This window comes from Oryzias latipes, chromosome 14, assembly GCF_053564925.1.
Source record: "Oryzias latipes strain Hd-rR chromosome 14, Olatipes_Hd-rR_3.1".
Classification (NCBI taxonomy): domain Eukaryota; kingdom Metazoa; phylum Chordata; class Actinopteri; order Beloniformes; family Adrianichthyidae; genus Oryzias; species Oryzias latipes.
In genome coordinates this window covers 10,353,070-10,424,075 of record NC_136250.1, presented here as the reverse complement: position 1 = coordinate 10,424,075, position 71,006 = coordinate 10,353,070, and the positions used below count along the sequence as shown (strand labels likewise).

Here is a 71,006-nt window from a genome sequence, read left to right as displayed (position 1 = left end):
CCTTAAAACCAACTAGTGTGAAATATTTCAGTCATTCAATCATGCAAACTGTTAGTGCAAAGGTGAGCTAACACCTGTGCTCAGGTGAGTGTTTATGTTCTTCTAAAATGGATGGTGGAACGTGACAAGAATTAGGGAGAGTGCCCAGCCATCCCCACCCAAAGACCCCCACCGCAGCAGCAGCGGCAGCCGGAATCCCCCCAACGCCACACGGGAACCGGCAGGGAACAACCGCCACCCGGGCGACCAAGCCCGCCACCCAGGCCAGGGCCAGCAGGACCGCCGCAAGGCCCCCAGAGCCAGAGAGCAGGGAGGCACGGAGGGAAAGAGAGCGCCGCCCCAGCCCAACCAGAGAGCAGCCCCCCCGCCGCGCCGGGAGCGCCCAACGCAGGGCCCCACCGGAGAAGGACACCCACAGCCCCAGACGAGCACCCCACCACCACCCAGGAGTTCCGGGCATCCCCCCGCCCCTACCCCAGGTACGAGCCAGGACCCCCCAAGGGAGCCCCGCTCCGCACTCCAGGCAGCCATCCACCTGGCCCACGGTTGGTCCAGGGAGGAGCAAGGCAGGGGCCCTCCGCCCCCGCCCAGGAGGGGGAACCCCAGGGAAAAAAGAGGGCCCACAAGGGGTGTTGTAAATATGGCCCGACCAGGCTCGGCCACAGTTGGAAATTTGGCGGGGCCCAATGCTCAGGAGCAGGGACCAGAACCCACCCCCCAGGGACACGAACACCCCCAGCTCAGATGTAATGTGAACCCCCCCACCGCACGGAGAGAGCACCGCTGGACCCATGAAGCCGGCACCCCGGGGACACGGCCGCCGTTGCAAAGGGGCCCGTACCCCCCACCAGGGAAGAGGTAGGGGACAGATGGTCCTAGGTCCCACCTTCCTTGCAAAATGTGTGTGCGTGTATGTGTGTTTGAGAGGGTGTGTGTATGTGTGTGTGTTTATGTTGGGATGTATATATTGAGGGGGGAGGGGTGTGTGTACTAAGGGCGGTGCAGTTAAAATTGGCGGGTAGGGCACTAACTACTACTACTACTACTTGCAGTCTTCTTAAGGAGATCCAGATCCAGCACTCATCGCCAGTTCGTTGCTCCTCCGTGGTGCCTAGTCTGCTCACTCATGTTCTCGCTCTTGAAGTTTTGCCTCAAGCTAATAATTCCCTAAGTCTTGCTTTCAGGAAACAAACCCACCACGAGTGTTAACCTGGGATTCGCCTCCAGAGCTATTGGGCCTCCTCGATCACGCCACGATTCCTGTTCATGCCTACCCTCCAGCACAGCCTTTGCAGAAAACCTCCAGCCACGCCACAACTTCAAGCCAGGATTCCCGTTTCTCATTCTACTACTCACCTGCTGTCATTAGCCGTCCGTACTAAACCCCTCCTACTCCTCCTGGGTCTTACAGGCTCAAGGTGAGGAACCCAACCATGCTCCCTGTCCCCAAGGAACTTTGTCAGTACCCTCTTCCCTCAGCTCCAACATTCTTACATGGGGTCAAGCCTCGCGAATCTCCTGCCATATTGGAGTTCATAGGACCATCAACCTCCTGAAGAAACGTTTATTCTGGCCTGCCATGGAGAAGGACGTACATGAATACGTGGCGGCTTGTACCACCTGTGCTCGCTCCAAGATGTCTAACTCACCTCCTGCTGGTTACCTGCTTCCACTACCCACTCCTAGTCGCCCATGGTCCCACATCGCTGTGGACTTCGTTACTAGTTTGTCACCCTTTCATGGACACACTGTGATTTTCAACATTATCTACCGTTTTTTGAAGTCTGCTTGTTTTCTCCCCCTTCCACAACTCCCTACAGCTACCGAGACCAGTGAAATACTGGTCGATCAGGTCTTCCGCCATCATGGGATTCCCTCAGACATTGTTTCTGACCGTGGTCCCCAATTCGTCTTGCAGGTCTGAAAGGCCTTCTGTTCCGCTCTAGGTGCCACAGCCAGTTTGACGTCTGGGTACCACCCGCAGTCCAATGGCCAGGCGGAGAGAGCCAATGAAGAACTGGAAGCTGCATTCCAGAACAGCTCTGATTGGTCCAGGTTTCTGGTTTGGGTTGAGCATGCCTATAATACTCACCCATCTTCTGCTACAGGGATCTCTCCCTTCAAGGCCTCCCTTGGGTACTCACCACCTTTGTTTCCGTCACAAGAACTCTATCTGGCAGTGCCCTCTGTCTAGCACGACCTCCAGCGGTGCCAACAAACTTGGCACCAGGCCAGGGCCGCTCTCCTCCGCACCAAGGAGTGCATCTGCCAGATTGCAAATCATCACAGGGTGGTGGGACCCACGTACCAGCCTGGTCAAAGGGTTTAGCTCTCGTCGCGGAACATCCCCACCCAGGCTACCTCTCAGAAACTGGCCCCCCGCTATATTGGACGTTACACCATCGACAAAATCATCAACCCTTGCTGTGTCTGCCTCAGACTGCCCACTGCTCTCAAGGTACATCCCTCCTTTCATGTCTCCCAGATCAAGCCGGTCCACCCGAGCCCTCTATGCCCGCCGTCCGCTACCACTCCACCCGCCAGAGTCATCGACGGCTTCCCCTCTGCATGCCCGAGTCATCGTTGGCGCCCCGGCCTTCACCGTCATCCGGGTGTTGGACATCTGGCGCTGCGGCTATCAGTTCCTGGTGGACTGGGAGGGTTATGGTCCAGAAGAACGCCACCCCTCTCTGATCTGCTCCTGAGGACTCCCAGCTGTTTCCACTCAACTCATCTACTTACCGTCTTCTTAAGGAAATCCAGATCCAGCATTCATCGCCAGTTCGTTGCTCCTCCATGGTGCCTAGTCTGCTTACTCATGTTCTCGCTCTTGAAGTTTTGCCTCAAGCTAATAATTTGCTACGCCTTGCTTACAGAAAACAAACCCATCACAAGTGTTAACCTGGGATTCGCCTCCAGAGCTATCGGGTCTTCTTGATCACGCCACGTTTCCTGTTCACGCCTACACTCAAAAAAATAACTCATTGGATAAACTCAATTTAAGTATGGGCAGGATTTCCATCCAATTAATATGAGTAGCCCCAACTCAAAGAAAAGTCTTTCATGTAATGAAATATAATTGAGTTAGTCAAACTCAATTTTATCACAAAAAGCCAAACAGAAAAAAATCCATTAACTTAATGAAACTTACTTACTGCAAAAGAAAGCAAGGCAAAAAACATTGTGTGACACTAGTCTCAAACCTAGAACCTCAGCAAGTAGATCACTGTTTAATGAGGTTCTTCGTGTATAACCTCATTGGGAGAAACCAAGTTGAAATGATTCCAAGCCACAGTACGTTTTTTTACTTGGAAAAACAATAACGAAAGTTTTCTCTCTTCAAAAAGTCGAAGGATTTGAAGGATCAAAAGTCCTAGCAGGCAAATAGGTGAAATAGGTGAAAAATTGTAGCCAAAAAACGGCGGAAGATACTATAAGAATAATAAATAAAGAGAAACAGGAAAACAGCATTCAACCAATAAAAGAAGAATCACGGAAGAATGATTTTGCACGTGTAAAAGGGAGTGCCTCAATTTCGTTGCAGCCATAGCGCATGCGCACAGCATGCCCCCTTAATTGAACTAATTTATTTTGGATAACTGGAGTTTATAGGTGAAACTATTAATACTTTTTATGTTGGGTCAATTAAATGTAGACACATATTTCTAAAATAAATATATTTAAAAAAATACAAACTTCATTTACTTGTGTTACATGAAAGAGGGGCTTTAACCATTTTTTTGAGTGTACCCTCCAGCACAGCCTTTGCAGAAAACCTCCAGCCACGCCACAACTTCAAGCCAGGATTCCCGTTTCTCATTCTACTACTCACCTGCTGTCATCAGCCGTCCTCCTTGCCATCGGATCTACGTCCTGCAAAAGTTAATCAACTAACTTACCTTACACTCTCCTGTTTTCCTTCCTAGGTCTGTCTCGGTTCTTTGAAATCATGACAGAAAAAGTTAAAAGCAGTGTTGTATTATGTCAAAAGGGCTTTATGCAGCATTTTAAATAATTGTCAAAAAAGATCTTTTACTTTGATGAAAGCAAAAATCCTTTATATTAACCATATCAGCCTGGTGGCCTACCAATTATAGTTATGACAATATATTGTGATTTTATCTAGGAATAGTGTGTTTAAATCAAGCTAAAGCACAGCATTTTTTGCATTAGGTACACCATCCTTTGATAAAATCTCTTAAATGTATTATTTTGAGATTATTTTGTATGTGGGGTGTTTTGTGCTCAATTTCTTACAAGGACTACTTTTTAAAAATGTACTCTTAAAAATATCAGAAAGAGTCTTTGTTGACATGATCAATATTATTTTTATTATTATTATTATATTTTTTTTGAGTCATCAAATTATCAGACCAACTTGCTGTTGCAATAAAAATACTTATTCTCTTTTTTTTTATTGTTGAAAGTCCAAAGATGAGCAAATATCTTGTTACACTTTAATATAAAATATATCGATATACAGTTGAAACCAGAGGTTTACAAACAACACATAAAAACACACATATGCTTATTAGTTTCTTACCATCAGACATGAAATAAAGTAAACTTTTTCTTTTTTAGGTCAGTTATAATTAACAAAATTATTTCTATTTGCTAAATGTCTGTGTAGCACCTCAAATGGACCAGAATAAACTCTAGGTTCAGAGGAGCAGCTGAACGGACTTCAGAAAATAAATGATTACAGGCCATGAACAATTAAACCTGAAAACCCAAATAAAATTAGTATAGAAAGAAAACTGATTAACCCCGGGGTTGGTCAAATTTTACCAAAAAAACTTTTACTTTAATGAATCTCAATCAATTTAAATCCACTATACTAGTTTGGTGCACAAAAAGGCAATAAAACATTTTTTAAATTCTCTAAATCAAAACAGTATCTCAAAAAAAAGAAAATACAAGTCTGTTCTGTCCTTGAGGAGTTCTTTCAGATCCCAGTGACTCAGCACCTGTGGAAAAGGTAGTCACTCTCCTACCATGATTGAACGCAGTGTTCGATTTCTCCCTTGTAACAATCAGGGTTCCAAGGTCCTTTTACGGTTGCTCGTGTTCAGACTCCAGTGGGTAGCTACTTCTGTTCTCTGGGGTGAACATAATAATTATATAATTATTGATTATATAATAATCAATTATTTCACTCACCAAATCCTTTGTCAATGTGAAACAAAACAAAAAACTCGTTATCTGGGTGGCAATATCTCGAAAGATAACCGTCTTTCTTTCCAGGGAAAATATGTAAAAGAACGGGGACAACTCGCTCACGTTCTCTTCCAACAGTCTGAGGTCCAGCTCACAGATCACACAACTCACATATCCCTGCCCGCATGTTCTTCTGTGCTTCCCAACCCTACGGTGGCCCAGAAGGGTCACAACACAACACATTAACTTTACACACAACACATTAACTTTACACACAACACATTAACTTTACACACAACACATTAACTTTACACACGACACATTAACTTAACACACAACACATTAACTCACAACACATTAACTCACAACACATTAACTCGCAACACAACACATTAAATCACAACACAACACATTAACTCACAATACAACACAATAACTCACAACACATTAACTTACAACACAACACATTAACTCACAACACAACACATTAACTAAAAACCCAAATTATGCAAACCCTGGCAAAGCCATTTTATCCGCAAATTTAGAACCAAAACCGCCCAATCTGGCAACACCGCTGCTAGCTTCTCTTGTAAAAAAATCATGCTCCCTCCACAGCTTACTGTGACGTTACTTTCTGTTGGGTAGTTAGCCGCTCAGCCCAGTGGAAATTTCAGAATAAAAGCACTTCCATTGCTGCTTTACTTCTGTTGTGAGTTAAAGTGTGTGAGGTAAAATAATGTGTTGTGTTGTGACCCTTCTGGGCCATGAGTTAATGTGTTGTGAGTTATTGTATAGTGTTGTGAGTTAATGTGTTGTGTTGTGAGTTAATGTGTTGTGAGTTATTGTGTCGTGTTGTGAGTTAATGTGTTGTGTTTTGAGTTAATATGTTGTGTTGTGAGTTAATGTGTTATGTTGTGAGTTAATGTGTTGTGAGTTAATGTGTTGTGAGTTGTTGTGTTGTGTTGTGAGTTAATGTGTTGTGTTGTGAGTTAATGTGTTGTGTTGTGAGTTAATGTGCTGTGTTGTGAGTTAATATGTTGTGTTGCGAGTTATTGTGTTTTGTTGCGAGTTAATGTGTTGTGTTGTGAGTTAATGTGTTGTGTTGTGAGTTATTGTGTTGTGAGTTAAGTTAATGTGTTGTGTGTAAAGTTAATGTGTTGTGTTGTGACCCTTCTAGGCCACCGTACAACCCTCCTGTAGCGCCCTCTACAAGATGAAAAAAATCTATGTAACCTATTAACGTAGGTTACATCTGACTTATAAGAGTAGAGTTTTTTTAGACAAATTTGTATTACCTTTATCAAATGCCTTTAAAAAAACCCATCTCTTTGGAAGCTACTGATACATTTATTGACAGTACTTGTGTTAATTTGAAACAATCGTATCTCTCGAAAAGGAGATAAGTTCTGTGTCCCAGAGATGAATGTACTTTGGTCCGATATGTCCAGAACAACCCATGGACGAAGGCAAAGGATGCTGTGAAGATGCTGGCTGAAGATGGTAAGACTTTGTCACTATCAACAGTGAAACGAGTACCGATACTGTACAGACATAGGCTGAAAGGCTACTCTGTCAGGAAGAAGCCATTACTCTAAAAGAAACATAGCTAGGCCAGATTAAAGTTTGTTAATGAACACCAAGATAAAGACTATAATTTTTGGAAACAGGTCCTGTGGTCTGACGAAACTAAAAATGAACTGTTTGGCCACAGTGACCATTGTTGTGTTCGGAGGAAAAAGGGGGAAACCTGCAGGCCTCATAACACCATCCCAACTGTAAAACATTGGGGTGGCAGCATCATGTTGTAGGGTTGCTGGAGGGACAGGTGCACTTCACAAAATAGCTGGGATCAGGAGGAAAGGATAGTATGTGGAAATACACAAGCAACATCTGAAGACATCAGCCAAAAAATTCAAGCTTGGGTGCAAATGGATCTTCCAAATCGACAATGACCCAAAGCATACTGGCAAACTGGTTACAAAGTGGCTTAAGGATAACAAAGTCATTGTTTTGGATTGGCTATCACAGAGCCAGGATCTAAATCCTATTGAACATTTATGGTCAGAGCTTAAAAGGCGTGTATGCAAGGCGACCTGCAAACTTGGATCAGTTACACCAGTTCTGTCTGGAGGAATGAGCCAAAATTCCTACCAAATGTTGTAAGAAGCTTATGGAAGGATATCCAAGACGTTTCACCCAAATGCTGCAGTTTGAAGCACTTGTACCAAATGCTGATGAAATGGATGTAAACCTTTGACTTGGATGAAATTTAAAAAAACTAGAAATAATTTTGTTTATTGCAATTGACCTAAAACACGAAAAGTGTACTTTTGTTTCACGTCTGATAGTGAGAAAAAAAAAACATATGTGGTCTACGTAAACTTCTGGATTCAACTCTGTCTTTCTGTCCTCTATCTATCCTCTATCTAAATAATGGGGCCCCCTGGGCCATAACAATGGAGAGCTATTAACATAAGTCGCTGACCGAGGCCCAAACTGGTGCAACAAAAAGCAGGTGCCTTAGCGATAAAGCCAGATGCCCATACCTGAAGCCGTGCCAAAAAAAGGCTCCTGGCCTTGAGCAGCCGCCTATAAGAGGAAAATGTACATTCAGTGGCAGGGTCAAAACAGCAGAACAGACACACCAAGGCTGGAAACTGAACATTACTGGAGAGGTTTATGGGAGACAGAGACAGCACATAACAGCAATGCCCAGTGGCTGGTCTCTCTGAGAAAAGAACATGGCAACCTCCCTGAACAAAATCCAAGAAGGAGTCTCAAGGATATGGCAGTGCACAGGTCAAGACACACCAACTTGTGCACAGCTTGGATTGATTACAAGAAAGCCAATGAATCAATGCCACATACGGGGATCACTGAATGCTTGGAGCTGTACAACATCAACAGAGACTCTGAGAGTCTCCATGGGAGCTCAATGAAGCCATGGGGTCAATTGTTACATTTTCCAAACTGTTTCAACTGCCCCCGTGCAGGTGTGTTACATCTACCATCTAAGTAGATTAGTGAGGATGAAGCTCACAATACTGCTAAAAGCTAAAGCAATACGTCACCCAACTTGACTGAAAGAAAGCTAAATTTTTACATAACTAACATGATACATGTTTGATGAGTTCACCTATGACGCACGATATGTCAATATAAAAGTTCTGTGAAATAAGTTCTTACCTTGGAATAACATTTTAGTTTGTAAATGTAGCTGTGTTTGCTGAAAGACAAGTATTTTTTCATGTTCAGGCTAGGAACTCTCACTTGGTCCTGATTGGTGAAATTGCAAATGTTAGAACTGACCCGTGTTACCACTGTCCCTGGTCTCCCCTAATTTTTTTTTCTCTTTTCTTATTTGTTAGTTCTACCAGTTGCATCATCTAATGAGATGGCAATCACTGAGCGTCATTAAAGTTGTTGTCACTACGCTTTTTTACACCACGAGTGAACATAAAAACTGTCAAACACGGACCATGCTTTCATGCTCCGCTCTGCTGCAGTTTGGGGTTAGCTCAGGCAACGATTATCTTGTGTTGCAGTTTTCATTCAGCTCCAAGGTCTCCTTTTATTCAAGAAATGGATGAAGAAAAAAGAGCCAGAGTGGTTTTGAACATCACATTTGTTCGGCCAGAAAAATTCTACATCAGTGGGTTTTCCAACATTCCTCACACTCAGTATTTTTATGTTTTCTTGTGTTTTGTCTATGTAATGACTGTTATTGGAAATGTCTTTCTCCTCTCAGTTATCTGCTTGGTGAGGACTCTTCATTCTCCCAAATACATGATTGTGTTCAACTTGGCTTTGATAGATCTGTGTGGAAGCACAGCTCTTATCCCAAAAGTCTTGGACACATTTTTGTTCGACAGGAGATTTATTTTGTACGAGGCTTGTTTAAGCAACATGTTTTTTGTTATGTTCTTTAGCAGTTTACAGTCATGGACTCTTGCCTGTATGGCCTATGACAGATTTGTGGCAATCTGCCTCCCATTGAGGTACCATAGCATCGTGTCTAAGAGATCTGTTGCTGTGATTCTGCTGTGTATGTGGTTAATAATTCTGTTCGTAGCTGCCTTTACAGTGGGGAATATTAATCGTCTGTCTTTCTGTGGTTCACTAGAAGTGCAAAGTTTTTACTGTGACCATGGACCATTAAATCGCCTTGCTTGCAACGATAGATCCATAAATGATGTCATGGCTTATATTGGCTTAATTTTATTCATCTGCATTCCTTTTATACTAATAGTAATTACCTATTTGTGCATTAGCATTGCACTAAGCAGAATTGCGTCTAAAGTGGAACGACTCAGAGCACTAAAAACCTGTTCATCACACATAATTCTTGTGGTAACTTTCTTTATACCTTTGTTTGCCACTAACATCGCTGCTGTGGTCTCCTACCTCCATCCTAACATCAGAATAATAAATTCCTGTTGGACACACACCATCCCGTCTTTGCTTAATCCTATTGTTTACTCTTTGAAGACAGAAGAACTGCTGAATGCTATAAAGAAACTGTTTCAAAGAAACAGAATGACAAAAATTGAAAGCAAACAAAGTGTTTTGAAGATTTAAATTTTAGAATTTGTGTTTTTGACTGTGAGCCAACAAACACAGTGATCTTGATGGTTAGAGGATCTTATTGCCTTTCTGACACTACTTGCCTGTCGGTCTATCCTGATGCACTGGAAAGATTTTCGCCCACCCACTCACTCACAGGAGATAAAAAACTCACTTTCTTTTATTAAGCTGGAAAAAAATCAGACATTCTCTTAATGGTACTGGATCTAAATGTTCTGAAATTTGGTCACCTTTTTCAGAACATGTCATGTCCTTGACCTTAGAAATGACCCAGTGAACTTTCAAATACATTCACAGTGGTAGCACAGTGTATTGTTTGTATGATTTTATTTATTAATTTGTGTACATTTTTTTCTCTTTCCTTTCCTCAAAATTGTGGTTTTGAATTGTTTGTTTTTCCTTATTTTGAAAAATATATAAATAAATCATACATTTTTAATGTATGATTTATTGCGAATTGCGAAGATTAACTGATTCACTTGCACATGCTTTTGTTTTGTTGTATAACCCTGCGTAAGTCAATGCAATATTATTTACAGCAAAAGTAGAATGATTCAATGGAAGAAAATAAAGTCAGTTACACAACTTCAAGGTAGATGAAAAGAAACCCCCACCCACCCACCACCACACACACACTCACACACACCGTGGTGACTATAAATAAGATCATTATCTATAAAAATTGTGTAGGTGTACCTAAAATTGTATCTTTTAACATTGACAAAGGAAAAAATGCAACATAAATCAACTTTCAACAAATATTAATTTTATGTTGCCACACAGAAACCCTGTTATAGTCCAAACAGAAATAAATCTATCGGACCTTATCTAAACCAGAAACATTTTTGACCAACCTAACCATTTGATGTAGAGAAAAATAATTCACTTAATAAATAATATTACATGTAAATTGGTCTGAAACATGAACACAGCAGCACCAATGTATTTAACGTTTTTAGTCTGAAGAGATAGGTAAAAAACATTGTGCTGATAATTTTTCTAAATGGTCGATTGTTTATTTATGATCTCAAAATGTGCAGCTGTTTTACTGCATTACCTGAGGCACGTTTAAACTACCCTGACTTTAACCCTGAACTCTGGCTGAAGTCCACCTGAACTTGCTTACTCTGAGTATGTCGGTTCCAAAAGACCGGATTTGAGTTAGCATAATTACGCTCGACTTGGTAACCCTGGGTTAATGCGCGTGCACGGCATTTACATAAATCAATCTCAATGGATCGCCGATTTCTGGAGTCACCATGGAAACGCGTGGAGAAAAAAAGAGAGCGCTATACTATAGTGAGACGAAGTCAGAAATTGTGATGACAGCGTATGAAGAGTTTACGCGCTTAAAAAAAGTATTATGACTGCATCACCAAAAGAAAGAGTTTCTGCTTGGAAAAAAAAAAACGGACTGAGAAAACGCACAAGTTTCTGATCTTATATATCAGGGGTGTCAAACTCATTTTGGTTCGGGGGCCAAATTCAGCCCGTCTGATCTCAGGTGGGCCAGACCAGTGACGTAAAAGCAAAATAACAGCTTTATTTTAGTTTTTTTACTCAGTTGGAAAGAAATGCCTCAACCAACATAGTAGCCTAATCACTTGGGGCCAATGGATCTCAAATAAAATTAATTTCACTTCAAAAAAAGTTGGTCTATTCAGTTTATACAGACTGAATATTTGACATCTGACACTGACGCAATCCTGATAATAAACTCAAAAGGGGCTACAGAAAAAAACAAAACACCATGCCTTGAATGTAAATGTCCAAACCATTAAAAATTAAACTAAATTAAACCTGCTAACATTTTGAACATAAGAATTTATCCTCCCTTTCTCTCCTTAAACTTCACACGACCGTCAATATCAGGATTCAAATCCTGTGCAGAAACACATTTACTGTCATTCAACTGTGCAAAACACAATGAAATTTCCAAGAATGTGTTCCTGGTTTCTGCCTGAATTTTGTGATAGTTGTTGTAGCAAGACTTTAGCTCTTGTTGTGAATGGGATAATGTAGCCTAAGGGGTCATATTGTGAAGCCAACACTTTGTACACATTTCTCATGGTCAAGGTTTGATAGGAAATTGGCCTGTGCTTATAACCCAGGGTGTCAAGACCACAATTCCATCTTAGTCCTAGCGCTCCCTCAATTGGGTCTGCACTAATTTTATTCAACCAGTTTTCTGCACTGCTAGATCTGGCCTCTTGTAGTAAATGGTCAACAACAAATGAAAAGTTGCTAGCCCATTGTCTTATTTCAAATCCACTGGAGGACAACAAAATCTTCGTCTTCAGCAGAAGTCGTTTTGCTTCATCTGGGCAAGAGAGGGATGTTAGGCAGTTGTCGACATAAAATGATCTTGAAACAGTTTCTGCTACATCCTCATTCCCTTCACTATGATCTTGCACGTGTCTCTGGAGGGCATAAGTGGCACAACAAGGGCTACATGTTGTTCCAAATGGCAGGACTTGCCATTCAAAGGTAGTTGGAGGTTTCTTTCGGTTCATGTCACGCCACAGGAATCTAAGAAGTGGTTTGTCTTCTGGTAAGAGTCTCACTTGATGAAACATTCCTTTAATATTACCACTTATGGCCACTTTATGCTAACAAAAGCGGAGGAGGACGGCAATCAATGATGGCCCTAAAGTGGGACCTAGAAGTAACTGGTCATTCAGTGCTTGGCCTTGATAGGTAAAGGAGCAATTAAATACAACACGAGGTTTACCATTATGTTCCACTAGGTGATGTGGGATATACCATGACTCCTTTGATTCTGAAACTTGCTCTGGGCTGAGTTTTGCTATGTAACCAGCTTTGCTCAGTTTCCTAATCTCTGTATTATACGTCTCAGCCAATTCAGGGGTTTTCTCTAGCTTGCGTTCAGATCTCCGAAGAAGGGGCATCACTGATTCCATTGTTACTTTCAACTTTGGGGCATCTTTCTTCCTTAATAATGGGGTAGCAAGGTGCTTGGTTCCATCTACATCCACCCTTATGGTTTTAGTTTGTAACAGATCCATTGCCTCCTGATCCTGCTTTGACCTAGTGTGCAGCCTGTCATTTCTGAATGTAAGTGTATCAACCTGCCATAACTGCTCAACATGTCTCTTTAATTCCGTAAAAGGGTTTTCTTGTGAGGTAAATAGACACTGGATAGAATCAGACTCATGTAAAAGTAGGTCCTTGCAGTGCCCATCCTGGTCTGGTCTTTACAGCTGCTGGAGATCCCTTTGGACCATACCTGACCTGTTCAGTTGGGGTTATGAGAAATGGATTATCTGAACCGATAAAAATATGGGGTTGAACCTTAGAAAAGGAGTTCACTGGAATATAATGCAGGTATGACTGCCGTTGCTTCAGTTTATCTACCGGGTAACTCTGCTCAAATAGCATTATCTTATCTGATGTAAATGCACCTTCTATTGAGAACCTTTTCTCTGGGTTTGAAGCAGCTGAAATCTTAAGGTTTACAGCTCTCCCTTCTAGTATTTCAGTTTGCTGTCTCACTGTACATAACTTAAGGTTCTCTGGTTCTCCCTTCAACCTTCAACCCAAGATACTTAGCTGCACCTGGCAACAACATAGTACGCTCAGATCCATCATCCAAAATGGCATATGTGTCAAAGGTTCAATCCTTATTACTCAATCTCACTTTCACTACTTTCAGCAGTACTTTGGGGGATAGGCTTTGTGGATTCATATACAGAAATCTCGATGTTTGAGCCCGGTTTGCGTCATGCAATATTCCTAGATGTTGGCCATTACACTTAGGACATGGCTTTCTTAAAGTACAATTTACAGCTTTATGGGTTCTACCACACTTCCAACATCTTTTCTGCTCCTTTAACCATTTTTTTTTTTTTTTTTTTTTTTTTTTTTTTTTTTTTTTTTTTTACCTTGTCCTGTCCAACAGCTGGGCAAACAGATGAGAGCTGAGGGCCTCTTGTGTTGGACATATTTTACTTTAACAAGAGGGGTTATTAATCTTCAGACAAACCAAAGGTATGTCTGAATAAACCCCTTTTGTAATTGAGGCCAAACTTTATTAATTTCAAACATGTTTGAAGATCTTTGGTGTTGGACCGGACGGAAAAGGAAAGAGGGGAAGAAGAGAGAGGGACGTTAGAAAGAGGGGGGGAAGGAGGGTGATAGTAGGAGGGGAAGGGGGATAAGACCATGAAGCAGCATAGAGCAACAAGTTTACTGGTTGTTAATCACCATGGTAAGGCTCAAATGCAGTACAAAAAGGGCGGAGCCTGTCCACACACACACCCAAGTGTCAAACACACCTGCTAGTTGCAAAAATGTCCATCTGTCGACATGTACACCAAACAGATAGTGCTCACACGCATACTTATGCCTTAACACCAACTAGTGTGAAACATTTCAGTCATTCAGTCACGCAAACCGCCAGTGCAAAGGTGAGCCAACACCCGTGCTCAGGTGAGTGCTCATGTTCTTCTAATATGGATGGTGGAATGTGTAAAGAAGGAAGGAGAGCGCCCAGCCATCCCCACCCCAAGACCCCCACCGCAGCAGCAGCGGCAGCCGGAATCCCCCCAACGCCACACGGAAACCGGCAGGGAACAACCGCCGCCCGGGCGACCAAGCCCGCCACCCAGGCCAGGGCCAGCAGGACCGCCGCAAGGCCCCCCAGAGCCAGAGAGCAGGGAGGCACAGAGGGAAAGAGAGGGCCGCCCCAGCCCAACCAGGAGAACAGCCCCCCCGCCGCGTCGGGAGAGCCCAACGCAGGGCCCCACCGGAGAGGGACGCCCACAGCCCCAGATGAGCACCCCACCACCACCCAGGAGTTCCGGGCATCCCCCCGCCCCAACCCCAGGTACGAGCCAGGACCCCCCAAGGGAGACCCGCCCCGCACTCCAGGCGGCCATCCGCCCGGCCCACGGTTGGTCCAGGGAGGAGCAAGGCAGGGGCCCGCCGCCCCCGCCCAGGAGGGGGGAACCCCGGGGAAAAAAGAGGGCCCACAAGGGGTGTTGTAAATATGGCCCGACCAGGCTCGGCCACAGTTGGAAGTTTGGCGGGGCCCAGCGCTCAGGAGCAAGGGCCAGAACCCACCCCCCAGGGACACCAACACCCCCGGCTCAGATGTAATGTGAACCCCCCCACCGCGCGGAGAGAGCACCGCCGGGCCCAGGAAGCCGGCACCCCGGGGACACGGCCGCCGCTGCAAAGGGGCCCGTACCCCCCACCAGGGAAGAGGCAGGGGACAGATGGTCCTAGGTCCCACCTTCCTTGCAAAATGTGTGTGCGTATATGTGTGTTTAAGAGGGTGTGTGTGTGCATGTGTGTGTGTTTATGTTGGGATGTATATATTGAGGGGGGAGGGGTGTGTGTACTAAGGGGGGTGCAGTTAAAATTGGCGGGTAGGGCACTAAGGGGACATCTCCTGATTACTCACAGTGATGTCCCCTCACCCTCCCCACCAAGGGGCCCTAAATGTCTAAGGTGCGGTTAAAATTGGCGGGTAGGGTGCTAGGAGGACATCTGCTGCTTGCTGGCAGTGATGTCCAAGCACCCCCCCTACCAAGGGCCCTACATGTCTAAGGTGCAAATAAAACCGAAAGAGGGGGGGCCCACTCCATACGGCAACCATAGGAGGGGGGGCCACTGCCTAGTAAACCCCCCCCCCCAAGGCTCATCGCAGGCTAAGCCCCCCACCCCCCTCACCCTATTATGAGGTTATATGAGGAAGGGGGTAAGTTTAACCATTTTTTAACTTCATCTGCACTCAGACTTTTCAAATTATGACAGTTTGTGAGATTGTGTGTGGTAGATCTACAATATACACACGGAAACCTTATTTGCTGTTGAGATTCCTTTTCCTGAGTAGGACACACACCTGAAACCTTTCCATCAGCTCCATGAAGAATGTTCGCAAATGGCATCTTTTGTCTTTGGCTCACTTCCTTTCTATGCATTTGAGGTACAACATGCAAGGTACTCGTTTGTGCTACAACAGCCTGACATTCAGCTTCAACTTCAAGCCATGCAGCAAAATCTACCAAATTATAATGAACAACGGGCATCGTTGAACGAGCATGCCGAACAAAGTTGGAAACTATCTCTGTAGGGAGCTTACTTAAAAGTCGTTGTACATGTGAAGCGCATACCAACTCTGCATTACCTTCTCCTGTTCCAAGAGACTGTAACAGACCAACCAATGACCTCACTCTAACAGCAAAGTTCTGAAACCCTTCTGCATCTCCACGAGCAACTCTAGGAAGACTCAAAATAGTTTGAATCTCGTTTAGGGCTAATTGATGCGGTTGGCCAAACTGTTGCTCCAAAGCAACTAAAGCTCAGGTATAAGGTTGGGGGCACAGCATGCCCCCTTAATTGAACTAATTTATTTTGGATAACTGGAGTTTATAGGTGAAACTATTAATACTTTTTATGTTGGGTCAATTAAATGTAGACACATATTTCTAAAATAAATATATTTAAAAAAATACAAACTTCATTTACTTGTGTTACATGAAAGAGGGGCTTTAACCATTTTTTTGAGTGTACCCTCCAGCACAGCCTTTGCAGAAAACCTCCAGCCACGCCACAACTTCAAGCCAGGATTCCCGTTTCTCATTCTACTACTCACCTGCTGTCATCAGCCGTCCTCCTTGCCATCGGATCTACGTCCTGCAAAAGTTAATCAACTAACTTACCTTACACTCTCCTGTTTTCCTTCCTAGGTCTGTCTCGGTTCTTTGAAATCATGACAGAAAAAGTTAAAAGCAGTGTTGTATTATGTCAAAAGGGCTTTATGCAGCATTTTAAATAATTGTCAAAAAAGATCTTTTACTTTGATGAAAGCAAAAATCCTTTATATTAACCATATCAGCCTGGTGGCCTACCAATTATAGTTATGACAATATATTGTGATTTTATCTAGGAATAGTGTGTTTAAATCAAGCTAAAGCACAGCATTTTTTGCATTAGGTACACCATCCTTTGATAAAATCTCTTAAATGTATTATTTTGAGATTATTTTGTATGTGGGGTGTTTTGTGCTCAATTTCTTACAAGGACTACTTTTTAAAAATGTACTCTTAAAAATATCAGAAAGAGTCTTTGTTGACATGATCAATATTATTTTTATTATTATTATTATATTTTTTTTGAGTCATCAAATTATCAGACCAACTTGCTGTTGCAATAAAAATACTTATTCTCTTTTTTTTTATTGTTGAAAGTCCAAAGATGAGCAAATATCTTGTTACACTTTAATATAAAATATATCGATATACAGTTGAAACCAGAGGTTTACAAACAACACATAAAAACACACATATGCTTATTAGTTTCTTACCATCAGACATGAAATAAAGTAAACTTTTTCTTTTTTAGGTCAGTTATAATTAACAAAATTATTTCTATTTGCTAAATGTCTGTGTAGCACCTCAAATGGACCAGAATAAACTCTAGGTTCAGAGGAGCAGCTGAACGGACTTCAGAAAATAAATGATTACAGGCCATGAACAATTAAACCTGAAAACCCAAATAAAATTAGTATAGAAAGAAAACTGATTAACCCCGGGGTTGGTCAAATTTTACCAAAAAAACTTTTACTTTAATGAATCTCAATCAATTTAAATCCACTATACTAGTTTGGTGCACAAAAAGGCAATAAAACATTTTTTAAATTCTCTAAATCAAAACAGTATCTCAAAAAAAAGAAAATACAAGTCTGTTCTGTCCTTGAGGAGTTCTTTCAGATCCCAGTGACTCAGCACCTGTGGAAAAGGTAGTCACTCTCCTACCATGATTGAACGCAGTGTTCGATTTCTCCCTTGTAACAATCAGGGTTCCAAGGTCCTTTTACGGTTGCTCGTGTTCAGACTCCAGTGGGTAGCTACTTCTGTTCTCTGGGGTGAACATAATAATTATATAATTATTGATTATATAATAATCAATTATTTCACTCACCAAATCCTTTGTCAATGTGAAACAAAACAAAAAACTCGTTATCTGGGTGGCAATATCTCGAAAGATAACCGTCTTTCTTTCCAGGGAAAATATGTAAAAGAACGGGGACAACTCGCTCACGTTCTCTTCCAACAGTCTGAGGTCCAGCTCACAGATCACACAACTCACATATCCCTGCCCGCATGTTCTTCTGTGCTTCCCAACCCTACGGTGGCCCAGAAGGGTCACAACACAACACATTAACTTTACACACAACACATTAACTTTACACACAACACATTAACTTTACACACAACACATTAACTTTACACACGACACATTAACTTAACACACAACACATTAACTCACAACACATTAACTCACAACACATTAACTCGCAACACAACACATTAAATCACAACACAACACATTAACTCACAATACAACACAATAACTCACAACACATTAACTTACAACACAACACATTAACTCACAACACAACACATTAACTAAAAACCCAAATTATGCAAACCCTGGCAAAGCCATTTTATCCGCAAATTTAGAACCAAAACCGCCCAATCTGGCAACACCGCTGCTAGCTTCTCTTGTAAAAAAATCATGCTCCCTCCACAGCTTACTGTGACGTTACTTTCTGTTGGGTAGTTAGCCGCTCAGCCCAGTGGAAATTTCAGAATAAAAGCACTTCCATTGCTGCTTTACTTCTGTTGTGAGTTAAAGTGTGTGAGGTAAAATAATGTGTTGTGTTGTGACCCTTCTGGGCCATGAGTTAATGTGTTGTGAGTTATTGTATAGTGTTGTGAGTTAATGTGTTGTGTTGTGAGTTAATGTGTTGTGAGTTATTGTGTCGTGTTGTGAGTTAATGTGTTGTGTTTTGAGTTAATATGTTGTGTTGTGAGTTAATGTGTTATGTTGTGAGTTAATGTGTTGTGAGTTAATGTGTTGTGAGTTGTTGTGTTGTGTTGTGAGTTAATGTGTTGTGTTGTGAGTTAATGTGTTGTGTTGTGAGTTAATGTGCTGTGTTGTGAGTTAATATGTTGTGTTGCGAGTTATTGTGTTTTGTTGCGAGTTAATGTGTTGTGTTGTGAGTTAATGTGTTGTGTTGTGAGTTATTGTGTTGTGAGTTAAGTTAATGTGTTGTGTGTAAAGTTAATGTGTTGTGTTGTGACCCTTCTAGGCCACCGTACAACCCTCCTGTAGCGCCCTCTACAAGATGAAAAAAATCTATGTAACCTATTAACGTAGGTTACATCTGACTTATAAGAGTAGAGTTTTTTTAGACAAATTTGTATTACCTTTATCAAATGCCTTTAAAAAAACCCATCTCTTTGGAAGCTACTGATACATTTATTGACAGTACTTGTGTTAATTTGAAACAATCGTATCTCTCGAAAAGGAGATAAGTTCTGTGTCCCAGAGATGAATGTACTTTGGTCCGATATGTCCAGAACAACCCATGGACGAAGGCAAAGGATGCTGTGAAGATGCTGGCTGAAGATGGTAAGACTTTGTCACTATCAACAGTGAAACGAGTACCGATACTGTACAGACATAGGCTGAAAGGCTACTCTGTCAGGAAGAAGCCATTACTCTAAAAGAAACATAGCTAGGCCAGATTAAAGTTTGTTAATGAACACCAAGATAAAGACTATAATTTTTGGAAACAGGTCCTGTGGTCTGACGAAACTAAAAATGAACTGTTTGGCCACAGTGACCATTGTTGTGTTCGGAGGAAAAAGGGGGAAACCTGCAGGCCTCATAACACCATCCCAACTGTAAAACATTGGGGTGGCAGCATCATGTTGTAGGGTTGCTGGAGGGACAGGTGCACTTCACAAAATAGCTGGGATCAGGAGGAAAGGATAGTATGTGGAAATACACAAGCAACATCTGAAGACATCAGCCAAAAAATTCAAGCTTGGGTGCAAATGGATCTTCCAAATCGACAATGACCCAAAGCATACTGGCAAACTGGTTACAAAGTGGCTTAAGGATAACAAAGTCATTGTTTTGGATTGGCTATCACAGAGCCAGGATCTAAATCCTATTGAACATTTATGGTCAGAGCTTAAAAGGCGTGTATGCAAGGCGACCTGCAAACTTGGATCAGTTACACCAGTTCTGTCTGGAGGAATGAGCCAAAATTCCTACCAAATGTTGTAAGAAGCTTATGGAAGGATATCCAAGACGTTTCACCCAAATGCTGCAGTTTGAAGCACTTGTACCAAATGCTGATGAAATGGATGTAAACCTTTGACTTGGATGAAATTAAAAAAAACTAGAAATAATTTTGTTTATTGCAATTGACCTAAAACACGAAAAGTGTACTTTTGTTTCACGTCTGATAGTGAGAAAAAAAAAACATATGTGGTCTACGTAAACTTCTGGATTCAACTCTGTCTTTCTGTCCTCTATCTATCCTCTATCTAAATAATGGGGCCCCCTGGGCCATAACAATGGAGAGCTATTAACATAAGTCGCTGACCGAGGCCCAAACTGGTGCAACAAAAAGCAGGTGCCTTAGCGATAAAGCCAGATGCCCATACCTGAAGCCGTGCCAAAAAAAGGCTCCTGGCCTTGAGCAGCCGCCTATAAGAGGAAAATGTACATTCAGTGGCAGGGTCAAAACAGCAGAACAGACACACCAAGGCTGGAAACTGAACATTACTGGAGAGGTTTATGGGAGACAGAGACAGCACATAACAGCAATGCCCAGTGGCTGGTCTCTCTGAGAAAAGAACATGGCAACCTCCCTGAACAAAATCCAAGAAGGAGTCTCAAGGATATGGCAGTGCACAGGTCAAGACACACCAACTTGTGCACAGCTTGGATTGATTACAAGAAAGCCAATGAATCAATGCCACATACGGGGATCACTGAATGCTTGGAGCTGTACAACATCAACAGAGACTCTGAGAGTCTCCATGGGAGCTCAATGAAGCCATGGGGTCAATTGTTACATTTTCCAAACTGTTTCAACTGCCCCCGTGCAGGTGTGTTACATCTACCATCTAAGTAGATTAGTGAGGATGAAGCTCACAATACTGCTAAAAGCTAAAGCAATACGTCACCCAACTTGACTGAAAGAAAGCTAAATTTTTACATAACTAACATGATACATGTTTGATGAGTTCACCTATGACGCACGATATGTCAATATAAAAGTTCTGTGAAATAAGTTCTTACCTTGGAATAACATTTTAGTTTGTAAATGTAGCTGTGTTTGCTGAAAGACAAGTATTTTTTCATGTTCAGGCTAGGAACTCTCACTTGGTCCTGATTGGTGAAATTGCAAATGTTAGAACTGACCCGTGTTACCACTGTCCCTGGTCTCCCCTAATTTTTTTTTCTCTTTTCTTATTTGTTAGTTCTACCAGTTGCATCATCTAATGAGATGGCAATCACTGAGCGTCATTAAAGTTGTTGTCACTACGCTTTTTTACACCACGAGTGAACATAAAAACTGTCAAACACGGACCATGCTTTCATGCTCCGCTCTGCTGCAGTTTGGGGTTAGCTCAGGCAACGATTATCTTGTGTTGCAGTTTTCATTCAGCTCCAAGGTCTCCTTTTATTCAAGAAATGGATGAAGAAAAAAGAGCCAGAGTGGTTTTGAACATCACATTTGTTCGGCCAGAAAAATTCTACATCAGTGGGTTTTCCAACATTCCTCACACTCAGTATTTTTATGTTTTCTTGTGTTTTGTCTATGTAATGACTGTTATTGGAAATGTCTTTCTCCTCTCAGTTATCTGCTTGGTGAGGACTCTTCATTCTCCCAAATACATGATTGTGTTCAACTTGGCTTTGATAGATCTGTGTGGAAGCACAGCTCTTATCCCAAAAGTCTTGGACACATTTTTGTTCGACAGGAGATTTATTTTGTACGAGGCTTGTTTAAGCAACATGTTTTTTGTTATGTTCTTTAGCAGTTTACAGTCATGGACTCTTGCCTGTATGGCCTATGACAGATTTGTGGCAATCTGCCTCCCATTGAGGTACCATAGCATCGTGTCTAAGAGATCTGTTGCTGTGATTCTGCTGTGTATGTGGTTAATAATTCTGTTCGTAGCTGCCTTTACAGTGGGGAATATTAATCGTCTGTCTTTCTGTGGTTCACTAGAAGTGCAAAGTTTTTACTGTGACCATGGACCATTAAATCGCCTTGCTTGCAACGATAGATCCATAAATGATGTCATGGCTTATATTGGCTTAATTTTATTCATCTGCATTCCTTTTATACTAATAGTAATTACCTATTTGTGCATTAGCATTGCACTAAGCAGAATTGCGTCTAAAGTGGAACGACTCAGAGCACTAAAAACCTGTTCATCACACATAATTCTTGTGGTAACTTTCTTTATACCTTTGTTTGCCACTAACATCGCTGCTGTGGTCTCCTACCTCCATCCTAACATCAGAATAATAAATTCCTGTTGGACACACACCATCCCGTCTTTGCTTAATCCTATTGTTTACTCTTTGAAGACAGAAGAACTGCTGAATGCTATAAAGAAACTGTTTCAAAGAAACAGAATAACAAAAATTGAAAGCAAACAAAGTGTTTTGTAGATTTAAATTTTAGAATTTGTGTTTTTGACTGTGAGCCAACAAACACAGTGATCTTGATGGTTAGAGGATCTTATTGCCTTTCTGACACTACTTGCCTGTCGGTCTATCCTGATGCACTGGAAAGATTTTCGCCCACCCACTCACTCACAGGAGATAAAAAACTCACTTTCTTTTATTAAGCTGGAAAAAAATCAGACATTCTCTTAATGGTACTGGATCTAAATGTTCTGAAATTTGGTCACCTTTTTCAGAACATGTCATGTCCTTGACCTTAGAAATGACCCAGTGAACTTTCAAATACATTCACAGTGGTAGCACAGTGTATTGTTTGTATGATTTTATTTATTAATTTGTGTACATTTTTTTCTCTTTCCTTTCCTCAAAATTGTGGTTTTGAATTGTTTGTTTTTCCTTATTTTGAAAAATATATAAATAAATCATACATTTTTAATGTATGATTTATTGCGAATTGCGAAGATTAACTGATTCACTTGCACATGCTTTTGTTTTGTTGTATAACCCTGCGTAAGTCAATGCAATATTATTTACAGCAAAAGTAGAATGATTCAATGGAAGAAAATAAAGTCAGTTACACAACTTCAAGGTAGATGAAAAGAAACCCCCACCCACCCACCACCACACACACACTCACACACACCGTGGTGACTATAAATAAGATCATTATCTATAAAAATTGTGTAGGTGTACCTAAAATTGCATCTTTTAACATTGACAAAGGAAAAAATGCAACATAAATCAACTTTCAACAAATATTAATTTTATGTTGCCACACAGAAACCCTGTTATAGTCCAAACAGAAATAAATCTATCGGACCTTATCTAAACCAGAAACATTTTTGACCAACCTAACCATTTGATGTAGAGAAAAATAATTCACTTAATAAATAATATTACATGTAAATTGGTCTGAAACATGAACACAGCAGCACCAATGTATTTAACGTTTTTAGTCTGAAGAGATAGGTAAAAAACATTGTGCTGATAATTTTTCTAAATGGTCGATTGTTTATTTATGATCTCAAAATGTGCAGCTGTTTTACTGCATTACCTGAGGCACGTTTAAACTACCCTGACTTTAACCCTGAACTCTGGCTGAAGTCCACCTGAACTTGCTTACTCTGAGTATGTCGGTTCCAAAAGACCGGATTTGAGTTAGCATAATTACGCTCGACTTGGTAACCCTGGGTTAATGCGCGTGCACGGCATTTACATAAATCAATCTCAATGGATCGCCGATTTCTGGAGTCACCATGGAAACGCGTGGAGAAAAAAAGAGAGCGCTATACTATAGTGAGACGAAGTCAGAAATTGTGATGACAGCGTATGAAGAGTTTACGCGCTTAAAAAAAGTATTATGACTGCATCACCAAAAGAAAGAGTTTCTGCTTGGAAAAAAAAAAACGGACTGAGAAAACGCACAAGTTTCTGATCTTATATATCAGGGGTGTCAAACTCATTTTGGTTCGGGGGCCAAATTCAGCCCGTCTGATCTCAGGTGGGCCAGACCAGTGACGTAAAAGCAAAATAACAGCTTTATTTTAGTTTTTTTACTCAGTTGGAAAGAAATGCCTCAACCAACATAGTAGCCTAATCACTTGGGGCCAATGGATCTCAAATAAAATTAATTTCACTTCAAAAAAAGTTGGTCTATTCAGTTTATACAGACTGAATATTTGACATCTGACACTGACGCAATCCTGATAATAAACTCAAAAGGGGCTACAGAAAAAAACAAAACACCATGCCTTGAATGTAAATGTCCAAACCATTAAAAATTAAACTAAATTAAACCTGCTAACATTTTGAACATAAGAATTTATCCTCCCTTTCTCTCCTTAAACTTCACACGACCGTCAATATCAGGATTCAAATCCTGTGCAGAAACACATTTACTGTCATTCAACTGTGCAAAACACAATGAAATTTCCAAGAATGTGTTCCTGGTTTCTGCCTGAATTTTGTGATAGTTGTTGTAGCAAGACTTTAGCTCTTGTTGTGAATGGGATAATGTAGCCTAAGGGGTCATATTGTGAAGCCAACACTTTGTACACATTTCTCATGGTCAAGGTTTGATAGGAAATTGGCCTGTGCTTATAACCCAGGGTGTCAAGACCACAATTCCATCTTAGTCCTAGCGCTCCCTCAATTGGGTCTGCACTAATTTTATTCAACCAGTTTTCTGCACTGCTAGATCTGGCCTCTTGTAGTAAATGGTCAACAACAAATGAAAAGTTGCTAGCCCATTGTCTTATTTCAAATCCACTGGAGGACAACAAAATCTTCGTCTTCAGCAGAAGTCGTTTTGCTTCATCTGGGCAAGAGAGGGATGTTAGGCAGTTGTCGACATAAAATGATCTTGAAACAGTTTCTGCTACATCCTCATTCCCTTCACTATGATCTTGCACGTGTCTCTGGAGGGCATAAGTGGCACAACAAGGGCTACATGTTGTTCCAAATGGCAGGACTTGCCATTCAAAGGTAGTTGGAGGTTTCTTTCGGTTCATGTCACGCCACAGGAATCTAAGAAGTGGTTTGTCTTCTGGTAAGAGTCTCACTTGATGAAACATTCCTTTAATATTACCACTTATGGCCACTTTATGCTAACAAAAGCGGAGGAGGACGGCAATCAATGATGGCCCTAAAGTGGGACCTAGAAGTAACTGGTCATTCAGTGCTTGGCCTTGATAGGTAAAGGAGCAATTAAATACAACACGAGGTTTACCATTATGTTCCACTAGGTGATGTGGGATATACCATGACTCCTTTGATTCTGAAACTTGCTCTGGGCTGAGTTTTGCTATGTAACCAGCTTTGCTCAGTTTCCTAATCTCTGTATTATACGTCTCAGCCAATTCAGGGGTTTTCTCTAGCTTGCGTTCAGATCTCCGAAGAAGGGGCATCACTGATTCCATTGTTACTTTCAACTTTGGGGCATCTTTCTTCCTTAATAATGGGGTAGCAAGGTGCTTGGTTCCATCTACATCCACCCTTATGGTTTTAGTTTGTAACAGATCCATTGCCTCCTGATCCTGCTTTGACCTAGTGTGCAGCCTGTCATTTCTGAATGTAAGTGTATCAACCTGCCATAACTGCTCAACATGTCTCTTTAATTCCGTAAAAGGGTTTTCTTGTGAGGTAAATAGACACTGGATAGAATCAGACTCATGTAAAAGTAGGTCCTTGCAGTGCCCATCCTGGTCTGGTCTTTACAGCTGCTGGAGATCCCTTTGGACCATACCTGACCTGTTCAGTTGGGGTTATGAGAAATGGATTATCTGAACCGATAAAAATATGGGGTTGAACCTTAGAAAAGGAGTTCACTGGAATATAATGCAGGTATGACTGCCGTTGCTTCAGTTTATCTACCGGGTAACTCTGCTCAAATAGCATTATCTTATCTGATGTAAATGCACCTTCTATTGAGAACCTTTTCTCTGGGTTTGAAGCAGCTGAAATCTTAAGGTTTACAGCTCTCCCTTCTAGTATTTCAGTTTGCTGTCTCACTGTACATAACTTAATGTTCTCTGGTTCTCCCTTCAACCTTCAACCCAAGATACTTAGCTGCACCTGGCAACAACATAGTACGCTCAGATCCATCATCCAAAATGGCATATGTGTCAAAGGTTCAATCCTTATTACTCAATCTCACTTTCACTACTTTCAGCAGTACTTTGGGGGATAGGCTTTGTGGATTCATATACAGAAATCTCGATGTTTGAGCCCGGTTTGCGTCATGCAATATTCCTAGATGTTGGCCATTACACTTAGGACATGGCTTTCTTAAAGTACAATTTACAGCTTTATGGGTTCTACCACACTTCCAACATCTTTTCTGCTCCTTTAACCATTTTTTTTTTTTTTTTTTTTTTTTTTTTTTTTTTTTTTTTTTTTTTTTTTTTTACCTTGTCCTGTCCAACAGCTGGGCAAACAGATGAGAGCTGAGGGCCTCTTGTGTTGGACATATTTTACTTTAACAAGAGGGGTTATTAATCTTCAGACAAACCAAAGGTATGTCTGAATAAACCCCTTTTGTAATTGAGGCCAAACTTTATTAATTTCAAACATGTTTGAAGATCTTTGGTGTTGGACCGGACGGAAAAGGAAAGAGGGGAAGAAGAGAGAGGGACGTTAGAAAGAGGGGGGGAAGGAGGGTGATAGTAGGAGGGGAAGGGGGATAAGACCATGAAGCAGCATAGAGCAACAAGTTTACTGGTTGTTAATCACCATGGTAAGGCTCAAATGCAGTACAAAAAGGGCGGAGCCTGTCCACACACACACCCAAGTGTCAAACACACCTGCTAGTTGCAAAAATGTCCATCTGTCGACATGTACACCAAACAGATAGTGCTCACACGCATACTTATGCCTTAACACCAACTAGTGTGAAACATTTCAGTCATTCAGTCACGCAAACCGCCAGTGCAAAGGTGAGCCAACACCCGTGCTCAGGTGAGTGCTCATGTTCTTCTAATATGGATGGTGGAATGTGTAAAGAAGGAAGGAGAGCGCCCAGCCATCCCCACCCCAAGACCCCCACCGCAGCAGCAGCGGCAGCCGGAATCCCCCCAACGCCACACGGAAACCGGCAGGGAACAACCGCCGCCCGGGCGACCAAGCCCGCCACCCAGGCCAGGGCCAGCAGGACCGCCGCAAGGCCCCCCAGAGCCAGAGAGCAGGGAGGCACAGAGGGAAAGAGAGGGCCGCCCCAGCCCAACCAGGAGAACAGCCCCCCCGCCGCGTCGGGAGAGCCCAACGCAGGGCCCCACCGGAGAGGGACGCCCACAGCCCCAGATGAGCACCCCACCACCACCCAGGAGTTCCGGGCATCCCCCCGCCCCAACCCCAGGTACGAGCCAGGACCCCCCAAGGGAGACCCGCCCCGCACTCCAGGCGGCCATCCGCCCGGCCCACGGTTGGTCCAGGGAGGAGCAAGGCAGGGGCCCGCCGCCCCCGCCCAGGAGGGGGGAACCCCGGGGAAAAAAGAGGGCCCACAAGGGGTGTTGTAAATATGGCCCGACCAGGCTCGGCCACAGTTGGAAGTTTGGCGGGGCCCAGCGCTCAGGAGCAAGGGCCAGAACCCACCCCCCAGGGACACCAACACCCCCGGCTCAGATGTAATGTGAACCCCCCCACCGCGCGGAGAGAGCACCGCCGGGCCCAGGAAGCCGGCACCCCGGGGACACGGCCGCCGCTGCAAAGGGGCCCGTACCCCCCACCAGGGAAGAGGCAGGGGACAGATGGTCCTAGGTCCCACCTTCCTTGCAAAATGTGTGTGCGTATATGTGTGTTTAAGAGGGTGTGTGTGTGCATGTGTGTGTGTTTATGTTGGGATGTATATATTGAGGGGGGAGGGGTGTGTGTACTAAGGGGGGTGCAGTTAAAATTGGCGGGTAGGGCACTAAGGGGACATCTCCTGATTACTCACAGTGATGTCCCCTCACCCTCCCCACCAAGGGGCCCTAAATGTCTAAGGTGCGGTTAAAATTGGCGGGTAGGGTGCTAGGAGGACATCTGCTGCTTGCTGGCAGTGATGTCCAAGCACCCCCCCTACCAAGGGCCCTACATGTCTAAGGTGCAAATAAAACCGAAAGAGGGGGGGCCCACTCCATACGGCAACCATAGGAGGGGGGGCCACTGCCTAGTAAACCCCCCCCCCCAAGGCTCATCGCAGGCTAAGCCCCCCACCCCCCTCACCCTATTATGAGGTTATATGAGGAAGGGGGTAAGTTTAACCATTTTTTAACTTCATCTGCACTCAGACTTTTCAAATTATGACAGTTTGTGAGATTGTGTGTGGTAGATCTACAATATACACACGGAAACCTTATTTGCTGTTGAGATTCCTTTTCCTGAGTAGGACACACACCTGAAACCTTTCCATCAGCTCCATGAAGAATGTTCGCAAATGGCATCTTTTGTCTTTGGCTCACTTCCTTTCTATGCATTTGAGGTACAACATGCAAGGTACTCGTTTGTGCTACAACAGCCTGACATTCAGCTTCAACTTCAAGCCATGCAGCAAAATCTACCAAATTATAATGAACAACGGGCATCGTTGAACGAGCATGCCGAACAAAGTTGGAAACTATCTCTGTAGGGAGCTTACTTAAAAGTCGTTGTACATGTGAAGCGCATACCAACTCTGCATTACCTTCTCCTGTTCCAAGAGACTGTAACAGACCAACCAATGACCTCACTCTAACAGCAAAGTTCTGAAACCCTTCTGCATCTCCACGAGCAACTCTAGGAAGACTCAAAATAGTTTGAATCTCGTTTAGGGCTAATTGATGCGGTTGGCCAAACTGTTGCTCCAAAGCAACTAAAGCTCAGGTATAAGGTTGGGGATGATGAGCATAAGACAGTGCAATGTGCCGTGCAGCAGGATAACGCAAATGATCTAACAAAATATGGTATTTGTACATTTCTGACTCGTCAGCTGGTAGTAAGTTCATAAGAGCCATTTTTAACAGTATAAATTCATAGGGGTCATTATGACTGAAATAAGGAAATGAAGGGCCCTCAACACGCATTGAATATCTAGAGCCTATAATTTGCTGCTGCATAGGATGCTGTACATATGGAGCCACATTACCTGATGAGGAAACATTTGGTGGCAAACTAGAGGAAACTTGAGGTACTGCAATGGATGGTGGTTGTATTGATTGCATAGGTGCAAATATTCCCTGTGGTGGTGGTTGCTGGCTGGTAAGAGCATAGTTTGCATGGACTGCATTTAATCCTTGGCTTGGAAATTGTGGCCTTTGATCCAATGATAAATAATGCTGTGGTGCCTGAGTTGCAGGCACGGACCAAGGAGGTTGGTTTAGTGGAACATAAGGAGTGACAGCTGACGGCAAATGTACACTTGTAGATGTAGAGGTAACAATTCCACGAGGTGATACTGAAGTAGAAGAGGTGTATGGAACAGTAGCTGGATTTAATGACACAGAAATTGTTGGGAGGGATGATGCGTTAACTTGAGTTTGTCTAACATGGGGAACTGCAGCCGGTTCCTTCGGTTTGCATGGTAGAAAGGCTGTGTGAGCATGGCTACAGGGAAAGAGTGTTTGAGCAGACTGAGATATTTTCCCAATATCTGGGATAGCAGCCATTTCAGATATAGTGGGCTCAGAGTGGGCTTTCTCATATGGGATATCACTGGCATGACTTACTTGGTCTGATGAGGCTGAGGTTCTTGGGGTCTGTCGCTCTCCAACTCTGATTCACTTTCAGTTGAGGTGTGCTCACACTGCTCAACTCTATTAATCAGTTCTCTGACCATGCCCTTTAATTCGGCCACTTCATTCCTCAAGGCACGAGTCTCTGCGGCCTCTGCAGCAAGTTCCATCTCCTCTGTGGTTTGCTTTGAGGTTTGTCCATAGAATTCAGTCTTGTAGGTACTTTGGTGGTCTCCTCACTCGTTTAGGTCTCTCTTTATGTTGCTCATCCTGCCATGGGTATTTGGAAGCCATTGTCCACCATAGATGTTACTTCCGGCTCGAAGGACCATAAAGAAAACTGTTTAGTTGGTGAGGGTCATCGAACATCTTAGGTGGGGTGCACATTCTAACACTGAACTCCCAAATCTCCACAGGCATCTTATTTATTTGGATTGAGCTGATGAGTTGTGGATGATTTTGCGTCTATGATGCATCCACTTAGCTGGACATGGACTGATCTGTGGTAGCATTTGGCTGGGACTGCTTCTTCTCCTGGTAGAGGTTGGAGGGGGGAAGGGAATGCAAGCTGGCTGAGTTAAGTAAGTCCCTGGCTGAGTCTCACTGGTGCTCACTATTGAGCTGATAGTGGGTGTGGCCTGCTGGTGGTGCTGGATGACAACTAGTTTTTTTAACAACAACAAATTTAAAAAGGCATTTACAGACAAGCCACCTGGACATTTTCTCAAAGGTAAATTCACAACGATGTCCTTTTGTTTATTGAGCTAAGCAAAATTGGAAGACTGCAGTGGGTAGATATTATAGCATTAAATATTACGAACTGAAAAGTACTGTAAATAGCCCCTTCTTCAAGTTAGATGAGAGCACCATACTAATATGTAATATTATGCTATATACATTTGATTAATACTAATGTTTAGTATATTTTATAATGTTCTTCTTGTTGACAATATTAAAAATATTTCTAGATTAGTCATGTGAAACGTGACTGTTCACATCCTATCATTATACATACTAATCTAGCAATATTGTGATATTTAAAACATACAATATTACTAGACAAATGAATACTGACATGGTGCCTCTGCCAGCTACTCTCCCCCTCCCCCGCCTGCTCTGTTCCTGACGCGACCAGCTGCCACCACTAACCTTCATCACCGCCGTTGCCTCTTAAGGAGCACCTGGACCTCCACTCGACGTTAGTTCGTTGTTCCTCCCACGGTGCATAGGCTGGCTCGCTCATGTTCCTGTTTGCCAATTTCTTGTCACTCATTGCTCCTCTTGTCTTTGCCTCAGGAAATATCTACTCTGGATCTCACCTGGTCGTTGTCCTGTGGTTTCACGCTGTCTCACCTCTGGAATCCTGCTGCTGCTCTCCTCCAGGCAGCCGCCGCGCCTTAACTCGCCTTTCTATATAAAGACTTTAAAACTCACCTTGTTGTCCGAGTCTCCTTCTGGGTTACAGCATCTAGGTCACTCCGAACTATTGTCCGACCATGACAGAACGAACTGGCCATACACCTGACCCAGCTGACCCAGAAGGGCTTCGCCATGCCATCTCACTTCAAGGTAACCTCCTAAGTCGTCAAGCTGACGCTCTGTCCCAGATGTCTTCAGCCCAACAGGACCTATTCTGCCGCCTTGATAGCATCACACAGACTCTCATGGAACTAACCGGTCAATCGGCTAATCCTGTAGCCGCGGCTCAAGCTCCTGTTTCTGGCAACAACGCCGCTTTCGTTTCCGCCTACTCACCGGAAAATTTGATTTTGATTTTGATTTGAAATGGTTTATTTCAAGCAATCAAAATAGAAATAATACACAAAAACAATATAATCATCAGTTATACATTCATACAGTAACTAATCAAACTTAGGATAATTAGACATAATTAATAAATATTGCTTGAAAGGGAGTGGAAGGAAGCAAACTTATATAATCCCACCCCGTTATACTATAACCATTTTATTACATGATTTATCAATATCCGGTTCCTAGGTTTTATCAGACAGAATTAACAATCATAAGGTATCAATAAAGCAGATGCCAAAGATGAATTAGTTTAGTACTACGTCAAAAATAACTAACGTTGCTTTTAAAAGTCATTCATATGCTTTAAAAAATAATACTATATCAGTAAAATAGACACAACACTGTTTCAGGAATTTTCATAGCAAAATTTCATCAAGTATCAAAAGTTAAAAACATGTGCAAAGTTATGCTACATTAGGAAAGATTTTTGAATCAATTTATCAATTTTAGGAGCTAGTGAAGTAATATCATCAAAAGTCAATCAATTTAACAATTTTCAAAAGTGATTAATCATTTGTTTTACTCTTTTTATATATATATATTTTTTGTATTTTTATTTTATTTTTTTATATAATAAAGTAATGCTGTAGGGGAAAAATAAAAAGGGTCCATAAACTGTCGAATTGTCCAAGGTTGGCATTTCTTCTTTTACTGATAACAGCCGATTTTCTTGGTTTAAACAGTTAATAGTTTTCTTCCATGTTATGTCTTCAGACATTAGATTCAGGTCCATATCCTTCTTCAGCTGATATCAGCTGCGGTGAAAGTTGAATATTTCTTGAAATTATTTGGCTCTTTGATTTATTACTCCACGTTGTTTCAGACAACCGTAATCAAGCACTTCTCAAAGTCCTTCATAGTGTTCACGACCAGAACCTTGGCCCGGTCCTCTGGACCGAGTGGTTTGACGTGAATCCTGCAGCCTTTAACCCAAGTGTTCTCAATCTGCTTACGCTTCCTGAGAAGCCGTGCATGTTTTGAGATTTCAGCATTCCTTCTGGTCAGATGGTCGTTCAGATAAACAGCAGATCTTCTGAGATTTTTGCGTTGATTCATCAGAGCTAGCTTGTGTTTGAGATTCACAAACCTGATGAGGATCGCTGGTTTATCCGTCTCCTTTCTCCTGGGGAGCAGGTGGCAGGTCTCGATAGTATTGAGATCCAGGGAAATCCCTTTAGATGTGAGAAATGAATGTATTTGCTGTTCCAGCGTCGCTGCACCAAACTCCGTATTAGAACTGCTAGCTACGCTAGCGCTAGCATTAGTGCTAGCTCCAGCTGCATTCAGCTTCGCTCGAGGCTTGATTGGTACTCCAGTGAGAATGACATTATTCATCCTTACTTGCTGTTCCACATCGTCCAGTCTTTTCTCCAGAATCTCGACCCGGTTTTCTCGCTGCTCGTTTTGAGCCCGAAATCTTCGGAACTCTTCCATCATATCCCAGAGCGGTGTTAGCTTAGCCGACACTTGATCCATAAAACTTTTCAGCGTTTCTTGAATAATGTCAAGAGACTTTTTGAGATCTTCATATTCCTGGGGTTTCTTCGGGGGCATGGTCAGCTCTCTTTTTTGGAGAAAAATCAACTTTTTAAGTAATTTGAAGATAGTTGTATTCGCAGAGAGGCACGCCACGCGTCCTGCTGTATAACCCAGAACCGGGAAATGTTGAAACCTGTGGAGGGTTCCTGCTACAGTGTCAACTCACACTCTGGTGGGGGGTACTGGGCCCTTGGCAACGGCGTCCGTGTCCCCTGGGTGCCGGTTTCCTGGGCCCAGCGGTGCTCTCTCCGTGCGGGTTGAGGGTTCACATCACACCTGAGCCGGGGGTGTCCGTATTCCTGTGGGGTGGGTTCTGGTCCTTGCCCCTGAGCGCTGGGCCCCGCCAAATTTCCAACTGTGGCCGAGCCTGGTCGGGCCATGTTTACAACACCCCTCGTGGGCCCCCCTTTTCCCCGGGGTGCTCCCCTCCTGGGCGGGGGCGGCTGGCCTCTGCCTTGCTCCTTCCTGGACCAACTGTGGGCCGGATGGGTGGCTGCCTGGAGTGCGGAGCGGGTCTCCCTTGGGGGGTCCTGGCTCGTACCTGGGGTTGGGGGGGGGGAATGCCCGGAACTCCTGGGTGGTGATGGGGTGCTCGTCTGGGGCCGTGGGGACCCTTCTTGGGTGGGGCCCTGCGTTGGGCCCTCCCAGCGCGGCAGGGGGGCTGCTCCCCTGGTTGGGCTGGGGCGGCACTCTCTTTCCCGCCATGCCTCCCTGCTCTCTGGCTCGCGGCGGTCCTGCTGGCCCCGGCCTGGGTGGCAGTTGTTCTCTGCCTGCTGCCGTGTGGCGTTGGGGGGTTCTGGGTGCCGCGGCTGCTGCGGCGGGGGTCTTGGTGTGGGGATGGCTGGGCACTCTCCCTCCTTCTTTTCACATTCCACCATCCATTTTAGAAGAACATAATTACTCACCTGAGCACAGGTGTTAGCTCACCTTTGCACTAATAGTTTGCATGACTGAATGAATGAAATATTTCACACTAGTTGGTTTGAAGGCATAAGTATGCGTGTGTGAACACTATCTGTTTTGTGTACATGTTGACATGTGGATATTTTTGCAGTTAGCAGGTGTGTTGATAACATTTGAGTGTGTGGACAGGCCCTGCCCTTTGAGATTTGTTCTACATTTAAACCTTACCGTAATGGAAAACATCCAGTAAACTTGTTGCTTTATGCTGCTTCATGGTCTTACCCCCCCCCCCCCCCCCCCTCCTATTATCACCCTCCTATCCCCCCCTCTCTCTAACATCCCTCTCTCTTCTTCCCTCCTTTCCTTTTCCGTCCGGTCCAACGCCAAATATTTTCAAACATGATTGAAATTAATCAAGTTTGGCCTCAATTACAAAAGGGGTTTATTCAGACATACCTTTGGTTTGTCTGAAGATTAATAACCCCTGTTGTTAAAGTAAAATATGTCCAACACAAGAGGCCCTCAGTTCTCATCTGCCTGCCCAGCTGTTGGACAGGACAAGTTAAAAAAAACAAAAAACAAAAAAACAGATGAGGCGTTTTATTACAAAGACAGAAAGCAGCAACCATCGTATCATGCCCTGCTGCAAACCGTGCAATGGGGGGAGCATCATGGCATTTCAAAGGCGCTGCTGGCTCCGTACGAAGCACGTGCCTCGGACAAAACAGCTTCCTTAATGAGCTCGTATTTATCGGGCGAGAACTGCAGAGCTGATAGCAGGACGACAGACACGGGGCTGCTTCAATAAACACTCCGATTGTCCGGAGTGATCTTCTGCCGGGGACTTGACGTGTCGCAGGGGAGAAAGCAACTTTCTGCACTGTAATAAATCCAACTTAAATTTTTTGACTTAACAAAATCTTTTATGTTGTAATAACTATATAATCTAAGTTCTACTAATCAATTCAACAATTTAAGTCAGCTCAGCAAGTTAAGGTAGTCGTACAGTTCAACATTATTTATTGAGTTGTCTGTACTTATATATCTAAGTTGCAGTTCATTACAGTGTGATAAAGTTCTGTGAACTTATCTTTTTTAATTGTGAAATGCGGGAATTCCAACTTTTGGAGTTGGCATTGTCCACTGATTGAGTGGTTTGTCAAGAAGGGTCTGCAGAAGTTTTAACTCTTATTTAATGACATAAGTATTAGCAAGTACATAAAGTACGTTGTATCCCACAATTCCTTGCGGTGCCGATCTAACAGCAGCATCAAAGTTACACCTACTTAATTGAATTAAATTAAATGAAAGTAAAATAACTGTCTGATAACTACATGTTATTTTTAAGATGACTACACAAAAAAATGATTTATTTTAACTGAAGCAAATAATTAAGTTAGATCAAAGTAAAAAAGTTTATCTTTCCAACATCCTTACGTGGTCTTATCACCCTCTCATGGTGGAAAAAGTATTATCTGAGCTTTTTCATCCACTAAATCATCTTCAAATGGACACGCCATGCTGCTTCACCTCTCTGAAAACAAACTAAGCTTCAACTAAACCTGCTCCAGACCAGGTTATGTTCAGAGCATGAGTTGCTACGGCAACTTGGCATATCCTGAAACACTGGAACTGAAAGCTGAGGTTATCAACTTCCTTAGCCTCAAACTTACCGTTATAACTATAACCCGCTTTCTGGAACACCCCCAGGGCTTCAGCCATTTTGTAAACAACGTTTTGGTGAACCGGGCCTTAGCCCCGCCCATGGCAACTATGACTCATGGGAAGTGTTGATTCCCACACCTTGAGTTAGAGAGCTGTGAAGAGAAGTGACCATCCTATTGTTGCAGTGATAGAGTATGGACATATTTGTCCTGCTGCACACATGCAGGTGAGCTGTAACTGCTCACCTGTGCCCCAATGATCTTGAAAAGATCTGGGTTGCATGTGGAAATATGGAAATGTGGCAGGGTAAAAAGTATGTGTGATAACAAAGCTGAATTCAAAGTCAAGAACAGAGGTGCTCTTAAAACTCAAATTTAAGTTATTTCAACCTTTGGCGAAGTCACCAATAATCGGAATTTACAGTTGTTACGGCCTAAAAACTTAAGTTTGTACATCTAAGCCTGAGTTGTGAAAAGTTAAGATTCAGAGTTAGGATTACGTGACATTTTAGGCAACTGTAATTTACATCGGAGTTGGTCAAAATTACGATTCAAAGTTAATCCAACTTGAACTTTTAAGTTCATACAACTTACAACTGAGTTAGAAGAACTTAGATAAATGAGTTTGAAAACTCCAACACAAAATTTAAAATATTGAGTTTAGGTCCTTAACTCAAAATTTTACCGAAGTTTGTTGCCTTACAATTTTAAGTTCTACGAACTTTTCTTTTTTGCAGTGTGATGACAGAGTTTGCGCTTAGTGAATTTAAACACAATACTGCAGTGACGTATGCATCAGAGGATGTCCGATTGGCCATTCTGCATGTCAATCATCTCCCGTACTTCTCGGTGAGGATTTTAATTGGCTCGTGGATTTTTAAGAAGTACTTTTTTTTTTTTTATCTTTTCTGGCCCGCGATCTACCCTCATGTCCTTGAGGATCGACCGGTCGATCGCGATCGACGTAATGAGCACCCCTGTCCTAGAGGAACTCTGTTTGTCCCATCTTCCCTCCAATCCGAGCTCATTTCTTGGGGAAATGCCTCTAAGGTGTCCTGTCACGGCGGGGTTTATCGGACTATCAGCTTCATCCGTAAGAGGTTTTACTGGCCTTCTCTGGAGAAAGACGTTCATGAGTACATTGCGGCCTGTACCACCTGCACCCGCTCAAAGTCTTCGAACTCTGCTCCAGCTGGACTACTCCAACCACTACCCGCTCCTAGTCGCCCCTGGTCTCATCTCGCAGTTGATTTCGTCACTGGTCTGCCACTCTCTCATGGTAACACTATCATATTCACCACTATTGACCGGTTGTCTAAGATGGCTCATTTTATTCCCCTTCCTCAACTACCCACCACCACTGAAACCGCTAACACCCTGGTCAACTTTGTGTTCCGTCACCATGGCATCCCGTCAGATATTGTATCTGACCGGGGACCCCAATTTGTCTCGCAAGTCTGGAAGGCCTTTTGCTCCACCCTCGGAGCATCGGTCAGTCTCACGTCTGGCTATCATCCTCAGTCCAACGGCCAAGCCGAGAGGGCCAATCCGGAGCTGGAGGCGGCCCTCCGTTGTCTGGCGGCACAAAATCACAACGACTGGTCCAAGTTTCTGGTTGGGATTGAGTACGCTCACAACGCTCATCCTTCCTCCGCTACTGGGGTGTCTCCATTTGAGGCCACCCTCGGGTACTCACCACCTCTGTTTCCATCCCAGGAATTCGATTTGGCGCTGCCGTCAGTCCAACAACACCTCCAGCGTTGCCAACGCGTCTGGCGCCATACCAAGGCTGCTCTCCTCCGCACCAAGGAGAGCAACTGCCGCCCGCAATGCCAATCGACACAGGGTGCTGGGACCCACTTACCAGCCTGGACAGAGGGTCTGGCTCTCAGAACGGAAACATCCCCCTCCAAGCCACCTCTCTGAAACTGGTTCCACGGTACATTGGACCCTACGAGATTGACAGGATCATTAATCCTTCCTGTGTCCGTCTAAAAATACCGGCGGCTCTCAAGGCACACCCTTCATTCCATGTCTCGCAAATCAAACCTGTTGTGGACAGTCCTCTGTGCCCGCCGTCCGCTTTCCCTCCACCCACCCGTGTCATCGACAACGCTCCTGACACAATCCTCTGTATTTATCCGAGCTTGGGACTGACACAATGAGATCCTGGCTCATTCTGGCTAGGGCCAACTAGTGGCTGGATTAGGTGTTTTATCCAACACTGTGATAAAAAAAAGTTAAAAAAATTAAAAAATAATGAGTCTAGCATGCAAAGTCTTAAATAAGTGAACATGTGGGCATGCGTAAGGGTGGTTGTAGGTTTCTAGTCAGTGTCCGTGTAAGATAGACAGTGGTGACAGTTGAATGGCACTCCTAAAGCAGATCCTTGGTTGCTGGTTGGAGCAAAAGGTTGCTCATTAGTAGGAGCAGAAGCTTTTGAGTGGCAAACGGGGCACAAGCTTGGTCAGAATCTGTAGTTGAAAAGCTTGACCTGGACAATTTGTTAGTTGTGCATCTGCAAAATCCAATTTCTCAAATATGGCTGGATTATATGGCCAAATGCCACAACACTGGCATCTAGCTTGTATTCTCTTTGTTGTTTCTACCACTGCAAGTGCTGTTTTACCATGACAGATATGTAATGTATTGACATTGCCTTTCCCTGGGCTTTTACATCGCTGGACACATTATTTAGAATGTCAAGAGGCACACCTCTGCAATTCGTTCTCTGCCAGAATCTCAGTAACTAAATAAATGCTTTATTAAATCCATTTTACTCATACACTTTACTTAGACTTATTTGGAGTCAATTGTCACATTTTCAGAACTGCCCCCAGGCAGGTGTGTTACATCTGCTCCTAAGTAGATTAGTGAGGATGAAGCTCACAATACTACTAAAATCTAAAACATTGAATCGCCCAACTTGAATGAAAGAAAGCTAAATATTAATATAATTAACAGGATACATGTTTGATAAGTTCAACTGCAAAGCAAGATACGTAATTACAAAGATTTTGTGAGTAAAAAAATAAATAAAGTTCTTACCTTACAATAACATTTTAGTTTGTAAATGTAGCTGTGTTTGCTGAAAGACATGTATATTTTCATGTTCAGACTAGGAACTAAATTAACCATGTGTAGTGTGAATCAGATGACTCTCACTTGGTCCTGATTGGTGAAATTGCAAATGTTAGAACTGACCCGTGTTACCACTGTCCCCGGTCTCCCCTACTTTTTTTTTTCTCTTTTCTAATTTGTTAGTTCTGCCAGTTGCATCATCTAATGAGATGCCAATCACTGAGCATCATTAAAGTTGTTGTCACTACGCTTTTTTTACACCACGACAGAACATAAAAACTGTCAAACACAGACCATGCTTTCATGCTCCGCTCTGCTGCAGTTTGGGGTTAGCTCAGGCAACGATTATCTTTTGTTGCAGTTTTCATTCAGCTCCAAGGTCTCCTTTTATCCAAGAAATGGTTGACGAAAAAAGAGCCAGAGTGGTTTTGAACATCACATTTGTTCGGCCAGAAAAATTCTACATCAGTGGGTTTTCCAACATTCCTCACACTCAGTATTTTTATGTTTTCTTGTGTTTTGTCTATGTAATGACTGTTATTGGAAATGTCTTTCTCCTCTCAGTTATCTGCTTGGTGAGGACTCTTCATTCTCCCAAATACATGATTGTGTTCAACTTGGCTTTGATAGATCTGTGTGGAAGCACAGCTCTTATCCCAAAACTCTTGGACACATTTTTGTTCGACAGGAGATCTATTTTGTACGAGGCTTGTTTAAGCAACATGTTTTTTGTTATGTTCTTTGGCAGTTTACAGTCATGGACTCTTACCTGTATGGCCTATGACAGATTTGTGGCAATCTGCTTCCCATTGAGGTACCATAGCATCGTGTCTAAGAGATCTGTTGCTGTGATTCTGCTGTGTATGTGGTTGGCTTTGATAGCACTGTGGTCATCTACAGTTGGGCTTCTCAATCGTCTGTCTTTCTGTGGTTCACTAGAGGTGCAAAGTTTTTATTGTGACCATGGACCAATATTTCAGCTTGCTTGCAATGACAACTCTATAAATGACATAATGGCATACGTTGCCTTCCTTTTAGTGCTCTGCATTCCTCTAATACTTATAGGTATCACTTATGCCTGCATCGCCATTGCTCTAAGCAGGATTGTGTCAACAGCAGAGCGACTCAAAGCACTAAAAACATGTTCATCACACATTATTCTTGCAGCAACTTTTTTTATACCTTTGCTGTTCACCAACATCAGTGCAGTAGTTTCTAGCCTAAATCCCAACACCAGGATAATAAACTCCTGTTTGGCACACACCATCCCAGCTCTGTTAAATCCTATTGTTTACTCCTTTAAGACAGAAGATGTCCTCAATGCTATAAAGAAACTGTTTAGAAGAAACCAACTTGGGATTCAAAATAGCAAAAGAAAAGTTTTAAGGAGTTAATGACTTTTGACTTTTAACTCGTAAATATTAAAATTTAATTTTGTGAGGTTGTTAATAATCTGTGGGTATCTTATTTTAACATCATGGATATTACTTTTACTCAATTATTTTGTGAATAATGTTTTTTTTAAGATGGATTCTTGATCTATTTAAGGTTTTGCTTGTCTTTATATTAGGTTCTGTAAGGTTGTGTGCTCATAAAAAAAGTTTTTTTTGCCATATATCATAGATATTGTAAAAACAGAAATTACATTGTGGACCCTTTGACTTTAATTACCAGTTATGTCAGATCTACTTAATAACAGTTTGAGTCACAGGTGGTATCACAGTTAAGATATCCCTCGCCATTATTTCTGAGGTCGGCTGGAGCAGAAAAACTGTGACTGTCTATTGCTCAAATACTGAGTTTCAGTAAATCAACAGAAACACTGATGTAAAAAGGTTTTTTTTCATGTGATAGGAAGGACTAGGGAGAGATGAGAACTCTTCTTCCTTCAGCTAAAATGAAACATTTAGCAACTTACAAAGAGCTGCAGTGAATATTCAGTAGACTTTGTCAGATTCCTTAAAGCTTTCATTGTTTTCCTTCCATCTGGTCATATTTCTTCTCAGAGACATTGTCCTTGACAGCTATGTGAAGTCCCGAAAACTTATAATTCAATACAGCGTCATCCCAGCAGACTTGGGATACTCTGGGCTAAACTCATCAACAACCAGTGTCATGCCACCAAGGAGCTTTTTGACGACCTACGAAGAAGCATCTTTTCAGCAATATGGCCCTCGTTTATGAACGGTCTGCCAGAGGACTTGAGACTTGCAGAGAGCATTGCTGTTTTTCAGAAAAGGCTCAAGAACTATGTTTAACCTGGCTTTTAGCTAATTTTACCTTTTTAAAAAATTTATTTTATTTTGTATATATTAATTTATACACTTTATTATATTCTATGATTTTACACAAGACTATTAATAATTCCTTTTAATATTCCTTATTTCAAATTCTATTGTAAATTATGTCTTTCTTTTACTGATTATGGTTACTTTTTATTTTCCAGAGCTTTCTCAGTTGCATCCTCTCCCTCTGTGTCAGCTACTGTTAAGCCGCTGTGGCTCTACATGGGGACCTGCATTGCTGGGTCCCCGCCTGTGATGCTGCATCTGGCTGTCTGTGCAGCTATGTACAGAGATGAAGTTCCAAATATTAACATATACACCAACCTTCTTTTTTTTTGCTTAGCCTCTTTCCCAAATGCTTATCTCCATCATTTAGGAAGTGGGAGGTGTGAATGGGTTTAGGGGTTCTGTGTGGGTCGGGGTGGGAATGGGGGCTTTATTTTTATATTGTTGTGCTTGTTTTATGTGGTTGTTCTGGTGGAAAGCACTTTGTGTTATGTTCTATATGAAAAGTGCAATATAAATAAAGATTGATTTGATTTAATTTGAACCTCTGTGTCTTCAGTTTGGGTGTCTGGCCTGTTGGGTTCCTAACCTCTGCTCCTTCAGTTGAATGTGTGTTGGTGGGATTCTGGTGATTCTCAAAGTATTCCTGCCATCTCTTGATAAAAGCGGTCGCAAGTTTTGTTAATTTACCATTTTAATTTATTATTTTTTGATCTGCAAAAAAATCATAAAAAATACATTTATGTACCTTTAGTTTGTTAAAATATTGATGTGAAACTTTTTTTTTCAAAAGAAACCATACTATAACATCTTTTCTAGTCTAGCAAAAGCTAAAAGGCCTATTATTACAACAATGGGCAAAACAAAAAAGTTAAAATAATAACCTAATTATAAAAATAATTATTATAATTATAATGATAATTAACCTTTATCTATTTAGTGTAGGCCGCAAGCTTTGGATTGTTTTAGATATATGATATTCATAGAATTGTCGTAGCATACACAACTTTGTCACAGTTATCCTTCATAGGAGAAAAATATTTGTAATGTTACTTTTTATTGTTGTTACTTCAATATTCCATTATTGTATTATATTAATAATATAAAATTCTATTGTTTAAAGTATTGTTCTGTATTAATGAGCCTGACTTTACATTTATTACTTAGAGTCAAATCTTGCTTGTTTTTTTTTTTTTACCAAAGGTTCCTTTGAATTCAAGTTTGATAATGTTTTTTGTAAAGTTTTGGAAAATTTTCAATCAAACAAAACCGCTGGGCTGCACTGTGGTATAGTGGTTAGTACTCTTGCCTTCCAGTGATGAGGCCGTGGTTCAAATCCTATCTGTGTGGAGTTTCCTATTCTGGCTCTCTCCCACAGTCCAAAGATGGGTGTGGGTGTGTGTGCATGTGTGTGGCCCTGCAACAAATTAGTTACCTGGTCATGATGTATCCCTGCCTTCACCCAACAGTAGCTGGATTGGGTCCTGCAACCCTGACAGGGATTTAGTGGATCCTATAGGTGGGTGGATGGACAATACTACATCCAAATAATTGCCAATCCAAATCCAAACTGATCTAAACGGCCACATGTTTAAGACTTTTGCATACCATTTGAGTCACAGGATGGATGCTCAGACCTTAAGAAAATGAAACATCGAATTGCTTAAATGTTTTTTACTGAAATTAAAATTTATTATTGAATTTACTGAGGCAGACAATAAAGTTGTAGGTTCTTGTTTTGAACAAAAACAGTCAAAATCACATTTTTTCAAACCAATAAAGTACATTCGCATATTAAAATAAAATAACTGCATCAATATTCACACCATGGGGTAAAAATCTGAATTATAGCTGGTTGTTTTTTGTTCTTCTGAAGGATGGGCGTTCGGTTGCTACAATCATGAAGAGTTGGCTCCATCTAGTGGCCTTTACCAGTTTTGCTTCTTTTGCAAAAAAACAACATCTTTTTTGTAACATCAACTATTAATTTTACTGTAATTTATTTGTAAAATGTGTTGCTCATTGTAGTTTATTCTATCAAATATATCTAGTGTCCAAGGTATTCTGTCTTTTAAATACAGGTGGGGTTATTTATAGCTAAACACATGTTCCTTTGGACAACTTTAAATAGCTTTAACAATTAACAGTTATTACCATGCACAGCTACCAATAATTTACATCATTTTTAAAGAAGAGAGGGCGAGGCTAAAAGGATGTTTAAAACATGCATAGGACAACCATAAATGTGTGGACAATGCAAAATCATGGTATTAATTTACATCTTAGAGGCAAAATACATTGGAAAGCATAATAAAAGACAGACTAAACACAAAGCGATGTGAAAATCTTATTATGCATAAAGATGAGAAGCTAAAAGTTACAAATCTGTCACAACTCTTGGAAAAATAAATTTTTAACTAAATGAATAGATCAAACATAAAACAAGTACATTTCAATCCAGGATATGTGATTACTTCTGTGTTTTTAACCCCACGATTGTTCTCAAAGATTTAGTCGGAATAATAGTATTTTTTTTAATAAGCGTCAGTGCTCGGGTTTTGATCTCTTTAGTTTTCAAAGAATATACAATAGGATTAATGCAAGGTGGAAGGCAAGAGGCCATCGACAGACTTAGAACTCTATGATCTGGGTTAACTGCTCCCAAATGGTAGCCAATTGTGAAAATGACAAGAAGAGGAATAAAAAAGATTGCAACAATGATGATGTGTTCCACACAAGTAGCCAGTGCTTTTAGGCGCCGATCTAAAGTCTTCATTCTGAACACAGTCACCAGGATGCTGACGTATGACAGCACTATGAAAGCAAAAGGCCCTGCAAGGGTCAGCATGCTCAAAAAGGAACCTGCAAACCACTGCATTGAATAATCATTACAGGCAAGCCTGAACACGGGTGCATAGTCACAAAAATAACTAAACACCCTGACAGAGTTACAAAATGACAGTTTTGTTACCAAATTTGTGATGTAGCTCATGACCCCCAAAGAAATTGACCAGGTAAAGGTGATGATGCAGCACATGCTGCGCATTGTGTTGATGGAGTTTTGGCGCAAAGGGAAACAAATAGCCACCAACCTGTCATAAGCAAGTATAGTGAGGGCGTAAGACTCTAATGATGCAAATGCATAATAAATAAACATTTGCACCAAACACAAGTTGAATGGGATAAAATTATCTTTAACCAAAAATATCTTTATCATACCAGGAATAGTGCAAGTGTTTAGACATAAATCAATCACTGCAAGGTTGATGACAGCCAGAAATTTTGGAGTGTGTAAGGATGGATTAATAACCACAACAATAATCAGCAAACCGTTAAACAGCACTGTAACCACATAAACAAATGCTAGAAAGATGAAGTAGATGTTGACAGATGGTAAAGACTCAAATCCGATGATGTAGAAGCCTGGAGGATGAATGATGACGGAGCTGTTCAAAGCCGTCCGGAGAAAAGACATAGTTAAAATCAGCAGTCGCTGCAAAACCCTTATTAGTCTGAAAGAAAGGTTTTATTTGTGGCTTTAAGTCTCCAAGAAGTGTAAAGTTGAAAACTGTTAAAATAAAAATATCTCCAGTTGTTAAACAGCTGCAGCCAACTGTGATGCTTCCCACCAAAAACAGTGAGCATGTAGCCTGAAATCTGAGCTGCTTACATAAAAAACATATCTCTGATCTCCTGAGAAAACCTTATACCTCATAATGAGAGAGCTAATGTGAAATATCCTATTAATTCCACTAATTTGATCCACGGAGAGCAATGCTGTGATTTACTTGCTGTAAAAACAAATTTAATTGTTATCTAAATGCTGGTTAAAGACAATGAAGACGTATCCCTTAAAACATTGACATTGTGTGTTTTGTGCAAACTTTAACTTGCATACTTTAGTGGGTTACTGCAACAGTTAGTGAACTCTTAAAAAGTTTGAGCATAAATCCCAAAACTGAGTTGATCCTTTCATAGGCGGGATCGCATCATGATTCAGAGTCCATTGTCACAGGTCCATAGTCTTGAAAATCTGCTGGGTCCGAGCTGCACAAAAAGTGATTTACTGCAAAAAAAAAAAAAAAAAATGAAAGGTCAAACCATCCATTATACTAACCTGCTGTTTTCCTTTTGGGGTCACAGGGTTGCTGGAGCCTGTCCCGACTACTGCTGGGTGAAGGTGTGTTACACCCTGTACAGGTCACCAGTCTGTCGCAGGGTCACAGTGCACGTGCCAAAACTCACCATTCGAGTGCCATGCGACAGCGTTACCCATACTATGGGTACTACTACATTATACTACACTATTCTACGCATGTTGAACATTTTGCAGCACATGGGAACTCTACACTTTTGTGACCTTAAAATACTTATCACTCAATGACTTAACACTGTAACAGGCAATATTGTCAGATATTTATTGAAATGTATTTTTCAATCTCAGTCACCCAATTTTAAAAATTAGGGCCTGTACTTTGTCAAACAGTCATGTAATTCATTTACACTGATCGCACGCAACGGAAATGGTACAGTCCATTTTCATGAGGTGGACGCACAAGCATCAAAGGCAACAAGCTGTGCTCTGAAGATGCAGCCCTTCGTCTGTACAACCCCAAAATCTGCAGCATCCATATGGGGGGAGGGGGGGGGTGACTTGTATGGGTGCATGTGACTAAGTTTAAAATGGTTTTGGATTTATTTTTTAGCACGGACCGTCTTTTATTATTGTTAGAAAAAATGTTATTAGCAAATAGAAATGTTTTAGAATTGAATGTTATTACCAAAAAACTTAAAAAGAAATTAAATAATACATTTTATAAATGTTACATCTCTGGGTCAACAGTGCACTCCAACGAAAAATAAGATACATGCAAAAAGCTAGTATTTGAAATACAGTTCAGCAGATTATAAGATCAAAATTAATTCAATGTATCCTTGTTTGTGTCTACAAGCATGCCTTTTAAAATTTTAAAGATTTTAATTTATTGTTGTTTCAGAAGGTACATGAAGGGAAGTGTTCCACCTGAGAATTAACCCACAAAAAAACTTTTTAAAAAGGATATTCGGTCAAGATAAACATGTTATTTTTTATAGTTGATTTTCTCCTGGTATCTGTTGTTTTTTTTCTCTCTTGTAAGTGTAAAATTACACTGTCACATAGTCTCCAAAGGAAAATACAATCCCAAAAGCCTTTAGCCGCATTGTTAGACCTAGATACAGCAAACTTCTGAAAATGTGGTTTACTGATGACTTCTTCAGAAACTTTTGAGTTTCAAGCGCCATCTAGTGGTCTAATACTGAAATTTACTAAAAGAAAAAGGAAAAAAGACAAAACTGTACAACAGTTAGATGATATGTGATTCCTGAGATTGCTCAAATTTAGACCAGTACCAGTGCTTTCAGGTTTTAATTGTTTGTCTAAATGTTGTTATATCTTATTTTATGTATTTGTATAAGATGTGTTTGTATTTTACTTTTTATTGTATATGCACCTGTGTTTTTTAACATCATGGCCAGGAGACTTCAGATGAAAACTAGCCTTTCCCTAATTCTGACTTTTTAACCATGGTTAATCATATGTTTGTTTGTTTTTTAGCTGCGCCATCCTCATTTAAATAAACTATTAAATTGCAGTAAATCAAAAAAAAAATAAAAAGCCATTTTTAAAACTTGTTTACTTTTAAGGCTCTTTTTATTTTACTGTAGTTGAGATTAGTTTAATTACTGACTCAAACATTTAAGTTTATTTGTACAAAAACAGTAATGATTACATTTTTCTTAAAAATACATTATTGGTTTCTCGTTTTTCCCTTTTTTATTTTTTTATACTTCTTGATTTAAATTAAAAAAAATTGTAAATAACAGTATAAATTTGGGAACCTTGGTAGTTTTTTTACATTTCAAATGTTCCTTATGTGCTTTACAGATAAAAAATGTTGAAGTCGGAGAATAAAAAAAGTTTATTAATTATCATAGCTCAAAAGAGAAATTGTTTAGGAGAAACATTTTTTTCAAAAAATACAAATGCAGCGAAACACACAACAAAAAAGCATTTGTGGTTTACAAATTGCCTTCAAATTAGAAATATTAAATGAATTACACTCTTTAAAAAAATGATCAGAACTCAACATTTTAGGAAAAAGACAACTAAAAGACATATCTTCAAAGTGACCTGTGCCAGAGAGAAGCATGTAAGAATTGCAATTACAACTTTATAACACATTCTAGTAAAATGTCTAAAAGTTTTTTTAAATAAGTAAATACAGTTTTTAGCAAATGAGAAACATCTCTTTTCAGCTTTAAAGTTTTAAATCAAGTTTAAGTTCAACAGAAAAATTGGAAAAACAATCTTTACTGATGTTTTAACCATGATTTTTTTTTATCACAATAGACCAATGAAAAGAAGGTAAAGCCAGACAAGATGAAAGATAAAATTTCATTCTATTTCTAGATCTATTTCAACAACAACAAAAAAAAAGGTCTATTTCTAATTGGGGTTCATGCGCAAACACACACGTCCACTAATTCAAATCTATTAATAATGCCTCTTCATTTTTGCAACTGTATTTACCGTCACACTTGTCTTATACCAATGATGCTACAACAAGCATCTGGGGCGTAAATCACAAAATGTTTTTCATGAATATGACAAATGCCATAAAAAAAACTTACATTTTAAAGCCTAATAGAAATTTCCATCCTAAGCATATTTATCAAGATAAAAGATTTCAAATGTACGACACATTTTGTTAAACACAGCTGGTGTCAGTTGTTACTTATTCTAAACATCTAACTAAAAGTGATGTTACTTTCTTGTTCTAAGCACCACAATGATTCTGTTAGAATTAACAGAAACCACTTGTCCCTTTTTTCTAACCAGTGCCAGCGCTCGAGTTTTAAGCTCTTTAGTCTTTAAGGAATACACAACAGGATTGATGCATGGTGGGAGGCAGGAGGCCATCGACAGACTTAAAACTCTGAGGTCTGGATTAACTGGACCCAAATAGAAGCCCATGGTATAGATCACAAAAAAAGGAATGTAAAAGATCGCGACAAGGATGATGTGTTCAGCACAAGTAGCCAAGGTCTTCCGCCGATTGTCGGATGTTTTCATTCTGAACACAGTCACCAGGATGCTTACGTATGACAGCACTATGAAAGTAAAAGGCCCTAAAAGGTTCAAATAGCTAAAAAACGTTCCTGCAAACCACTGCTTTGAATTGTCATTACAGGCAAGCCTATACACAGGTGCATAATCACAAAAATAACTAAACACTTTGACAGAGCTACAAAATGAAAGTTTTGTTATTAAAGCCACAGAATAGGCCGTCACTCCCAGAATATAACACCAGGTAATAGTGATGATGCAGCACATGCTGCGCACTGTGTTGATGGAGTTTTGGCGCAAAGCGAAGCAAATGGCAACCAGCCTGTCATAGGCCAGTATCATGAGCGCATAAGACTCTAAAGCAGCAAAGACGTAATAAAAAAACATCTGCACCAAGCACTGGTTGAATGGAACAAAATTATCCTTAAAAAGAAATATTTTTATCATGCCAGGAATGCTGCAAGCGGTAAAGCATAAATCAATCACTGCAAGGTTGATGACAGCCAGAAATTTTGGCGTGTGTAAGGATGGATTAATAACCACAACAATAATCAGCAAACCGTTAAACAGCACTGTAACCACATAAACAATTGCTAGAAAGATGAAAAAGACGTTTACAGATGGTAAAGACTCAAATCCAACTATGTAGAAGCCTGGAGGATGAATGATGACGGAGCTGTTCAAAGCCGTCCGGAGAAAAGACATAGTTAAAATTTAGACGTGAAAGTTTTTTTCTATCAAAAGAATAGATCGTTAAGTTTCCCCACTAGAAATATTCCTAGTTAGGGGACCAACCAAGAGTCCTTATCTTCTCCATTAAATACACAACGGCAGCCGCTCTCTGTGATGCTGCTTCTAAAACCAGCAGGAGTGTAGCAGAAACTCTCTTCAGCTGCCTGTAAAAATATAACTTCAACCTGATCTCATGAGAAAAAACGTCGACATCATAATGAGAAAGTTCATTTGAAATAGGCTATTATTTCCACTAATTTGATCCATGGAGAGCAAAGCTGTTATTAACTTCACTTTCTTTAAAAAAAAAAAGCCTCTCATTGTTGTTTGCTATAGTGTTGCATTCAGTAACACACACATGCAAACACTAACACACACACAAAGACTTGTGGGATCTGTGCAAAACCAAGGTGTTTTGTATGTTTTAAATTCTGTACAAAAGTAAAATTGATTTTGTTTTGCAAATCACAGAAAAGTCATTTTCTTTCATCTGGCCTTGTTACATAGCTATACGTTTAGAATGACCTTGCTGTTGTGTGAGTTTTTGCACATCTTGCTTCCTGGATTCTGTCCTGTGTGGTAAATCCTGACTGACACTGTAATACTCAGGGCCTACTTCTATGCAGCTATGAACACTGACTGTTTTTGCTCACATCCAGCAGGATTGTGGCGCTTTGTATTAACTATTAACAACAAAGAGTTGTCGAGTCGTTGCTGTGTTTTATCTGACTGAGAAACCAGGATGCATTATGGTTCTCTTGCATGCTTCCTTTTTTAAGTTATTCTATAAGAACTACATTGCTACTTGCCATCCTGCTGATGCACTGATGGATCTTGGAAAGGTGAAGCCGCTCAAAACTACCTAACATATTTTCAAATGCTCAATAAAAACCTAGTTTTTCTTCATGTCTGTACCTCATGGCTTGGGTCGCTAAATTGCTACCCAATTACAAAGTGTTACCATCTTTTTGATTGTTTAATTCCCCAACACATGGACTTTATTTTTTCCATTGAGTGGTCTTCTGTTAATCTCAAATGCCTCAAATTATGCTTCAAATTCTGAATGTAATTAGCTTAGAGTTCTTCTATGGTTAATATGGACTGTGCAAAGTGCCTTACACGCCTGTTGTATTGGCTTCTGCTAATTCAATGTCCTCCTTTTATTACAGGTTTCACTCTGTTTATTCATTTCTGGTCACACTTTAACATACATCAATGTAATTTCCAAAGGTGTGGATAGTAGAATCAGTTCTCTATTATTTATAATATAGCTTAATTGAATCTTTGTAGAGGAGGTGGCTGGTATGCAATATTTAGCTGGTATGCAGACCAAATCTTCTTAGAAGATGCAATAACAAGTTAGTTGTGCTGTCAGATGTTGACTGGAGAGCAGTTAGCATCTTCAATGAGCAGGAACAATGTCACGCCCTTTGTAGTTTATTTGTGAAACTCTCGCATCAAACTCTGCTATTTTGATGCTTACAGGATCCTGTTCTGGGTTGCCAATGCAAGGATTTCTGAAGTCCACCAGCTACTAAGCCCCCATGTCGAGGGAAACCTACCAGTATGTTGCCCCTCTTTTTTTCCCCCAGTTCGGTTCAGTGTGCACAGTGTTGGTGTCCTGCCACCAAGAGTCCATTATGAATGGTTCTGTGCAGAACATCTAGTGTATATGGGCCATCTTATTCTCATTTTTATATTTTTATATACATCTTATGTCTTTAATTTTAGTATCTTATCATGATTTTAGCCCCAGTGTTTCATGTGGGGATCTTTACCTCCAGGGCTTGCCGGCTTGGTCGGTGGTTGTTGCTGCAGTTGTCGCCCTTGCTGGGGCAGCTGGGGTCTAACTTTGCAGCGTCCCGGCTGTGAAGTGGACCCCAGTGTTGTCTCAGTCTGGGTGGGCGCTGAGGCGATGCTCCCATGGTCAAGCTGGCTCCTGGTATGAAAAGATTCCCGAATACTGTTTCTTCACAGCAGAGCCAAGCCTTATACGTTTGTTTTTTTGCTTATTTATTTATTTAAAGTCATTATTCTTTGTACGTGGAGGCCATGGGTCATATGTTTTAACGGAGGGGAGTTGGAAGGGTGAAGGGTGGGTTGGGTTTTTACTGTAATATTGTGTGTTTTCCGTTTTTAATGTTAAAGCGCTTCGAGCTGCGCAAAATGCATGAGAAGCGCTATTTTATTAATAAAGTTTGATTTGATTTGATTTGATTTGATTTGGGGTACGATTAAAATAATGAAGCATTTTGGAATTATTTATAATATATTGAATTACAATTAATTAATTAAAAAATGTGGATTCTGTCTGACCTTCTTCCAAACTTTTTATGATCACTGATATGCTCTTGTGTGTTTTTTACTTAAAAAAACGAGAGCTATGGTTGTTTGAGTAATAACAATGGGAGACTAAGTGTCTTTACTACATTTTCCTTTTATGACAACCCTTTTGTCGTTCACGAATGGCACATTTGTGCTTAGTGCTCTATCTAAGACAGTGGGGAAGGTGATATCTCCTATCTGATTTTAAATCTGAAATCTTTTTTGCTGTTGGATTTGTTTGCTGACAGATAACTCACATGTAATGAATCTGGTAACTGGTCCTATCTCCATTATCTCAAATTTATTTTATTGCTGAGAGACTTTGACACACTTTTTGTTAGTGTCAAAATGTTGTCAACTCTAAAAGTCGAGATCTAATATCACTTACCGGTACATGTACAATATTCATGGCTATTGACCATAATCTAGTGGTTCATAACTGTTACTGCATAAACAAATTACTGGTCAGATGTCTTGCAACTTCAACTTTTGTGACGTGCTAATAACCTTTATTCTGTTTACCTAAAAAACACAACATAAAAACTACCTGGCAACTGTTAATATGTATTTTGTATTAGTTTATGGTTTTAATAACAGACAGTGTCTTTCCAGACTGACCTATGCATTATTTCCAGAATATTAGAGAAAAAATGATAATACAGCTTTAACATCCATGTGTGAATCTAGCACAGTCAATTACAGTAAAACCTTAAAAGACCAACTTTCAAATTATGTGCTTTATTTGTTTTTGTTAACCAAATATTTCTTGTTTTTTCCAAAACAAAGGAAATAAATTAATGTTTTTCAATGTATTGCATGAGGCATGACACATAAAATTGAAGTGTTTTTCATGTTATTGTAAACATAATAATAATGTTTCTCAAATGCAAATTTGTTATTCAATTATCATGTGCTTTTATTGCATCAAAACGTTTTGTCTAAAAATACATCTCAAATTATCCTTCAAATGCACATAAGAAAGGTAAAAAAAATCACATCAGCTGTAATAGCTAATGCTACTCTTCTTTTTGTTCTTTTTTGTGTGTCAAAAATAAAGTTTTGCATGTGACCCTTATGCTATCCTAGGCACTTTAACATTGGGAGTTGGATCTCGACCCCACAAAACAGTGTGTTGAACCTTTTTTCTTCAGTGATTTGTGATCTCCACCTTTGTCATGGTAGGGAGAACACGTCAATGTAAGGGTGGGGTCATAAGATAGCACAAGGGGTTAAGGTTTCTCTTTAGTTTATTACATTTTTGTTGATTTATTAGTAAGTGAGAGGAATGAAATATTACTTTCCTTAACCCTGCTTAAACATGTTTCTTTTTAACAAGTTTACAGTAAGTGCAGGTTTTTGTAGTATTAATGATACATGTTAGATGCATTTAATTTCAGGAAATTTAAAAATCAATACAATTTTTCATCTTAAAAGTCATAAATGATCAGAGGATTCTTCAAAGGCAAAATACTGTTTTATTTAAACATAACTTGCATAAATTCATTTAAAATGGGTATTTTCGTCTCTATGGAAAATGACTCAAATACAATATTTTGACATTTAAACTTTAAATTAAAATAGAAAATGTATGTACATTGCTTTAATTTAAGTTAGAACAGACAAGGATAATCCAGTGTTTTATGTAGGGACAAAAAAAACAAATACACCACATTCTACATTCACTATTTAATGCATGATGAAGCTGTTTTTACTGAATTTCAACGATAGATAAGATTAGATAACTTTATTGATCCCACGATGGGGAAATTTCACTTATCTGCGGCAGCAAAAAGGACATTTAAAAATACAGCAGCAAAAGTGACATTCACCAAAAGACAAAGGTAAAGTGACTTTCAGTGTATTTACAGAACAACAACATTATAAATAAAACAGAAGAATATCTGCAAAAAAACATCCTTTTTTTTACTGCAAAGTGAAATTCAATTTGAACAAAAACAAATGTCATGAAATCCCCATTTCTCTTTCAGTTTCACTATTTATGGATGCATCATCTGGACATATTTTTATTAATCTAGAGAGCATGCAGTGTTATAAAGATGGTAAATGACAGTAAAGATCACACAAAAAAGCCAGCCTGTGAATATTGTTTCCTTCTCTGACTCAAACACTGAGGTGCAAGGTAATAAAGTTTCAAATTTGTCACAAATCTTGGGAAAAGACATTTTTAACTAACTGAATAGATCGAACATAAAACAAGTACATTTCAATCCAGGATATTTGGATTACTTTGTTGTTTTTAACCCCACGATGATTCTCAAAGATTTAGTCAGAATAATAGTATTTTTTTTAATAAGCGTCAGTGCTCGGGTTTTGATCTCTGTAGTTTTCAAAGAATATACAATAGGATTAATGCAAGGTGGAAGGCAAGAGGCCATCGACAGACTTAGAACTCTATGATCTGGGTTAATTCCTCCCAAATAGAAGCCAATTGTGAAAATGACAAGAAGAGGAATAAAAAAGATTGCAACAATGATGATGTGTTCCACACAAGTAGCCAGTGCTTTTAGGCGCCGATCTAAAGTCTTCATTCTGAACACAGTCACCAGGATGCTGACGTATGACAGCACTATGAAAGCAAAAGGCCCTGCAAGGGTCAGCATGCTCAAAAAGGAAGCTGCAAACCACTGCATTGAATAATCATTACAGGCAAGCCTGAACACGGGTGCATAGTCACAGAAATAACTAAACACTCTGACAGAGTTACAGAATGACAGTTTAGTCATTAAACTCGTGGAAAAGGTTATACTTCCTAGAACCCAACACCAAGTAAAGGTAATGATGCAGCACATGCTGCGCATTGTGTTGATGGAGTTTTGGCGCAAAGGGAAACAAATAGCCACCAACCTGTCATAAGCAAGTATGGTGAGCGCATAAGACTCTGAAGTGGCAAAAACGTAATAAAAATACATTTGCACCAAACACAAGTTGAATGGGATAAAATTATCTTTAACCAAAAATATCTTTATCATACCAGGAATAGTGCAAGTGTTTAGACATAAATCAATCACTGCCAGGTTGATGACAGCCAGAAATTTTGGAGTGTGTAAGGATGGATTAATAACCACAACAATAATCAGCAAACCGTTAAACAGCACTGTAACCACATAAACAATTGCTAGAAAGATGAAAAAGACATTTACAGATGGTAAAGACTCAAATCCAACTATGTAGAAGCCTGGAGGATGAATGATGACGGAGCTGTTCAAAGCCGTCCGGAGAAAAGACATGGTTAAAATTTAGATGTGAAACTTTCTTCTATCTAAAGAATAGATCGTTAAGTTTCCCCACTAGAAATATTCCTAGTTAGGGGACCAACCAAGAGTCCTTATCTTCTCCATTAAATACACAACGGCAGCCGCTCTCTGTGATGCTGCTTCTAAAACCAGCAGGAGTGTAGCAGAAACTCTCTTCAGCTGCCTGTAAAAATATAACTTCAACCTGATCTCATGAGAAAAAACGTCGACATCATAATGAGAAAGTTCATTTGAAATAGGCTATTATTTCCACTAATTTGATCCATGGAGAGCAAAGCTGTTATTAACTTCACTTTCTTTAAAAAAAAAAAGCCTCTCATTGTTGTTTGCTATAATGTTGCATTCAGTAACACACACATGCAAACACTAACACACACACAAAGACTTGTGGGATCTGTGCAAAACCAAGGTGTTTTGTATGTTTTAAATTCTGTACAAAAGTAAAATTGATTTTGTTTTGCAAATCACAGAAAAGTCATTTTCTTTCATCTGGCCTTGTTACATAGCTATACGTTTAGAATGACCTTGCTGTTGTGTGAGTTTTTGCACATCTTGCTTCCTGGATTCTGTCCTGTGTGGTAAATCCTGACAATGTAATACTCAGGGCCTGCTTCTATGCAGCTATGAACACTGAATGTTTTTGCTCACATCCAGCAGGATTGTGGCTCTTTGTATTAACTATTAACAACAAAGAGTTGTCGAGTCGTTGCTGTGTTTTATCTGACTGAGAAACCAGGATGCATTATGGTTCTCTTGCATGCTTCCTTTTTTAAGTTATTCTATATGAATTACTTTGCCAGTTGCCATCCTGCTGATGCACTGATGGATCTTGAAAAGGTGAAGCCGCTCAAAACTACCTAACATATTTTCCAATACTCAATAAAAACCTACCGGTAGTTTTTCTTCATGTCTGTACCTCATGGCTTGGGTCGTAAAGTGCTACCCAATTACAAAGTGTTACCATCTTTTTGATTGTTTAATTCCCCAACACATGGACTTTATTTTTTCCATTGAGTGGTCTTCTGTTAACTTCAAATGCCTCAAATTATGCTTCAAATTCTGAATGTAATTAGCTTAGAGTTCTTCTATGGTTAATATGGACTGTGCAAAGTGCCTTACACGCCTGTTGTATTGGCTTCTGCTAATTCAATGTCCTCCTTTTATTACAGGTTTCACTCTGTTTATTCATTTCTGGTCACACTTTAACATACATCAATGTAATTTCCAAAGGTGTGGATAGTAGAATCAGTTCTCTATTATTTATAAGATAGCTTAATTGAATCTTTGTAGAGGAGGTGGCTGGTATGCAATATTTAGCTGGTATGCAGACCAAATCTTCTTAGAAGATGCAATAACAAGTTAGTTGTGCTGTCAGATGTTGACTGGAGAGCAGTTAGCATCTTCAATGAGCAGGAACAATGTCACGCCCTTTGTAGTTTATTTGTGAAACTCTCGCATCAAACTCTGCTATTTTGATGCTTACAGGATCCTGTTCTGGGTTGCCAATGCAAGGATTTCTGAAGTCCACCAGCTACTAAGCCCCCATGTCGAAGGAAACCTAAAGGTATGTTTCTGTCATGACTAGAATGCGGAGGAAGACCCAGATGCTGAAAACCCAGAAGGCAGAGGCAGGTGAGTGAAGAAGTAAATAAGAGGTTTTTATTTTCTTAATGTTTCTTGCGGTTGTTGATGGTGTAGTGGGTAATCGTGGCTGTGGCTCTCGAGTGTAGATCCAGAATTTCCAGAGCGGGAGCGAGACAATGTTCGTGGGCAGGATCTTGAACCCTGGTGTGGCGTGGTGATCTTGATAAGCGTGGACGCTCGGTGGACCCGTGGCGTGGCCGTGGTCTAGATGAGGACAGCGACTGTGGCTCTCAGTGGCAGGAAACATCAGCGGAGGAAGGCTGAGGCTGTAGCTGCTCCAGATGGTGAACTCAGAGGCTGTGGCTCTCAGTGGCAGGAAACGTCAGCGGTGGAAGGCTGAGGCTGTAGCTGCTCCAGATGGTGAACTCAGAGGCTGTGGCTCTCAGTGGCAGGAAACGTCAGCGGTGGAAGGCTGAGGCTGTAGCTGCTCCGGATGGTGAACTCAGGTGACTCTCGTGGCGTGATAAGGTAACCTGAGTGCAGAGGACAAGACAAGGTTAACTTAGTGCAGAGACTAAGGGGCCAGACGTAGAGCTTCAGGAGACAAGGGCACCGTCAGGGTTAGCGAACTGGCGAAGACTGAAGAAGCTGGGTCTCCTTAAGTAGCAGGTGGTTTGATGAGAAGAGTAGTCACAGCTGAGGGAGATGAGCAGCAGAGCAGGAGGGGGAGGAGTCTGACAGGCCACTATGACAGTACCCCCCCCCTCAACGACCGCCTCCCGGCGGGGCAGGGCAACGATCCGGATGAACACGGAAAAAGTCGCGGATGTGGGAAGGGTCGAGGATGAGGGAACGGGATACCCAATAACGTTCCTCAGGACCGTACCCTGCCCAATCCACCAGGTACTGATGACCACGGCCACGGCGACGGATATCCAGGATCCGAGAGACAGTGAACGCCGGAGCCCCATCAATGAGCCGGGCGGGAGGAGGGGAAGCGGAAGGCGGGCACAACGGGCTGTCCAGAACAGGTTTAATGTGAGAGATATGGAACGTGGGGTGTACCTTGAGTGCGGCAGGCAGACGTAGGCGGACACAGGAGGGGTTGAGAATGCGGTCAATGACGTAGGGGCCGATGAATCTAGGTGCCAGTTTACAAGATGAGACCTGCAACGGGATGTTTTTAGACGAGAGCCACACCTTTTGACCGACCTGGCACGAGGGACCCGCCACCCTGTGACGGTTGGCGATTCTGCAGTTGTCCTCCTTAGTGTGAAGCAGGTCCTCTCTAGTCTGGTTCCAGACACGCTGGCAGCGCTGGAGATGGTGCTGAACAGACGGAACGGCGAGGTCTAGCTCCTGAGCGGGGAACAGAGGAGGAGAAAAACCCAACAAAGCTTCAAAGGGGGAGATCCCAGTAGCAGAGGACACGTGGGAATTGTGGGCATATTCTATCCAGACTAAGAAGTCAGCCCAATCGGATGGGTTCTGGGCTGCCAGGCAATGAAGAGCAGCCTCTAGCTCTTGATTCGCCCGCTCAGCTTGGCCATTGGTCTGGGGATGGTAACCGGAGGATAAACTGGCCGTGGGCCCCAGAGCAGAGCAAAAGGCCTTCCAGACGTGGGAAACAAATTGAGGGCCCCTGTCAGAAACGATATCTGTGGGGATGCCATGATGACGGAAAACATGGTGAACCAGAAGATCGGCAGTTTCAGTGGCAGAAGGTAACTGAGGTAATGGAATAAATTGGGCGGATTTGGAAAAACGATCAATGACCGTAAAAATAACAGTGTTACCCTTGGACGCGGGTAATCCAGTTACAAAATCCACTGCAATATGTGACCAGGGTCTATGAGGCGTGGGCAAAGGATGTAGGAGGCCAGCGGGAGGGGAGCTGGAGGCCTTGGACCGAGCGCAAGTGCAGGCGGCGACGTACTCACGAACATCCTTGTCCATTCTAGGCCAGAAGAATCTTTTACGTAGGAGGTTAAGAGTCCGGAAAACTCCGCCGTGACAAGCGACCCGTGAGCAGTGTCCCCAGGCGAGGACGTCAGACCTAAGTGAGGAGGGAACGAAGAGGACGCCATCAGGACAGGAGTCGGGTTTAGGTTCCTCACCTTGGGCATTGATAACTCTGTTTTCGACATCCCAGGTAAGGTTTCCAACAATACAGGTGGATGGAAGGATGGTGGTAGGAGCCGAGGAGTCGTCAGGACTGAATTGGCGTGAGAGGGCATCAGGTTTGGTGTTCCGACTGCCGGGTCTGTAAGTAATGGTAAACTTGAATCTATCAAAAAATAAACACCACCGAGCTTGACGTGAGTTAAGGCGTTTGGCAGAGCGTAAGTAGGCCAGGTTTTTATGATCCGTCCAGACTATGAACGGTAGATCAGCTCCCTCTAGCCAATGCCGCCACTCCTCCAGCGCGAGCTTGATGGCCAGCAGCTCACGATTACCCACGTCGTAGTTTCTTTCCGCAGGTGACAGTTTCCGTGAATAAAATGCACAGGGTTTGAGTTTTCCAGAGGAAACTTCCTTTTGAGAGAGGACAGCGCCGACCCCGGTATCCGAGGCGTCGACCTCCACAATGAACTGCCGGGTAGTGTGGGGTTGAGTGAGGATGGGCGCAGAACTAAACAAGGACTTGACGGTGTCAAAGGCGGCCTGGGCGTCAGGGTTCCACCGGAAAGGTTTGGTGGTGGAGGTCAGCTGAGTTAAAGGGGCGGCGATGCTACTGTAGTTCCTCATAAACCTTCTATAAAAATTTGCGAAGCCAAGGAACTGCTGTAACTTTTTGCGGGAGGCCGGTGGGTTCCACTGGGTAACGGCTTCGATTTTAGCCGGGTCGGGACGAATGCTCCCCGCCTCGAGGATGTACCCGAGAAACTGGACGGAGGAAGCGTGAAATCGGCACTTTTCGGCCTTCACAATTAATTGGTTCTCGAGCAGACGGGCTAGGACTTGACGTACGTGGTTCTCGTGTTGGACGGGATCACTAGAAAAAAATCAGAATATCATCGAGATATACAAAAACGAAACGATTAATGAAATCTCTAAGGACGTCGTTCAACAGCCTCTGAAAGACGGCTGGTGCGTTGGTTAAGCCAAAAGGCATGACCAGGTACTCATAGTGGCCCAGCGGGGTATTAAATGCGGTCTTCCATTCATCCCCTTCTTTAATGCGAACTAGATGGTAAGCATTGCGTAAATCGAGTTTGGAAAAGATCTGAGCGCCCTGGACGGAATCAAAAACCGAGCTGATGAGAGGGAGAGCGTATTTATCTTTGATGGTAATGGCGTTTAGTTCACGGTAATCAATACAAGGTCGCAGGGTTTTATCCTTTTTCTCTACAAAGAAAAACCCCGCACCCACAGGTGAAGAGGAAGGACGGATGTGACCGGAAGAGAGGGCCTCATGGATATAAGTTTCCATGGCGGACTTTTCGGGACCTGATAAGTTATAAAGATGACCTTTAGGCAAAGTGGACCCCTGAAGGAGCTCGATAGCGCAATCATAGGGCCGGTGGTACGGTAAAGCATTAGCTTTACATTTGCTAAAAACAGCTTTGAGATCATGATAACATGAAGGAATAGTGGAGAGATCTATGGGTTCTGTGAGAGTGAAGGTTGTGGAAGGAACCGCGGGAATAGCAGACTGAAGACAATTAGCTAGACAGTGCTTACTCCAAGAGTTAATACGCTGGTGAACCCAGTCCAACTGGGGGTTGTGAATTTTCAACCAGGAGCAGCCTAGAACGACCGGATTGCAAGGAGAGTGAGTAATGAAAAACTTAATGGACTCATGGTGATTACCGGACGAGATCAGTAGAATGGGACCGGTGCGATGAGTGATGACTGAGAGGTGTTGATCCCCTAGCCCGGCAGTCTTAATAGGGTTTTCTAACGGTTCGGTAGGTAACGAGAGTGATTTTACAAGATTTTTGTCAATAAGACTCTGCTCGGCCCCAGGATCTATTAAAGCTAGAATCTCGGAAATGCCGGTCTTAAAACATAGCTTGACAGGAATGTAGCAAAACTCCTTAGATGTGTGTGCGACAGACTTACCCACCCGCGGCCTGTCGTCTAGCGGGGGGTTCTGGAGTTTAAACGTAGTGAACATTGGGAAACCTGATGACCGGGTTTACCGCAGTAGAAGCATAGTCCCTCCTCTCTACGTTTCTGCCGCTCTTCTTCAGACAGCTTGGCATGACCAACCTGCATAGGTTCCACTGGTGGCTCTCGCGATCTGAAAGGGGAAGATTCAAAAGGATAGGCAGGAAAAGCAACCGGATTAGTAGATGGTGTCTTTCGGGTTACAGGATAACGTTCACGATTACGTTCTCTGAGGCGGGTGTCAGAACGTAACGCGGCGGACACTAATTCTTCGAACGAGGAAGCCTCAGGCTGTGAACATAAGTGATCCTTGATATTTTCGTTTAAGGACTGATAAAAGATCCCTTTTAGAGCTGGGTCAGTCCATCCGGCCTCCACTGCTAGGATCCTAAAGTCTATCACGTGGTCGCTGACAGATCGATTGCGTTGCTTGAGGCTCAGCAAACGTCTGGTGGCTTCTTCCTGTTTCCTAGGTTGATCAAAAACTAACCGAAATTCGTCGATGAAGCGATTAAACGGGAGATGAGATATGGGATTAGCCGCCAGAAAAGCCTGAGCCCATTGTAGCGCTTTACTCCTGAGGGAATTGACGATGAGAGTGATCTTGCTATGATCAGAGTGATAGAACCGGGGGGCCTGTTGGAAAAGGAGCTGACATTGTAGCAAAAACCCTCCGCAAGCCTCAACGTCACCATGGAACGGTTCGGGGTATAGTCGGTAATTCTCCGGGGCGGAGGAGGAAGCGGAAGCGGTCTGGTTGTCGGAGAGCGGAGGTGAGGCAGGAGCCGTGGAACCGGGTCGTTGCCGGGTTAATTCCAACAAAGTCTGTGTCATGCTGTCCAGACGTCGAAATAAATCCTGCTGGGCGGAGGCCATCTGTCCCAAAGCGTCAGCTTGACGTCCGAGCATGATGCCCTGCTGTTGGACTGCCACACGGAGTCCTTCCGGGTCAGCTGGGTCGGGGTTCTGGCCAGTTCGTTCTGTCATGACTAGAACGCGGAGGAAGACCCAGATGCTGAAAACCCAGAAGGCAGAGGCAGGTGAGTGAAGAAGTAAATAAGAGGTTTTTATTTTCTTAATGTTTCTTGCGGTTGTTGATGGTGTAGTGGGTAATCGTGGCCAGTAGCGGTTTTAGGCACGGGCCATACGGGCGATCGCCCGGGGCGGAAAAATGACGGAGGGGCGGCGCCAGCGGCTCAGCTCTTGTAAAATACTTTATGCATCACTATTGGTTTACTTATATCACAGAGTTTGTAACAGCCTGAAACCTGGCGGCGCCCCCGCCCCGCAGCTGCGCTCTCTCCTGTCTTTGAGAAGTAGACGCAAATGTGTGTGAGAAGGAGAAGGGAGGGGGCGCGGGGTGAAGAAGGAGAAGGGAGGGGGCGCGGGGTGAAGGATGCAGGCTGAGAGGTGAGCACGGAGCGCAAAACGCATGCGCAAACCTGGCTGGATCTTCTTCCAGGGGGGCAACGGTCGCGGGCCGCGGCTCAGTGCTTGATGAAAAAATAAAAATTGCGCCGCCATGTAGCGAATTGGCGCCCCTGGGTGCAGCTGCACGCGCTCCTTCTGGAAATGTATGACGAACGGGGGGGGGGGGCTGCGGGTATAAAAAAGGTATAAAAAAATCATGCTTTTTTGGTTATTTTTGTGTGAAATGCCCAAATAAAAAATGGGAAAACAAAAAAAATTCTTCACTTAGATGACAGTTGGTTTAGTCGACAGACTTGATACCTATGTCAGGACATTTATGCTAAATGCAAAAACATCTGAAATATGGAGAAAAAAGGTCAAAGCTGGTGCCCAATTTAGAAAGAAAAGAGAAGAAGAGGAGAAAAGAGACAAAGAAAAGGGTAATATCGCATAACTAGATGCACGTTTTCTAAATTCGAATGCTACCTGCCCTACAACAACAACAACGTTGCAGAGGAAAAATCTCTTGTTTGGTCTATCATGACCAAAACTGAAGTAGGCCCAAATATTGCAAATAACGTCATTTTTAAGATATTTATTCTTAAATGTTTGCTCTGCCTTAACTTGTTACATTAGTTATGATTCGTGTGTCTGTCTGCTCTGCTGTAACACAAAGTTTTTGTTGTGTTTTATTGTTGTATATTAGTTCATAATGTTAAATAAGCTGTGATGGTAGCATGCTGCTGCTGCTGCTGCTGCTGCTGCTGCTGCTGCTAGCTTTTCAAAACTCCAGTTGATCAAGTCATACCTGAGATCACCAATGTCTCAGGAGCAACTCACTAACCTGCTGTTGTTAGTATCAATCATTCAGGGGGGGGAGCAGATTTCATATGATGACGTTATTGACAAGCTTGCATCAGGAAGGCCACAAAGGTTAGGTTTTAGTTAGTGTTTTCTGTTCTTAGTGCTGCAGTTACATTTATTCTAGTGTATTATTTGTGTGATTTGTAGTTTATAATATTTATTTCAGATTATTTGTGTTTATTAAATATTTCCTAACTGTATTTTCAGTTACAATAAATGGACAAAGTGACTCTATTGGGGGGGGGGGGGGGGGGGGGGGGCGCCAGAGGAGGGTCTCGCCCAGGGAGTAATTCAGGGTAGAACCGCCACTGATCGTGGCTGTGGCTCTCGAGTGTAGATCCAGAATTTCCAGAGCGGGAGCGAGACAATGTTCGTGGGCAGGATCTTGAACCCTGGTGTGGCGTGGTGATCTTGATAAGCGTGGACGCTCGGTGGACCCGTGGCGTGGCCGTGGTCTAGATGAGGACTGCGGCTGTGGCTCTCAGTGGCAGGAAACGTCAGCGGTGGAAGGCTGAGGCTGTAGCTGCTCCGGATGGTGAACTCAGGTGACTCTTGTGGCGTGATAAGGTAACCTGGGTGCAGAGGACAAGACAAGGTTAACTTAGTGCAGAGACTAAGGGGCCAGACGTAGAGCTTCAGGAGATAAGGGCACCGTCAGGGTTAGCGAACTGGCGAAGACTGAAGAAGCTGGGTCTCCTTAAGTAGCAGGTGGTTTGATGAGAAGAGTAGTCACAGCTGAGGGAGATGAGCAGCAGAGCAGGAGGGGGAGGAGTCTGACAGGCCACCATGACAGTTTCCCCTCTTTTTTTTTTTTAGTTCTGTTCAGTTTGCAGAATGTTGGTGTCCTGCCACCGAGAGTCCATTATGAATGGTTCTGTGCAGAACATCTAGTGTATATGGGCCATCTTATTCTCAATTTTATATTTTTATATACATCTTATGTCTTTAATTTTAGTATCTTATCATGATTTGAGCCCCAGTGTTTCATGTGGGGATCTTTACCTCCAGGGCTTGCCGGCTTGGTCGGTGGTTGTTGCTGCAGTTGTCGCCCTTGCTGGGGCAGCTGGGGTCTAACTTTGCAGCGTCACAGCTTGGACCCCAGTGTTGTCCCAGTCTGGGTGGGCGCTGAGGCGATGCTCCCATGGTCAAGCTGGCTCCTGGTATGAAAAGATTCCCGAATACTGTTTCTTCACAGCAGAGCCAAGCCTTATATGTTTGTTTTTTTGCTTATTTATTTATTTAAAGTCATTATTCTTTGTACGTGGAGGCCATGGGTCATATGTTTTAACGGAGGGGAGTTAGAAGGGTGAAGGGTGGGTTGGGTTTTTACTGTAATATTGTGTGTTTTCCGTTTTTAATGTTAAAGCGCTTCGAGCTGCGCAAAATGCATGAGAAGCGCTATTTTATTAATAAAGTTTGATTTGATTTGATTTGATTTGATTTGGGGTACGATTAAAATAATGAAGCATTTTGGAATTATTTATAATATATTGGATTACAATTAATTAATTAAAAAATGTGGATTCTGTCTGACCTTCTTCCAAACTTTTTATGATCACTGATATGCTCTTGTGTGTTTTTTACTTAAAAAAACGAGAGCTATGGTTGTTTGAGTAATAACAATGGGAGACTAAGTGTCTTTACTACATTTTCCTTTTATGACAACCCTTTTGTCGTTCACGAATGGCACATTTGTGCTTAGTGCTCTATCTAAGACAGTGGGGAAGGTGATATCTCCTATCTGATTTTAAATCTGAAATCTTTTTTGCTGTTGGATTTGTTTGCTGACAGATAACTCACATGTAATGAATCTGGTAACTGGTCCTATCTCCATTATCTCAAATTTATTTTATTGCTGACAGACTTTGACACACTTTTTGTTAGTGTCAAAATGTTGTCAACTCTAAAAGTCGAGATCTAATATCACTTACCGGTACATGTACAATATTCATGGCTATTTACCATAATCTAGTGGTTCATAACTGTTACTGCATAAACAAATTACTGGTCAGATGTCTTGCAACTTCAACTTTTGTGACGTGCTAATAACCTTTATTATGTTTACCTAAAAATCACAACATAAAAACTGCCTGGCAACTGTTAATATGTATTTTGCATTAGTTTATTGTTTTAATAACAGAAAGTGTCTTTCCAGACTGACCTATGCATTATTTCCAGAATATTAGAGAAAAGATGATGATACAGCTTTAACATCCATGTGTGAATCTAGCACAGTCAATTACAGTAACACCTTAAAAGTCATAAATGCTCAGAGGATCCTTTAAAGGAAAAATATTGTTTTATTTAAACATAACTTGCATAAATTCATTTAAAATGGATATTTTCGTCTCTATGGAAAATGACACAAAGTACAAAATTTTAACATTTAAACTTTAAATTAAAATAGAAAATGTATGTACATTGCTTTAATTTAAGTTAGAACAGACAAGGATAATCCAGTGTTTTATGTAGGGACAAAAAAAACAAATACACCACATTTTACATTCACTATTTAATGCATGATAAAGCTGTTTTTACTTAATTTCAATGATAGATTAGATTAGATTTGAAAACTTTATTGATCCTACGATGGGGAAATTTCACTTATATGCGGCATCAAAAAGGACATTTAAAAATACAGCAGCAAAAGTGACATTCACCAAAAGACAAAGGTAAAGTGACTTTCAGTGTATTTACAGAACAACAACATTATAAATAAAACAGAAAAAAATCTGCAAAAAAAACATCCTTTTTTTTTACTGCAAAGTGAAATTCAATTTGAACAAAAATAAATAAGTAAAAGTTTATGAAAGTTGAAAACTGTCATGAAATCCCCATTTCTCTTTCAGTTTTACTTGTTATGGATGCATCATCTGGACATATTTTTATTAATCTAGAGTGCATGCAGTGTTATAAAGATGGTAAAAGACAGTAGAAATCACACAAAAAGCCAGCCTGTGAATATTGTTTCCTTCTCTGACTCAAACACTGAGGTGCAAGGTAATAAAGTTTCAAATTTGTCACAAATCTTGGGAAAAGACATTTTTAACTAACTGAATAGATCAAATCTAAAACAAGTACATTTAATCCAAAATATTTGGATTACTTCTGTGTTTTTAATCCTACAATTATTCAAGTAGATTTAGTCTGAATAAGTTTATTTTTCCTAATCAGTACCAGTGCTCGGGTTTTGATCTCTTTAGTTTTCAAAGAATATACAATAGGATTAATGCAAGGTGGAAGGCAAGAGGCCATTGACAGACTTAGAACTCTATGATCTGGGTTAATTCCTCCCGAATTGAAGCCAATTGTGAAAATGACAAGAAGAGGAATAAAAAAGATTGCAACAATGATGATGTGTTCCACACAAGTAGACAGTGCTTTTAGGCGCCGATCTAATGTTTTCATTCTGAACACAGTCACCAGGATGCTGACGTATGACAGCACTATGAAAGCAAAAGGCCCTACAAGGGTCATCATGCTCAAAAAGGAAGCTGCAAACCACTGCATTGAATAATCATTACAGGCAAGCCTGAACACGGGTGCATAGTCACAGAAATAACTAAACACTCTGACAGAGTTACAGAATGACAGTTTAGTCATTAAACTCGTGGAAAAGGTTGTAATTCCTAAAACCAAACACCAGGTAAAGGTAATGATGCAGCACATGCTGCGCATTGTGTTGATGGAGTTTTGGCGCAAAGGGAAACAAATAGCCACCAACCTGTCATAAGCCAGTATAGTGAGTGCATAGGACTCTGAATTGGCAAAAAAGTAATAAAAATACATTTGCACCAAACACAAGTTGAATGGGATAAAATTATCTTTGACCAAAAATATCTTTATCATACCAGGAATAGTGCAAGTGTTTAGACATAAATCAATCACTGCAAGGTTGATGACAGCCAGAAATTTTGGCGTGTGTAAGGATGGATTAATAACCACAACAATAATCAGCAAACCGTTAAACAGCACTGTAACCACATAAACAATTGCTAGAAAGATGAAGTAGATGTTGACTGATGGTAAAGACTCAAATCCAATGATGTAGAAGCCTGGAGGATGAATGATGACGGAGCTGTTCAAAGCCGTCCGGAGAAAAGACATAGTTAAAATCAGCAGCAATGATCAAATTTTCTTCTATCTGAAGAAGAGATGCGTTTCTTTTGTTTGCAACAGGAAAATGAATAAAAATGTCAAGCACATTTAAAATTATAGGTGAAAAAAGAAAGGAGGCCCATCTAATGTTCTCTGATATCTATGCTAAATCAGCCTTTCACATTGGTGCTTCTTCTAAAACTTTGTGAGCAAATGGCACACAGACTGAGCTGCTAACAGTTAAAAATATATTTCCGATTCTCATGAGAGAACCCCACACTTCATTAGTAAGACAAATGTGAAATATGTGTTTAATTTCCCTAATTGGATCTGTAGAGAGCAAAGCATCTTAATTGTTGTTTTCTGATTGCGATGATGTAACGCTAAACACTGACTTTTACAGTGTGCACAACAGAAAGCTTGGATTTCAATGGTCCACACACATATATATATATATTTTTTTTTTTCTTTCCTTTTAAAGTAAATTTTACGTTGATTATTTCTATGATGTATTGTGATTTTAATGCATTTTTCTGTTTTGTGAAGCACCTTGAATTACTTTGTGTACGAATTGTGCTATACAAATAAACTTGCCTTGCCTATATTTTATATTTTGAACATTTTTAAGCAAGTTTGTTTCCATCTGACACTAATGATTTCAAGTTCTCCACATTTGATTTTATTAAAAGAAAAGATTTATTTGCCAAGGCTGTGCCAAAATATTGCACAAAAAGAGATGCAAAGCCTGATGTGCAAATGCAAGAGTTTTTTTTTTTTTATCCACGCTTCACTTTACATATAATGCAAAATTTCATTCCAAATATAAACATCAATAATATTTCAATAAAATCTATTTTTAAATAGTTCCTAAATAAATTTTATAACTAATAGTTACTTTCCAAACAAAATGTACTACACCCAGCCCCCCCCCCCTCCATTTTTGATTTACAAATCAAATAAATTTGTGCGAATGACCTCACTGGCCAAGTAACCCTTGTGCTATCCTAGGCACTTTAACATCGGGAGTTGGGTCATCTAGACCCACTAGACAGTGCTCTGAACCTTTTTTCTTCAATGATTTGTGATCTTCACTGGTGTCCATGGATTACATGAAATCTTTCCACCTTTATCCACCTTTGTCATGGTAGGGAGAACACGTCAATGTAAGGGTTGGGTCGTCTAGGACAGCACAAGGGTTGAAGTGCAATAATAATTTCTTAGAGAATCCCTGACATCTATTGTCTCTAACTATTAGAAGAAAAGCTCTGTCCCCAATTGTCCCCAGAGTTGGGGAGCTGGGCGGCTGAGGGCACGGCTCGGTACCCTTGTGCTATCCTAGGCACTTTAACATCGGGAGTTGGGTCATCTAGACCCACTAGACAGTGCGCTGAACCTTTTTTCTACAATGATTTGTGATCTTCACTGGTGTCCATGGATTACATGAAATCTTTCCACCTTTATCCACCTTCTTCATGGTAGGGAGAACACATCAATGGAAGGGTGGGGATATCTAAGATAACACAAGGGTTAAACGTGTTTTTCTTTCCAGAACTATTTGATTGTCATCAGACACAAACAGATAGTTGAAGGCTTGGATAGTTTATTTTTATAAGTCCACACCAAATAATGAATATTCCAAATCATTTTGTCTTCTTTCCGTTTAATTTTTTTAGTAAGTTCGGCACTTCAAGGATGTCAGGGTGGCCATCTGGGAGCTCATCTGGTTGTGGAGTCGGTGGAAGTTTGCTGCTTCTTCAGCTGCTCTTTCCGCCTGTTTTGGAAATTCATCATGCAGTCTTTAAAAGCCTGGACCTGAGTCTGGCAAACTCGCCAGTCCTGGTGTTCTGCCATGCAGTCCTGTACAGCGTAGTGGAGCTGAGTGCAGCCAGTGCGGGATATCATCTGCTCAACAGGGTCATCCTCGTCTTCCTTCCTGCTGCGATCGTGGGGTGAAGGGGATGCCATCCTGCTGCTGTAGGGCTCCTCCACTCAGCACGTCTGCAGGGAATATTGTGATGTCATGGAGATCAATTTTTAGAGCACTCCACACTGTTCGTTGTATGCATTGTCCCTTAAACAAATATATGAAAATACAAAATAACTATTCAAGCTACAAAAAGATAATCACTGCCATTCACACCTGATAAATCCGTACAAAAATAATTACATTTTAATCATTTATTTTTCATTTATTCAAGAATCTTAAGGCAACAACTCACTAGCACAGTAATTAGCTTCAGTGCAAAATAAATATTTTCATCCACAAAGTTCAGTCACATATTTGTAAACACGGTACTACACAAACGTAATACTTCATTTATTTATATACATGTTATATTAGTAGGATAACTAACTTGAGCTTCAATGTAAATATATTTTTATTCTATATTGAAGAATAACTATACTTTTGGTTATGGGCATCCTTTAAATACATTATTTAATAACAAATATACATTTATAAATATTGCTTTTAGTGTATGACACAATTCCTAATACTATCTACTGCTGTGCAGTTCAGGAGATCTAACCATTTTGAAGCTCAAGTTAGTTATCCTACTAATATGACTTCTTTGTTGAGCTAACATTAGACTTACCTTATGAGGAAACTGAAGTTGAAAAAATAAAGATTAAGTTGTGCTAGTTTATGATATGATTACTGTCACTGACTAACTTTGACGCAAAAAAAGTGATAATAATCTGCTGGAGTGTGAGTTTAAATTGTAAATAAAGTTTATTTGGACATGTCTAGGAGACTCATCGGACTTTAATGTCATTTTTTTATTTATATTTAATGAATAAAATGTAAGAACCTGACCTAATTGTTACCCTAGTTCTTCTTCGGCTGATTTTCCTAGCTGCACGCGATTCAGAACTTCACTGTTTCCTCGCGTTACGCAAAAAGCAGAATTCTAACGAGCATTAAAATATTATATAACACATGTTTGCAATAATTTTAACTTCTTTACCTGTACAAAGTGGATGAGCAGATTTCTCCACGAGCGGTCCAAGTTTAGGCATTAAAGCGCACCGTCAATGCCCCTGACACACACGGCGGACAGTTAAGCGTGGGACAGCGGTGTAGCAGCAATACATTCCCGACCTTCAATGCTGCCATTAGTTCCGCTACAGCCGACAAGCGTTAATGGCCATCAAGGTATTAGCTACGGTATGTAAAATAAAATAAAATTAGATGGATGGAGGCATGGATAGATAGATAGATAGATAGATAGATAGATAGATAGATAGATAGATAGATAGATAGATAGATAGATAGATAGATAGATAGATAGATAGATAGATAGATAGATAGATAGATAGAGATAGATAGATAGATAGATAGAGAGAGAGAGAGAGAGAGAGAGAGAGAGAGAGAGAGAGAGAGAGAGAGAGAGAGAGAGAGATAGATAGATAGATAGATAGATAGATAGATAGATAGATAGATAGATGAGAATGAATAAAGATTGCAATTTAAAACCTATTAAGAGAAACCCCATCAAGATATTGAAATAATCCAAATATATCAAAATTATTTAGAATAAATAATGTTTTCAAATAGGCGCAGCCAAAACTAATATCCTTGGCAAAAATGCTAAAAGAAATGTATCAACAAATTGCCAATACTGTCCAAGATCCTATACAGTGGTCAAGGTTTTCTACAGCCTATTACAGCTGCCATTATGGTACAATTGGTCCAAATGCTCTGGACAGGCCACAAGTCCACCAGACATAACCATGTTAAGACTAATAAAGTTTAAAAACCTCATCACCTCTATAACTACTTAATGTTTAGTAGGATATATTATAAGCCTACCATTTAGGGTTAAAAGAGATTTTTATCATACATAAAAAACATTTTTTTAAATAGTTAAACACTTTGTATCTGCTTGTGCACATTTTGACTCAAAAGCAAAACATTGACACTGGCGCTGTGTAATACTTCTACAGGGATCTTTTTAGTTACTAAACAGAACTCTATGACCTACGATAAAATGATCCTCTCCTGAATATTCAACTCCTGGGAGTCTGGCTAATGAGTCTTGTTTGGGACGTCATTACCCAAAGGAGGGCAATTAACAACCTTCTTCAAAACAAACAAGGCTTTTACTGTAAAAGCTTAAGCCTAATTAATCTCATCTGCCTCCATTAGAAGGTTGCACGCTCTTGCAGCTAAAACTGGAGGTTAATGACAGACAATTCTAAGTGACATTAATGAGCTGTAACATGAAAACATCCAATGAATCCCCATATTAACAAATCGTTTTTGTAAAGCTGTATACAAAAACTATATTAGTTAATATAGCTATATTAAATATAAATTACTAAAACTTTTGTCCTTTCTGAAATCCTTGAATCCTGTTTAAAGAAGGAAAAAGGTCAGATTAGAGATAGCCACTGTGGTGAACTGTTGACCTGTCTATGGTGTGACCTTCCTCCCACCCAGTAATGGCTGGGGTTGGCTTCAGCAAACATTTCTTACTCTGAAAAAGCTAGAATATGTGGAGATATTTGACTACTGCAGTAAATGGCTATGTCTGAAATGTCTGAAATTTCACAAATATCCACAAAATCAAAGCCTGATGCAGACACATGGAAAGCAACTTTTGCTGGGGAACAGTCCTACTGACCAGTTATTAGTGTAATCATAATGACTGTGATCAGAACATGACTTTTAGTTTCAAGAATCTGCAAAAGACTGTAAAAGTCTCGTTGAGGTCTATGTTTTTTCTGTCATTGCTCAAGGTGGCCCGTAC

The 71,006-nt window shown here is 41.2% G+C and overlaps 8 protein-coding genes and 1 long non-coding RNA gene across 10 annotated transcripts; 3 read left to right on the top strand and 6 right to left on the bottom strand.

Annotated features, from left to right (window-relative positions):
* The first annotated feature begins 8,615 nt into the window (after positions 1-8,615).
* Positions 8,616-9,735, top strand: LOC111948679 (olfactory receptor 8G17-like). Its single transcript, XM_023962774.2, has one exon. The coding sequence runs from the start codon at positions 8,740-8,742 to the stop codon at positions 9,733-9,735; it is 996 nt and encodes a 331-aa protein (XP_023818542.2). The 5' UTR covers positions 8,616-8,739.
* Positions 9,736-21,143: 11,408 nt separating this feature from the next.
* LOC105357526 (olfactory receptor 8G17-like) lies at positions 21,144-22,257 on the top strand. Its single transcript, XM_023962773.2, has one exon. It carries the CDS (start codon positions 21,268-21,270, stop codon positions 22,255-22,257), a length of 990 nt encoding a protein of 329 aa, XP_023818541.2. The 5' UTR covers positions 21,144-21,267.
* Positions 22,258-38,726: 16,469 nt separating this feature from the next.
* On the top strand, positions 38,727-39,849 carry LOC101165936 (olfactory receptor 8G17-like). The gene has a single exon (XM_004084412.4). The coding sequence runs from the start codon at positions 38,854-38,856 to the stop codon at positions 39,847-39,849; it is 996 nt and encodes a 331-aa protein (XP_004084460.2). The 5' UTR covers positions 38,727-38,853.
* Positions 39,850-42,952: 3,103 nt separating this feature from the next.
* LOC101165689 (olfactory receptor 2AT4-like) lies at positions 42,953-45,289 on the bottom strand. Its single transcript, XM_004084411.4, has one exon. It carries the CDS (start codon positions 44,219-44,221, stop codon positions 43,217-43,219), a length of 1,005 nt encoding a protein of 334 aa, XP_004084459.1. The 5' UTR covers positions 44,222-45,289; the 3' UTR covers positions 42,953-43,216.
* Positions 45,290-47,138: 1,849 nt separating this feature from the next.
* Positions 47,139-49,140, bottom strand: LOC101165443 (olfactory receptor 2AT4-like). Its single transcript, XM_004084410.4, has one exon. It carries the CDS (start codon positions 48,557-48,559, stop codon positions 47,552-47,554), a length of 1,008 nt encoding a protein of 335 aa, XP_004084458.3. The 5' UTR covers positions 48,560-49,140; the 3' UTR covers positions 47,139-47,551.
* A 3,502-nt stretch (positions 49,141-52,642) lies between these two features.
* On the bottom strand, positions 52,643-55,223 carry LOC101165196 (olfactory receptor 2AT4-like). Its single transcript, XM_004084409.5, has one exon. The coding sequence runs from the start codon at positions 54,157-54,159 to the stop codon at positions 53,155-53,157; it is 1,005 nt and encodes a 334-aa protein (XP_004084457.3). The 5' UTR covers positions 54,160-55,223; the 3' UTR covers positions 52,643-53,154.
* A 600-nt stretch (positions 55,224-55,823) lies between these two features.
* Positions 55,824-57,217, bottom strand: LOC144983683 (uncharacterized). Its single transcript, XR_013647448.1, has 2 exons — positions 56,384-57,217; positions 55,824-56,303 (listed from the first exon to the last, which is right to left on the bottom strand). It is a non-coding gene; the product is annotated as an uncharacterized LOC144983683 (long non-coding RNA).
* A 7,922-nt stretch (positions 57,218-65,139) lies between these two features.
* or41a3 (odorant receptor, family 41, subfamily A, member 3) lies at positions 65,140-66,414 on the bottom strand. Its single transcript, XM_023962860.2, has one exon. The coding sequence runs from the start codon at positions 66,262-66,264 to the stop codon at positions 65,290-65,292; it is 975 nt and encodes a 324-aa protein (XP_023818628.1). The 5' UTR covers positions 66,265-66,414; the 3' UTR covers positions 65,140-65,289.
* A 1,424-nt stretch (positions 66,415-67,838) lies between these two features.
* coa4 (cytochrome c oxidase assembly factor 4 homolog) lies at positions 67,839-69,362 on the bottom strand. Of its 2 annotated transcripts, none has more exons than XM_004076189.5 (2): positions 69,222-69,362; positions 67,839-68,253 (listed from the first exon to the last, which is right to left on the bottom strand). In XM_004076189.5, the coding sequence occupies exon 2, from the start codon at positions 68,218-68,220 to the stop codon at positions 67,972-67,974; it is 249 nt and encodes an 82-aa protein (XP_004076237.1). In that variant the 5' UTR covers positions 68,221-68,253; positions 69,222-69,362; the 3' UTR covers positions 67,839-67,971. The 2 variants fall into 2 exon arrangements, with proteins under 2 accessions (XP_004076237.1, XP_020564428.1); XM_020708769.3 differs by having other exon boundaries at positions 67,839-68,326; positions 69,222-69,355.
* Between the last annotated feature and the right edge of the window lie 1,644 nt (positions 69,363-71,006).

Coding starts and splice junctions, on each gene's coding strand:
- LOC111948679 (XM_023962774.2), top strand. CDS start 8,740: ATGGATGAAGAAAAAAGAGCCAGAGTGGTTTTGAACATCACATTTGTT.
- LOC105357526 (XM_023962773.2), top strand. CDS start 21,268: ATGGATGAAGAAAAAAGAGCCAGAGTGGTTTTGAACATCACATTTGTT.
- LOC101165936 (XM_004084412.4), top strand. CDS start 38,854: ATGGTTGACGAAAAAAGAGCCAGAGTGGTTTTGAACATCACATTTGTT.
- LOC101165689 (XM_004084411.4), bottom strand. CDS start 44,221: ATGTCTTTTCTCCGGACGGCTTTGAACAGCTCCGTCATCATTCATCCT.
- LOC101165443 (XM_004084410.4), bottom strand. CDS start 48,559: ATGTCTTTTCTCCGGACGGCTTTGAACAGCTCCGTCATCATTCATCCT.
- LOC101165196 (XM_004084409.5), bottom strand. CDS start 54,159: ATGTCTTTTCTCCGGACGGCTTTGAACAGCTCCGTCATCATTCATCCT.
- or41a3 (XM_023962860.2), bottom strand. CDS start 66,264: ATGTCTTTTCTCCGGACGGCTTTGAACAGCTCCGTCATCATTCATCCT.
- coa4 (XM_004076189.5), bottom strand. CDS start 68,220: ATGGCATCCCCTTCACCCCACGATCGCAGCAGGAAGGAAGACGAGGAT.